Source organism: Chionomys nivalis, chromosome 2, assembly GCF_950005125.1.
Source record: "Chionomys nivalis chromosome 2, mChiNiv1.1, whole genome shotgun sequence".
Classification (NCBI taxonomy): domain Eukaryota; kingdom Metazoa; phylum Chordata; class Mammalia; order Rodentia; family Cricetidae; genus Chionomys; species Chionomys nivalis.
This window is the reverse complement of record NC_080087.1, coordinates 68,199,859-68,271,103: the sequence shown is the minus strand read 5'-3', so window position 1 is coordinate 68,271,103 and position 71,245 is coordinate 68,199,859. Positions and strand designations below refer to the sequence as shown.

General features: G+C 46.6%; 2 protein-coding genes across 2 annotated transcripts; both read left to right on the top strand.

The window, feature by feature from the left end:
- The first annotated feature begins 9,473 nt into the window (after positions 1-9,473).
- LOC130862235 (olfactory receptor 49-like) lies at positions 9,474-10,448 on the top strand. Its single transcript, XM_057751742.1, has one exon. It carries the CDS (start codon positions 9,474-9,476, stop codon positions 10,446-10,448), a length of 975 nt encoding a protein of 324 aa, XP_057607725.1.
- A 9,550-nt stretch (positions 10,449-19,998) lies between these two features.
- On the top strand, positions 19,999-48,415 carry Nlrp12 (NLR family pyrin domain containing 12). Its single transcript, XM_057760236.1, has 10 exons — positions 19,999-20,287; positions 24,068-24,148; positions 27,151-28,816; positions 29,388-29,399; positions 32,948-33,118; positions 40,604-40,774; positions 41,530-41,697; positions 43,952-44,122; positions 46,411-46,581; positions 48,241-48,415. The coding sequence occupies exons 1-10, from the start codon at positions 19,999-20,001 to the stop codon at positions 48,413-48,415; spliced, it is 3,075 nt and encodes a 1,024-aa protein (XP_057616219.1).
- Positions 48,416-71,245: the final 22,830 nt, after the last annotated feature.

Sequence of the window (71,245 nt, the reverse complement as noted above, 5' to 3'; positions counted from 1 at the left end):
TTATTGATTGATTGATGGTTGATTTGTTTTTCAAGGCAAGGTTTCTCTATGTAGCCCTAACTGTCTTGGAACTCTCACTGTAGAATAGGCTGGCCTCAAACTCAGAGATCTGCCTGCCTTTGCCACCAGAATACTAGGGCTAAAGAAGAGCGCCACCACACCTAGTCTAGGCTGATCTTTATCACATACACCTAGTCTCTAAACTCTGGCAATGCACACCTTCGCTTGTATCTGCCCCTTCATAGCCTCACCCTTGTCTGTCTTTTCTTTTTCTTTCTTTCTCTCTCTCTCTTTCTTTTTTTTTTTTGTTTTTTTTTTTTTTTGTTTTTTGAGACAGGATTTCTCTGTATCTTTGGAGCCTGTCCTGGAACTAGCTTTTTTTTTTTTTTTTAAAGATTTATTTATTTATTATGTACACAGTGTTCAGACTCCATGTATGCCCGCAGGCCAGAAGAGTGTACCAGATCTCCTTACAGATGGTTGTGAGCCACCACGTGGTTGCTGGAAATTGAACTCGACCTTCGGAAGGGTAGTCAGTGGTCTTAACCTCTGAGCCATCTCTCCAGCCCTGGAACTAGCTCTTGTAGACCAGGCTGGCCTTGAACTCACGAAGATCTGCCTGCCTCTGCCTCCTGAGTGCTGGGATTAAAGGTGTGCACCACCATCGCCTGGCCTCTCTCATCTTTCCTTCTTTTCTTTCTTTCTCTTTTTTTCTTTCTTTCTTTCTTTTTATTATTTATTTATTTATTTTGGTTTTTTGACACAGGTTTTCTCTGTGTAGATTTGGAGCCTGTCTGTCCTGGTACTCTCTCTATAGACCAGGCTGGCCTCAAACTCACTGAGATCTGCCTGCCTCTGCCTCCCGAATGCTGGGATTAAAGGCATGTGCCACCACCACCCAGCACTCTGTGTCTTTTCTGAATGAAACCAGTGGTTATATGGTTCTTCCAGATACCAAACAAGTGGAAGGAAAAACCACAACTCTCTCTGAAATGAGAATATCCAAACAAGTCCCCATGAGCAAAGCTGGGAGGAAGTTGAGTTAATCGGTCCCTTAAGGATGACTACAGTTTTACAAGTGTTCTTTGTCCCTAAGGCCTGAGGAACTGGGGAATTGAGAAGGAAAAGTCCCTCCCCCACACACTGGAGTGTGACCTGGCTCCTGAAATTATAATGTCTCTAGAGTCCAGGACAATTTAATGTCTCTAAAGGACCTCAAATTCTTTCTTTTGTCTCTCTCTAGGTTTGCCTTTTTGATCCCTTCCTTTCTCTGTGCCTCTGTTTTTCTGCTTTTGTTGCTTTCTGTGTTTTCCAGGTCTGTATCATCCTCTGCCCTCTAGCTCTCTGACCACTAGTTTCTCCCCAGCTGCCTCTCTTCTCCATCTCTAGTCCTTGTCATGCTGTCCCCTTACAGAGTCCGCCTGCCCGTCCATGTGTGTCTGTCTCTGTTTCTCCATCGAGACTCTCCCGTAAGCCCATTTCCTGCCATGTGCCTCCGTGGAAACACTCCAGAATCAGAACCTTGACCCTTCATGATAACGGGGGCTAATAAATTCCAGGTTAAAAAAAACAAATCTTTTCTTCAGAGTGAAGTCTCGCTGTATAGTGCAGGCTAGTCTCCAGCTCATGATGTTCCTGCTTCAACTACTCACAAGCTGAAGTTATAGGCTGGCATCACCATGCCAGCCCTCCCCTGGTTTTTAATTTCCAGTCAGCCCATTTGCTAGAAAGCTGGGGGCCAGAAAGCAGCAGAACATAGCCAAAGATGCAGAAGAGATACCTGTGCAGGAGAGGGGGCTCTTGGAGGGGGTGTCTGAGATGATTTCTCTTTGTATCCCTGGTTGTTCTGGAACTCACAGAACTCCACCTGCCTCTGCCTCCTGAGTACTAGAATTGAAGGTGTGCACCCACTAGGGCTCACTGCACCTGCTAGGGCTCACTGCACCAGCTAGGGCTCACTTTGGCTTCACAGTGCAGCTGGAATAGAGTAATTAAAGGTGAGGAAGCCTGCATACCTTTAGGCACAGTCTCTTGGCAAGCTACCAGCTTCAGATTTGAGTGGTGAATCTTTACTGGGAGGGAGCCCGTGGAAGCCAAGCAAAGGGTGCGAACTTGGAACTAACTTCCCTTTTTGCTGCACACATTATAACATAGGTTACTTCACATTCATGGCTTTGTTAGGATGTCATAACATGTTGATGGAGAAGACCAAGGAGGTGTTAGTGTCACCTCAGAGGGGGCAAAGATTGAGGCTCAGACAGGGAAAGCCACCTCCTCCCAGCCATGCTGTGGGTTTGGGTGATGTCTCTGTAATGAATTGAGAAGAACCCTGAAGCTCATAATGCCCCATAGTGCTCTTGTTCTTGTGATGGCATGGGAGCAAGTCACACGCAGGATCCTGAGCTGTCCAAGGTGTCTGAGCCTGGCAAAGGCATCCCTCAGCTTTGCATTTCTCCTGCAGCCCTCCTTCCTTTTCTCACCCATTAATTGACACACCTAATGACCCATCTTCTCATAGTTATCCTTCCTTCACATTTTCATTCCTTCTCCTCAGAGCACTTACTGCTCATCTGTTCACTTTGTCACCGTTGGCTGAGGCTCCATGCTGAGATGTACATTATAAACTTGACTTAAGAGCTGAGGATGAAGCTAGGTTGGGAGAACACTTGCCTAGTGTGCAGGATGACTCAGGTTCCATTCCCAGCACCATATAGAGCAAGACACAGTGGCACTCACCTGCTATCCCAGCACTTGGGAGGGAGAGGCAGTAGGACCAGAAGTTCAAGGCTATCCTCTGCTGCATAGGGAGCTCCAGGCCAACCTGGGCTACATGAGACCCTGGCCCCAGAAGAAATAAAAGTACACACAGATGTGACTTTTACCCAATCACTATCTTATATCTTCATTAGCACATCTGGTCTGGGTGAATGAGATGAAAACAATGACGGGCTTTGCTAGTCATGTTCTGTAGACCAATCCAATGTGATGTAGTGGCTCACAGAAGCTTGGGATAGCCACTTTTCTCCAGCTGTCAATCAACTCATCTCTGTTCAGATCTCCAGTTCTTTCTATTGTGGTTCTCTTACAGAAGATGGTACTGTCTTCCCAGAGCAGCAGTTTGTGTGTGGTGTTTCCTTCCTTCCACCCATCCATCCTTCATCCCTGGTTTCTTTCTTCTCACGCTTTTTAAAAATAATTATTTTTTTATTCTTAAAAATAATTGTGTGCGTGAGTACAGTTGGAGGGATACATGCAAGTGCCAGTGCCACAGAGTCCAGAATAATGTGTCTGGTCTCCTGGAGCTAGTCTTCATGGTGGTTGTGAGTCACTCAACATTGGTGCTGGGACTCAAACTGGCCCTTCTGCAACAGCCACAGCAGCTCTCGGCTGCGAGCTGGCTCTCCGCATTTTAGAAACTACATTTATCTACTTACTTATTTACTGAAGGGGCCATTTGAGGTCAGAAGACAGTTCACTGCAGTTCGTTCTCTTGCCCCACCATGTAGGTCCTAGGGCTTGAACCCAGGCTGTTGGGTGCTGCAGCAAGCATCTCTATCCTGTAAGCCACCTCTCACCTCTTCTTTCTTTCCCTCCTTTTCTCTCTTTTTTCTTCTTCCCTGTCTCCTTCTTTATCCCTTCTCCCATGCCTTTCTCTCCTCCAAGACAGAATCTCACTTTGTAAACAAGATCCATTTGAACTCAATCTGTAACTCAGGCTGGTCCTGTACTTGCTTTAACCCTCCTGCTTTAGTCTCCCCAGTACTGAGATGGCAGATGACCCACCTGCCCAGGCTGTGTTCTGTTTCTTGCTCTGTGTCCTGACTACATCTGTGAAGACTCAGCAAGTGGCGTGTAAAGGACATATGCCCAAAACCAGGGACAGAGGTGAGCACCTCTAATCCCAGGCCCTGGGAAGGCAGAGGCCAGTCTGGTCTACACAGTGAGACACGTGCCCTTATAAAAACTGATGTTATCATGCAACATGTAAGCAAACAGCATGGCAGTGTAAAAAAAATTCTTTGTAATAACCAACCAATTCCATACTTAAGAGACTCCCTGCAAAGAACAGGTCTCACCATAGTGGACTGTCAGATTTACCAGACACAATCATCACAGTTTTCTCGAAGTCCCTAGCAAATGAGTTAGGGAAGCAGGAACTAAAATTTCTCCTCCTCATTCCTCTTTCTCCTCTTCTTTCTTTTCTCTTCTTTCCCCTCCTTCTCACTTTCACTCCACTTCATGTTTCTTCCCCATCTTCCTCCCCATCCTCTTGGACATCACCCATTCTTATTTTCTCTTCCAATATTCATCCTCCTCAATTTCATCTTTGTTCCTTTTCCTTCTTCTTTGTGGATTTTCGAAATAGGGTCTCATGTAGCCAAATTTTTTCTGCAACTTCTGTGTAGCTGAAGATGATCTTGAATTCTGACTGGTTTGATCAAGTTGAATCAATTAACTTTTTCCTTTTATTTTTACTTATTTATTTTTTTGGGGGGGGTAGGAGGTGATTTGTCTGCATGTATGTTTGAGTACCACTTGTATGCGGTGTCCAGAGTCCAGAAGAGGGGTCCTCTGAGCCTGGAGTTACAGATGATTGTGCCTGTCATGTGGTTGTTGAGAATGAAACCCAGGTTCTTTGGAAAAGCAGCCAGTGTTCCTCACTGCTGAGGCATCTCTCCAGCCAAATGAGGGCATATTTATTTGACTAGGGAAAGCAAACAACAAAACAAACAAACAAACAAAATTAACTATAAAGCTCATGCTGCCAAGCACAATGGTGCTACCAAATTCATAGTAAAGTCTGTGCCACAAGAATCCAACGTGGGCTACCCATCTATAAGAAGTCATTTAAAACTAGGCAGTGGTTTAATAATAAATCACGCCTTTAATTCCATCACTTTGGAGGCAGAGGCAGGCAAATCTCTGTGAGTTCAAGGCTAGCCTGGTCTACAGAGCAAGTTTCAGGACAGTCTCCAAAGCTACAGAGAAACCCTGCTTCAAAAAACAAAACAAAACAACAATAAAAAATATTAAGGAAAACATTTAAAATAGCTAAATTAATAATAAAAAGCAGATTTATTCAACTCCGTCCCTTTGGGAGAGTACAAAGGGATTCAGCAATCACCGCCCCACTCAAGTCTCTCTTCAGGAACCCAAAGGGGACTAAAGTTGAAATAGAGTGCCAGGGGTATGCTCACCTAAGCTCTGCTAAACCTGTCTCCAGAAGGTCATAGTTCATAGAAGAGAACCCAGTACTGTTATTTTGTTGAATGTATGTGCTAAAAGGGCTGGAGAAGTGGCTGTGGGGTTAAGGACAGGGGCTACTCTTGCAGAGGACCCAGGTTCAATTCTCAGTACCCACATGGTGGCTACCATCTGTAATTCTAGTTCAAGAGGATGTGGTGCCTTTTCTGACCTCCCAGGGCACTGTATGCATGTTCCATGCATGCAAGCAAAGCACTTATACACATAAAATAAAAAAGTCTTTATTTAAAAAAAATGGCTGTATTGTGGCACTGCCATCTAACTATTCATGCTAATACCCATAGATGAGCACGGCCCTTAACCCTCATCAGAAAAGCCTCATTCCTGTGTGGGTAACAAGGTAGAAACACATGATGGTCAACGTACTGAGAACAAGTGACTATTCGGAACTCATCCCCAAATGAGACATTTATATTAACTCCTTCCCCAAAGGCTCAGGGAAGGTCACAGAAGACGTGGAAGGAAAGCAAGATCTGGAGAATGAGGAGAAGTGCTGTGGAATCTATCTTCTGGACCTGGGGCTTTTGTAGCTGTGGTTATCTGAACAAGATTAAGTTAATTACAGCATAAGTCAGCATTGCAACAGGTATCATTGACTGGACTTGGTGGTTTGCTAAAACAAATAAACAAAAACCAAGCATACTGGATTGACATGGTGCATGTCTTTAATCCCAGCTTCCAGGGGGCTGTCTCTGAGGTTTCTTTTCTTTTTAAAAAAATGATTTATTTATTTATTTGCATTGGTACATCTGTGTAAGGGTGTTGGATCCCCTGGAACTGGAATAACAAACAGTTGTGAACCCAGGTCCTCTGGAGGAGCAACCAGTGTTCTTAACTGCTGAGTCATCTGGCCAGGACCACCCCCCCCACCCCCCCGACCCTGGCTTTTCAAAATGATTTTATTTTTGGCCTGTACATATAAGTCTGTGTGAGGGTGTCAGATCTTGGAATTACAAGCAGTTATATAAGCTGTCATGTGGGTGCTGGGAATTTTTTTGTTTTGTTTTGTTTTTTGTTTTTCAAGACAGGGTTTTGCTGTAGTTTTTGGAGCCTGTCCTGGAACTTGCTCTTGTAGACCAGGCTGGCCTCGAACTCACAGAGATCCGCCTGCCTCTGCTCCTGAGTGCTGGGATTAAAGGCCACCACTGCCTGGCTTTTTTTTTTTAACCTCATTATAAATGGTTGTGAATGGGTGCTGGGAATTGCACCCAGGTTTTCTGGAAGAGCAAGAAGAGAACATGAAGTTGGGAATGGAACCTATAAATGGGTATCTATGATTGTGGGGAGTTGACAGGTAGACATACACGCAGTGTAAATACATGCATGAAATTATCAAAGAATAAATAAATTATATTCTTTTAAATATTTTTAGATTTATTTGTTTTTACTGCATGTGAGTGTTTTGACTGAATGCATGTCTTTGCACATGGATGTGCTCAATGCCCACAGGATCCAGAATAGAGTGACAGATCACCAGGTACTGGAGGTAGAGATAGTTATGTGAAGTCATGGGGGAGATGGAAAACAGACCGACGACTACTCTTTTTTTGTTGTTGTTTACTTGTCTTGTTTTTCTAGGAACCTGTCCTAGAACTCACTTTGTAAACCCAGGCTGGCCTCGAGCTCACAAAGATCCGCCTGCCTCTGCCTCCCAAGTGGTAGGATTAAAGGCGTGTGCCACCAGCACCACCCGGCTAAAGGTTGTTGTTCTTGTTGTTATTTGCTTTTTTGAGACAGGATTTCTCTGTGTAACAGTCCTGGCTCACCTGGGACTTGCATTGTAGGCCAGGCTGGCCTCAAACTCACAGAGATCCGCCTACCTAAACCTCCCAAGTGCTGGGACTAAAGGCCTGCGCCACCACCGCCTGGTCAACCTGCGGCTACTCTCAATCAGTGATCCGACTCTCCAGTCTCCAATAAATAATAACCTAACAATAAATTATAATCTAACAATAATCTAAAAGAATAATATAAATAACAATCTAAATATAAATAAATAATCTAAAATAATTCTAATAATAATGTTAAATAATCTAATAACCATAATCTAAAATAACAGTAGGAATCTAAAAATAAATTAATAAAAAAAATAAAAATGAGGCTCCAAATAAGTTCCCGTGGGCAACATCTGAAGCAAGTTGAGTTAATCACTCCCTTAAGGAGGATAAAAATTTTAGATGTTTTCTGGGTCCCTGAGGTCTGAGGCCTTGGGGAAGGAAGCTGAGAGGGCAAGGACCTTCATCTTCACACTGGTTCCAGCAATAATAGTGTCTCTGGAGATCAGAGCAGCTCCACGTCTCCCAAGGTCCTCAAAGACTTTCTTTTGTCTCTCTCTTGCCTTCCTGACCCCTTCCGTTCTCTGTCTCTGTCCTTATTTTTCTCTTCCTCTGTCTTCCTGTGTTCTGTGTCCTCTCTTTCCGTCTGGCTCTCTGGCCACTCCTGTGTGTTTTTCCCCAGCTGCCTCTCTTCCCCACCTCCATCTCTGTGGACCCCATCCCACCCCCTCCCTGCATTCTTGCCTTACGGTAGTAGTGATTCTCAATCTTCCAGATGCCATGATACAGCTCATGTTGTGGTTTCCCCAACCATAAAACTATTTTCGCTGCTATTTTGTAGCTGTAATTTGGCTACTATTAGGAATCCTATGTAAATACCTGATAGTCAGGATATCTGATATTCGACCCCTGTGAAAGGGTCATTCGACCCCCGGAAGGGTCACCGCCCACAGGTTGAGAGCCACTGTCTCACGGGGTCTGACTGTGTCTGTTTCTACTCCACTCTGAGGACCCCTCCTCTCATCATTTGGGCTGGTTTGACTAATGAACCTCCCCTGTCAGTACTCTCCTGCCATGTACTTCTATGGGAACTCGAGAAATAGAGTTGGCTCTTCATGATAAAGGGATCTGAAATTTTCCAGGTATTTTGTTTGTCTGTTTGTTTGTTTTATAAATGTCATAGCAGAGTCTCTGGTGTGGCTCAGGCTAAGCCTCAAACTCATGACGTGCCTGCCTCAACCTCTCATGCACTGAAATTGCCGGTATACATCCTCACCCCCAACCCTCCCCTGGCTTGTGATCTCCGGTCCATCCATTTGCTCTGAAGGTGGGGGCTGCAGAGAAACAGGAAATCGTCACAGTTGTGAGAGTGTAAGTGTGTGCAGGCTGTAAGGAAGCAAGGGACACAAAAATGTTGTGTGCACTTATCAAAAATACATTTTACCATTCAAACATAAATAAGCAATATGACAGTTGCAGGAAATGAAACGAACGCTGTCTGTGACCTGGTCAATGCCAAACTACATTAATTCAGTCCGTATATAAGAAAGTCCCTGCAAAGAATAAGGTCTCCCCCAGATGGATCATCATATCCATCAAGCTGGATTAACAGTTTTCACTCAGTACCTAACAAGCATCTTGTAAGAGTAGGAAGCAAAAATCATCTAATTAAAGTAATATTTTTGTGAAAATTTTTTTTTTTTCGAGACAGGGTTTCTCTGTGGTTTTGGAACCTGTCCTGGAACTAGTTCTTGTAGACCAGGCTGGTCTCGAACTCACAGAGATCCGCCTGCCTCTGCCTCCAGAGTGCTGGGATTAAAGGCGTGCGCCACCACCGCCCGGCGTGAAATTTATTTTTGAAGTGGAATCCAGGCTGCAGTGATGACAGCGGTTAAGAGCACTGGCTGCTCTTCCAGAGGTCTTGAGTTCAATTCCCAGCAACCACATGGAGGTTCACAACCATCTAGAATGGAGTCTGATGCTATCTTCTGTCTGATGTCCTCTGTCATACAGGCATACATACAAATAGAACACTCATATACAAATACACACACACACACACACACACACATATATATATATATAAATCGATCTTTTTTTTAAAGTGCTTTTAGAAATGGAATCTCATATAGTCCTGGTTAGCCTGAAACTTCCTATGTAACTGAGACTGATCTTGAACTCCTAATTTTGCTGCCTTAGTCTCGCTGGCATTGAAGGAGTGCATTACCAAGAGGTTCTGAATTCTTTTCCATTGTTGTGCGGTTGAACTCTGGGAATATCTCGCATTCATGCGGTGTTCATATGCTCATGATATTCCAAGCGCTGTTTTAAACTTCCTGTATTTGATTCGCAGTACGCTAAGATACAGACACTGACCGCCCCTGTAGTTCCGAAGTTCCTGACACCCACACAGGCTCCCCACAACGCTTGCAGATGGAGACCTCTGCGCCCATCCCCGCGGTCAACAGCTCCTCAGTGCTGGAGTTCCTGCTTCTGGGGGTCACAGACAAGCGCGGGCTCCAACTCCTCCTCTTCGGGGTCCTCCTGGTCACCTACACGCTGACCCTGCTGGGCAATCTGCTCATAGTCGCCCTCACCTTGACAGACCGCCGCCTGCACACCCCCATGTACTTCTTCCTGCGCCACTTCTCGCTGCTGGAGGTGGGTTTCACATCCACTGTGTCCCCGCAGATGCTGGCACACCTACTGTCGGCACGCGGGGCCATCTCCCGCCACCGCTGCTTCGCACAGATGATTCTCTACTTCACCCTGGGAGCCGTGGAGACCCTGCTGCTGGCAGTGATGTCCACTGACCGCTTTCTGGCCATCTGCAGGCCCCTGCGCTACCCCGCGCTCATGACGCCCCGCGTCTGCTCCTCCCTGGTGCTGTCCTGCTGGGCAACCAGCCTCCTGGCCCTGCCTGGGCTGTTTGCCTGGATGTTGTCTCTCCCTTTCTGTGGGCCTCGAGTCCTCAATCACTTCTTCTGCGACAGCTCCCCTTTGCTGGAGCTGGTGTGTGCAGACACCAGGCTTCTGCAGCTAGTGGCCTTCCTGGTGGCTGTGTGCACCCTGCTCATTGCTACCTTGATCACAGCCTTGTCCTATGGCTTCATCATCAGCACCATCCTGCGCCTGCCTGCAGCTGGGGCTCGCAGCAAGGCCTTCTCCACCTGCTCTTCCCACATCCTCGTGGTGACAATGAGCTATGGGAGCTGCATCGTCATGTACCTCAACCCCACACAGACAGGGAGGCTGGACCTCAACAAAGGGATAGCTTTCTTCAACACCACAGTGTCGCCCCTTCTGAATCCCTTCATCTATTGCCTCAGGAACCAACTGGTCCACAGAGTGTGCAGGGATTTGCTGCTCAGGGGAAGGGAGCTTTCTTTCAAGATATTCAGAGCATAAGACTGCAAAAGTTCGTCACTAGTTTATTTTGCTTGCTTTTGTTTTGTTTTATTTTGTTATTTTTAATTTAAATTTATTTTTTAAAAATTATCTCTTCTTATATATGCCAAATCCATTTCCCACACCTTTCCCTTCTGCTCCTTCCACTCCCTCCCACCAACCCAGTCCCATCCACTCCTCAGAGAGGGTGAGGCTTCCCATGGGGAGTTAACAAAGTCTAGCACATTGCTTTGAGACAGGACCAAGGCCCTCCCCACTATATCTAAGCTGAACAAGGTATCCCTCCATAGAGAATGGATTTCAAAAAGCCGGAACAAACAGTCGGGATAAATCCTGGTCTCACTGCTAGTGGCCCTTCAGTCTGCCCCAGCCATACAACTGTCACCCACATTCAGAGAGCCTAGTTTGGCCCTGTGCTGGTTCCCTTGCTGTCTGGCTGGAGTTGGAAGGCTTCCATTAGCACAGGTAAGCTGTTTCCGTGGGTATCCCCGTCATGGTCTTGACCTCTTTGCTCCTATTCTCACTCCTCCCTCTCTTTGACTGGACTGTGGCCTAGTGACTTCTTTGCAGTGCTGGGAACTGCACTTGGAGGCGCGCCTGGACACCCCACTCTTGTTTGTGAGAAGTCGTTTGTGTGAGCTAGGCTGGCTTGAAAACCAGTGAGTAGTGGAGATTAATCTCAGTTTCCTTATCTCTCTGCTTCTCATTCCTGAGGGAATGCACCTAGAAACCTGGAGGTGCTTTTTTATTTGTTTAATTAATTTATTTTTATTTTATGGCATTGGTGTTTTGCCTGCATGTATATCTATGTGAGGATGTCAGATCTTGGAGTTACAGACAGTTGTGAGCTGCCATGTGGGTGCCAGGGATTGAACCCAGGTTCTGTAGAAAAGCAGTCAGTGCTCTTAACCACCGAGCCAGCTCTCCAACACTCCTGACCCTGTTTTTTTTTTTTTTTTGTTTGTTTTTGAGATACGGTGTCTCTGTGTAAATCCCTGGAAGTAGTGTAGACCAGGCTGGCCTGGAACTCACAGAGATTTACTTACCTGTCTCTGCCTCCCTATTGCTGGAATTAAAGGTATGTGCCACCACTACTCAGCATCCTAGACCTGTTTTTAAATTAAATTTATTTATTTAGTTTATGTTTTGCTTTCCAAAACAGGGTCTCCTGTGATCAAGGCTACCCTCCAACTTGTTGTATAACCAAGGATGACCTTGAGTTCTTTATCATTATCATTTTGATAATTTGAGACAGGATCTATGTAGACCTAGCTGTCCTGGTACTCACTATGTAGACCAGGTTGGCATGGAGATCTACCTTTGGAGCGCTAGGATTAAAGACATTTATCACCGTGCCTGGCCCTGAACTCATTATTTTTAATTTTTTTTTTTAATTGAGACTAGAGAGAGAGATGGCTCAGTCTTTAAGAATATTGTAGAGAGCCAGGCAGTGGTGGCACACGCCTTTAATCCCAACACTTGGGAGGCAGAGGCAGGCAGATCTCTGTGAGGTTGAGGCCAGCCTCGTCTACAGAGAGAGTTCCAAAACAGGCTCCAAAGCTACAGAGAACCCCTGTCTCAAAATAAAAAACAAAACAAAACAAATTGTAGAAGACCTTCATTCAGTTTCCAGCACCCCCATGGAGACACAAGTATCTTGAACTCCAGTTTCTGGGTCTCTGGAAACCTGTTTTGGCCACCGCAGGTGCTAGGCATGTATCCAGTGCCCATACATACATGCAGGTTAAATACTCATACACATAAAATAAAAATAAATATTTTTAAGAATGAAGCTTCTGCCGGGCGGTGGTGGCGCACGCCTTTAATCCCAGCATTCGGGAGGCAGAGGCAGGCAGATCTCTGTGAGTTCGAGACCAGCCTGGTCTACAAGAGCTAGTTCCAGGACAGGCTCCAAAGCCACAGAGAAACCCTGTCTCGAAAAACCAAAAAAAAAAAAAAAAAAAAAAAGAATGAAGCTTCTGTGAATTGTGTGTGTTTGAGCTGCTGAGATCACCTGCGTGCAGGTGCACTCAAGGCCAGAAGAGAACATTCGATTCCCTTGAATTGGAATTATAGGCAGTTGTGAGCAGTCCGGTAGGGGTGCTGGGAAATGAATCCAAATCCTCTGCAAGAGCAGTAAGTGCTCTTAACCACTGAGTCATCTCTGCAGGCAATGTAGGTATGTTTTGTTGAGTAGGGAAGGAAAACAAAGTAACAACCTAGACTCATTTAAATGTTGGTGCTTCGTGGTGGAGCAAGTCTGTAATTCTAGTACTGGGAAAGACGATGATGGAGGATCATAGGTTCGAGGTCATCCTTGGCCACATATCAAATTTGATGCCAATCTGGGCTACATGAGTCACTGTCTCCAAATATAAAAATAAAAAAGGCAGGGTATTGTGTAGGGTGATCTGTGATCTGAAGAACTCTTATGATCCAGGAGAGTCTTAAAGTTCATGACTTACAAGTGTCATGTAGGATGCTGATGGAGATCTCGGAACAGGACTTCAGTTAACATTAAGGAAATTGGATCAAAATCCTCAGACCGTAGTGATCCTGCCCATTCTGTCCCTAATTGTATCAAACGTGCAAATGCTTTATGTCACATTGTTACAAGTTAGAATCACCTAAGTATCACGCCTCAGTGTGTCCTGATTGCCATAAATCATGCAGGAAGACTTACTCTGATTGTGAGTGGTACTTTCTGGTGGCAATTCAGATGAAAAGAGCATACCAGTTGTAAGATGACTCCCTTGGCCTTTCCCTGATGCTGCTGCAGCCAATTCTTTCCCTAATAGCACAGCCAGCATTTCCAGGCTTCCATTCCAGACTGAGGCTCAGAAGCACTTCAGGAACCTTCTACGTCTTCCGTGCCAGATTGGGACTATAGAGGCACCCAGCCCCTTGGATTGAGGCCAACAGCCTCCCTGGTGAGAAACAGCTACTATTTCCAACTGCTGAGGCACACAGCCTCACCACATAAACTTTGCTTAGCATTACCTGCCCATGATCTCAGCACTCAGGAGGTAGAAGCAGGAGAATCAGAAGGTCCAGGTCATTTTTAGATGTTAGAGGCTAGCTAGCCATGATAAGTGAGGTGCTGTTTAAAAAACACACAAAGCCGGACAGTGGTGGCACACGCCTTTAATTCCAGTACTGAGGAGGCAGAGGCAGGCAGATCTTTGTGAGTTCAAGAACAGCCTGGTCTACAAGAGCTAGTTCCAGGACAGGTTCCAAAGCTACAGAGAAACCCTATATTGAAAAAACAAAAATAAATAAAAAACAAACAAACAAAAAACAGCATCAGGGCCAGGTAGTGGTGGCGCACACCTTTAATCCCAGCACGTGGAAAGCAGAGGCAGGCGGATCTCTGTGAGTTCAAGGACAGCCTGGTCTACAGAGTGAGTTCCAGGACAGCCAAGGCTACACAGAGAAAGCCTGTCTAGAAAAACAAAAACAAACAAACAAAAACCACCCCAAACCAAACAGAACCGGACTGTTGATGCTTCTTAACCATTTCTTAGTCTGTAGTTCACTGGTAGGTGCCTCTCCTTCCTCAAGTAAAGGCCCTGAATCTGTTCACGTTTTAGAAATATGCCATTACCACTCACCCCACGAAATTTCTCCCATTGCAGATGAAAATTGCTTTAGCTGCCAATTCAACTCCAATTCTAAAAATACCCATCCAGATTCAGCAGCAGGGGCACCAGGGATTTCAAATATCACACTGGCGCCCATCTTGCAGTATTTTTCACATTCTTCTTTGGTTTTGAGGCAAAACCTATTGGGAACGTGAAGAGGACCAAAGGCTGACCATAGAGTCTGACTGAAGCCTCTGGCCAGTGGAGAATCGAAAGCTCCAGCACAACGAACATTTGCTGCGCAGCTTGCCGACCCAGAAACAAACTTCCTTTTATAAAGGAATGTGTTCAGGGCTGGCGAGACACCCAGGGAGTAGAGGAGCCGGCTGAATAAGCCTGATGATCTGAGTTCCATCCCCAGAATCCACCCGAGAACACTGACTCCCAACAGTGATCCTTTTCCCTCCACATGCAAGCTATAGTGTTCACTAAGTGCACGCCAGGTAGGGTGTCACACCCCTTTAACCTCAGCCCTCCAGGAACATCAAGTTCAAGGCCCACCAGCTCTAGATAGCAGGTTGTAGGCCAGCTAGGGCTACATAGTTAAACCCTGTCTCTAGGGGAAAAAAGACTACTAGTGCTCTTTAAGAACTGAAAGTGTAGCTTAGCTGGTAGAGTACTTATCTGTTGTGTGACGTTATCACATTCTGACAATAAAGTTTGCTTTGAATCAGAGGGCAAAGTTAGCTATAATCATAGAGGTTTTGGAGGACTGCGGAGAGATGAACAGGAAGTAGTAGGGTGTGCCTTAGAGAGGGTTTAGGTCCTTATAGATGGAGGAACTACAGAAATAGGAGGTCGCTGGCTGCTTCTTCACTTCTCTGATGATTCAAGTTCTTACCCCAATATCTGACTCCTGAATTGTTGTTTGTTTGTTTGTTTTTCGAGAGCGGGTTTCTCTGTAGCTTTGGAGCCTGTCTTGGAACTAGCTCTTGTATACCAGGCTGGTATACTCACAGAGATCCACCTGTTTCTGCCTCCCAAGTGCTGGGATTAAAGGCTTGGGCCACCACCGCTCGGCCTGACTCCAGAATTTTTATTGATAAAGAATACTTAGATAAATGTATCACTTGTCTTAAATGCGCATGAAAGCCATGGGCTTGATCAACTGTACAATATAAAATCTGGTGTGGTGGTGCGTGCCTGTTATCCCAGCACTTGGGGTGTTGTGGTCCAGCTGCCCTCACTCCCCTTACTGATAGAAGAACTTCCTTGTGGTCTGTAATTGACAAGGATGTTTGTGTTCTTTCTGGCCGGTGGGTCTCCACAGAAGGAGTAGAGGTATAAAAGGTTGCTGGGCAAAATAAAGGTCGCTGTTCTTCCACCTGAAAAGAAGCCTCTGTGTCTCAATCCCGGCACCCCCGCCAGTCTTGGCTATCCAGGCTGCGCTGGCTGCAGCATTGGGGTGGAGGTAGGAGGAACAAAAATTCAAGGTCTTTGTTTGCCCAATTGAGGCCTCTTTGGGTCACATGAGATACTGTCTCACAAAATAAAGCGGGATGGAGGTGGTGCACGCCTTTACTCCCAGCACTCGGGAGGTAGAGGCAGGTAGATCTTGAGTTTGAGGCTATGGGGGCATCAAGTACATTACCTCTGAGTTTTCTTTATTTTTCGTGTGAGGGGGAAAAAGTGAAGTGAAGGGGTACAGAGAAGAAGAAAAATAAGGAGAAGAAAGGAGAGTTAGGGGAAGAAGTAAAAGAAGTAGCAAGGAGAAGAAGGAGAGTAAGGGCTGATGTTCACGAGGATTTTAGTCTATTTTTTTTTTTTAAGATTTATTATGTATACAATGTTCTGTCTGCATGTGTGCATACAGACCAGAAGAGGGCACCAGATCTCATTGTAGATAGTTGTGAGCCACCACGTGGTCCCTGACAATTGAACTCAGGACTTCTGGAAGAATAATAGTAAGTGCTCTTAAGCTCTGAGCCATCTCTTCAGCGTGAGGTTTTTAGTCTTTACATAAGACAGAGTTGGAAAATTCCATAGGCAAGGACAATGATAATATGCATATCAGAGTCATAAAATGGGCAGGTAGAATTTGACTCCCTGAAGGGGTGGCCCAGGTGGCCCGACCCAGGAAAGACCCAGCATTCAAGGAAAAGTACTTGACATTCCAAACCATTAGATACAGGTACTGAACATCCATGAATCCTGTAGTCACCCATTCTCCTCATCTAATCTCTTTTGTGATAACCAGCTTTGAGGACGCCCAGATTTGTTTGCTAACTAACATGGAGCATGCTGCCTTCCTGCTCAGTGCCTGTCTTTACAGACATTTCTACGCGGTCTGTTAGCAGGTAATTTTGTGGGACTGACTCTATGCAGGTTTAACTGCTAGAACAAAGAGTGACTGCCACCCCACCAAGGCTTCCTGGTGTTGGGGAATGGAGCAAAGTCACTCCCTTGTCCACACGGAAGTCACACTGCTGAGGTGTTTTGTAAATGAATCCCGTTTTGAAGGGAAGAATCATGGCTTCAGAAGGTTTCCACAGATATGACAGTGACTTTTCCAAAAGACAAGTGTTCCCGCAGCTCTACAAAACGGGTGCCCATAAGTTGTACACTAGTGGGTCTGCCTTTATGAATCTGTCAGCTGTGCATCCAACGCGTGGCCAGCCTAATCTACTGCGTGAATTCCAGGACTACACAGAGAAATCCTGCTTAGAAACCCCTCTCTACTCCTCAGTAAATAAAATAACTAAAACAAAATGAAAGCAGCTAAAGGGATGGCTTATTGCCTGCTCGTACCTTCTGCTCTTCATAGTACCTACATCAGGCAACTCCCAACCACCTGTAACTCCAGCTTCAGGGAGCCAGCCCTCTGTGGGCACCCCACACATGCACACAGACACACACATGAGTTTTTTCTGTCTTTCTTTTCTTTTTTTTTGAGACAAGATCTCACTTTATAACTCTGGCTGTCCTGGAATTCACCAAGTAGACCAGGCTGGCCTTGAACGCGAGATCCACCTGCCTCTGCCTTCTGAGTCTGGGATTAAAAATTTGCCCACTAAATCCCACTTTTTTTTAATTAAAAAATTTTTAGTATGTAAATATAATTAACACAACAACAACAAAATCCCTCTATTTACAGTGAAGACTCCTATCTGCATCCCTGTGATCTAGGCTCTTACTTTACCAATTCTAATCTTATTAGGTGCCCCTCTGATGTGGGAAAGTCATCTGTTTATCTGTTGATTTTATTGGTTAATTAATAAAGAAACTGCTTGGCCTGATAGGTCAGAACATAGGTGGGTGGAGTAGACAGAACAGAATGTTGGGAAGAAGGGAAGTGAGGGCAGACGCTATGGAGCCAGCCACCAGGTCAGACATGCTGAATCTTTCCCGGTAAGCCACCACCTCATGGTGCTACACAGATCATTAGAAATGGGTTAATCAAGATATGAGAGTTAGCCAAGAAGAGGCTAGATATAACGGATGAAGCAGTGTTTAAAAGAATACAGTTTGTGTGTTGTTATTTCGGGGCATAAGCTAGCAGGCGGCTGGGAGCCGGGTGGCAGGAACGCCGCCCGCTGCTCCATCTACACCCCTCAAGAGGCACCCCGTGTCTACATTCAAAGAAATTTCTTTCTCTAAATTTTTTTTATTTAGTTTGTGTGTCTGTATATTGGTCTCTGAATGCACTGGCACACTTGTGGAGGTCAGAGAACAACTCGCAGGAGTCAGTTCTTTCCTCCTACTATGTGGGTCTCAGGGATGGAACTTCAGTAGCCAAATTTGGTGGCAGGTACCTTTATCTTACTGTCTTGCTGGTAGTGTGTGTGTGTTTGTATACGTAGTGGGCTTATATATGTATGTTTGCATGGGTGTAGGCATCTGTGTGTATATGTGTGTGATGATGATGGGTTTATATATGTATGTTTGCATGGGTATGTGCATATGTAGGCATCTGTGTGTATGCGTTTGATGAGGCTGATGGGTTTATATATGTATGCTTGCATGAGTATGTGCATATGTAGGCGTCTGTGTGTATGTGTTTGATGAGGCTGATGGGCTTATATATGTATGTTTGCATGAGTGTGCATCTATAGGCATCTGTGTGTATAGGTGTGTGTGATAATGAGCTTGTGTGTGTATGTTTGCATGGGTGTGTGCATCTGTAGGTATCTCTGTGTGTGTGTGTGTGTGTGATGGGCTTATATATGTATGTTTGCATGGGTATGTGCATCTGTAGGCATCTGTGTATGTGTTTGTGTGGGTATGTGCAGGGATATGTGTGCACGTATGTGTGTCTGTGTGTGTGTGTATCGTAGTAAGCTTGTATATGTGTGTTTTCATGAGCATGTGCGTTTGTGTATGGATGCATGTGGAGGTCAAGTTGCTTTGGCCAGTGTTTTATCACAGCAGCAATAAAGCAAGTGCAGACATCCTGCCTCCATCTCCCAAGTGCTGGGATTACAAGCCTGTGCCACCAAACCTGATTTCTATCTATATCCTATGCCTATCACATATATTGTTTTCTTGCTTCCATTTATCATGTCTGTCTCTCCTATTGATTATGTGTTTCTGGAGAACCATGCCACAGTTGGAGTGGGGTGACCTCGGATGTTAGGAGCATGGCATATTTTCTCTAACTGCTGCACACTGTGTCCTGGTGTCACCTTTTGGCACCAGTGGCTGAGTCCTCCCAATTTAACAGGACAAGATGGTGGAGACTTAGAGTGGGAGTATATTCTGTTTGTTCCCAAAACCAATGGGGCAGTGGGGGAGGGGATGACCAAGAAGCGGGCTTCCTGACAGCCCCTGTGGTCTGAATGTGAGCACACAGCTCACAGGAAGTGTCTCAACCTCTGTCCTCAGCCTCCCGAAGAGGTGCTAACTGATCGTGGGAAGGAAGAAGCCCTGGGCAGCAAACAACAGTTTTTAGCTGGGCGGTGGTGGCGCAAGCCTTTAATCACAGCACTCGGGAGGCAGAGGCAGGAGGATCTCTGTGAGTTCGAGGCCAGCCTGGTCTACAAGAGCTAGTTCCAGGACAGGCTCCAAAGCTACAGAGAAACCCTGTCTCGAAAAACAAAAAAATTAAATATATATATATGCACACGTATCCCAAATTAACCTTGAACTCAGCATTTATTTATTTATCTATTGCTTTGGTTACACAGAATTTCTCTGTGTAACAGAGCCCTGACTGTCCTGGAGTTTTGTAGACAAGTCTGGCCACAAAGGTGTGCCCCGAGAACTCACTGTTTAGCTAGGCATGGTCTTGAACTTCTGGCCGTCCTTCCTCTAACTCAGGGGTTTTGCGCTTATAGAATAATACATCACCACAGCCTTTCCAGGAAGTGGCTTCACTGATACTAGGCAAGCATACTACCAAATGAGCCATATCCCCAGCCCCTGTGTAAAGGGTTTTTTTTTGTTTTTTTTTTTGTTTTTTTTTCTGGTTTTTTGAGATAGGGTTTCTCTGGGTAACAGCCTGGCTGTCCCGGAACTTGATTTGTAGACCAGATCTGCCTGCCTCTGCCTCCCAAGTGCTGGGATAAAACGCATGCACCACCATACCTGACTCTAGAAGGTTCTTGATACATATCCCTGGAAGAGGCCACAGCAGTCTTCACATGCCTTTCCTGAGTGAGGAAGACAAGAGGAAAGACAGAACAGTGGTTGTTTTGACAAAGAAGCTGGGAAACCAGAGTAGAAATTTGCTCAACGCATATCATGCTTACAGTCAAGAGCTCCTGGGGTTACCTCATACCAACTTCCCCTTCTTCAAAGTAACCACTGTTGTTGAGAGGGGCAGGTATTGGAGGGGCAAGCGTGATTTCTTGAAAGATTTTTCCTGTACCACCTTGCTCCCTTGCCTGTCAATGTGGTGGTGGCAGCATGCTTCAGTGCCCACTGCCTCTTCAGAGAAGCATTCAAGTGTCTGATCCTACCACTGCATCCCCATGTTGCCAGCTACAGCTAGGGATGTTCTCTGTCGACTATCCGCTTACCTGGAAGAACTCGAGGCTGGGGAACTGAAGAAATTCAAATTATACCTGGGCACTGCAGAGGAACTGGGCCAGGACAAGATCCCCTGGGGACGAATGGAGATGGCTGGTCCTTTGGAAATGGCCCAGCTGATGGTGGCCCATATGGGGACAAAGGAGGCTTGGCTGCTGGCTCTCAGCACCTTTGAGAGGATTCACAGGAAGGACCTGTGGGAGCGAGGACAGAGAGAAGACCTGGTGCGGGGTAAGGAGAGGGACCCATTCTCTTAGCTTTACAATGTCTGTTGAGCTGGATTCAGATATCAGCCCAGTGGTCTATGTGCTGTGTGTGCGTTTGCGCATGTGTGTGCGTCGGTGACAACTTGCAACGATCCATTGTCTCCTTCTACCATGAGGGTCCCAGGGATCAGCCCAGGTCCTCAGACTTGCCGTGTCTCTGACTGTAATGATATTTTCATTTGTGTGTATATTTATGTTAATCACACTCAGCCACCCCTACAACCCTTTCTTGTCTGTCTCCCTGTCACTCCTCTTCATCCCTTCCTCTCCCAAATAATCCGCTTTTTACTTTGTTGTCTTTTAAAAAATATTTATGGCCAGGCAGTAGCGGAGAATGCCTTTAATCCCAGCACTAGGGAGGCAGAGGCAGGTAGACCCTTGAATTAGGGCCAGCCTGGTCTACAAAGCGAGTGAGTTGTTCCAGGACAGTCAAAACTTCACAGAGAAACACTGTGTTTGTTTTCTAGCCTTTTCAAGACAAGGTTTCTCTGTGTAACAGCTCTAGATGTCCTGGATCTAGCTCTATAGGCCAGACTGGCTTTGAACTCACAAAGATCGGCTTGCCTCTGTCTTCCTGAGATTAAAGGCGTGCACCCCCACTGCTTGGCAGAAGCCCTGTCTTTAAAAAAATTATTGTGAGCCAGGTGGTGGTGGCATACATCTTTAATCCAGCGCTCAGGCAGAGAGAGGAGGATCTCTGTGAGTTTGAGGCCAGCCTGATCTATAAAACAAGTTCCATGACAGGTAGAGATAAACAGAAAAACCCTTACTCAAAAGTAAAATTATTATTATTATTATTGTTGCTTATAGTGTATGTATGGCACATGTGAATGAGTGCAGGCACTTGAGTGTCAGCCTGTGTGCGGAGTCAGAGGACAGCTCTGGTTTCAGGGAATCCAACACCTTCTGGACCCCAAGGATACCTGCATTTATGGAATGCACATAAACACCTTCTGGACTCCAAGGATACCTGCATTTATGGAATGCACATAAACTCATGCTGCTTTGCACACATACACATAAATAAGAAGAATTTTTTAAAGAAAAATCCATTACTATAGAGATCTATCATCTATCAATCAATCTACCTATCTATTCATCCATCCATCTATCTATCTATCTGGACTTCTGAGATACAGTCTTTTTTTTTGTGTTGTTTTTGTTTTGTTTTTTTGAGACAGGGTTTCTCTGTGACTTTGGAGCCTGTCGTGGAACTAGCTCTGTAGACCAGGCTGGTCTCAAACTCACAGAGATCCGCCTGCCTCTGCCTCCCAAGTGCTGGGATTAAAGGCGTGCGCCACCATCGCCCGGCCTGAGATACAGTCTTAATGCAGCCTAGGATGGCTCAAACCTGTATTGATCCCTTTGCCTCAGCTACCTGAGTGCTGGCATTACAGGTATGAGTCACCACAATAGGCTATTTTTGTTCGTTCATTCTCTTTCCTTCCTTCCTTCCTTCCTTCCTTCCTTCCTTCCTTCCTTCCTTCCTTTCTTTCTTTCTTTCTTTCTGCTTTGTTTTCTTTCTTTTTTTTTCTTCAAGACCCGGTTTCTCTGTGTAGCTTTGGATTCTGTCCTGGAACTTGCTCTGTAGACAAGGCTGATCTTGAACTCACAGAGATCCACCTGCCTTTGCCTCCCGAGTGCTGGGATTAAATGCACGCCACCACTGCCCGGATGTTCGCTCCTTTGTGAACAGTCTGTTCATTAGAGCAGTGGTTCTCAACCTTCCTAGTGCTGTGATCCTTTAATATAGTTAGTTCCTCATGCTGTGGTGACCCCAACCATAAAATTATTTTCATTCCTGCTGCATAACTGCAATTTTGCTACCTTTACCATTATGAATTGTAACTTAAATATCTGTGTTTTCTGATGGCCTTGGGTGAGCTCTGTGAAAGTGTAAAGACCCACATGTTGAGAACTGCTGGATTAGATTTTTTTTTTTTTTTAAACCAGGGTCTCAATCCAGACAAACTTAGTTCATTCTCTGGAATCTGTTTTAAGATGGACATCTTTAAGAGCACTGACTGCTCTTCCAGATGTCCTGGGTTCAATTCCCAGTAACCACATGGTGGTTCACAACCATGATGCCGGGCGGTGGTGGCGCACACCTTTAATCCCAGCACTCGGGAGGCAGAGGCAGGCGGATCTCTGGGAGTTCGAAGCCAGCCTGGTCTACAAGAGCTAGTTCTGGGACAGGCACCAAAGTTACAGAGAAACCCTGTCTCTAAAAAAAACAAAACAAAACAAAAAAAGAAAAACTAATATGTGTGTGTGTGTGTGTGTGTATGTATCAAGCTGGGTGTGCTTTGTGTTTGTGTCTACCTTTAATCCCAGCACACAAGTGAGGCAGATGGATCTCTATGAGTTCGAGGCTAGCCTAGTCTATATAGCAAGTTCCAGCTCAGCCAAGGTTACATAATAGAACCCTGTCTCGGGCTGGAGAGATGGCTCAGTGATTAAGAGCATTGCCTGCTCTTCCAAAGGTCCTGAGTTCAATTCCCAGCAACCACATGGTGGCTCATAACCATCTGTAATGAGGTCTGGTACCCTCTTCTGGCCTGCAAATATACACACAGACAGAATATTGTATACATAATAAATAAATTAATTAAAAAAGAACCCTGTCTCAAAAAAGAAAGAAAAAAAATTAAATTATGTTTATATGTAAAGAGAAATGTCTTATTTATATAAAAGATTTGCTTATTTACGTTTTTGTTATATTTATTTATTTATGTGGGGGGCTTTGAGATAGGGTCTTGTGCTCCAGGCTAGCCTTGAAATCCCTAAGTAACCAAGGATGACTTGAAATCCTGGACCTTCTGTCTCTACCTCCTAAGTGCTGGAATTCTCTCTCTCTCTCTCTCTCTCTCTCTCTCTCTCTCTCTCTCTCTCTCTATGTATGTATGTATGTATGTATGTACGCATATATGTATATTAAAGGATATTATTTCCTAGCTATCTCCCAGAATATCTTACCCCAGACACAATTTCATTTCTTCATCTTGCTTGACTTTGGACCACTCATCACTCAGTGTGGGAAACAATACTGTTTATTTTCCATATATTACTCTCCCCACACCATTAGACTGCCCATTCCCAGCACAGCACAGTGTGGTGAGGCTTGGCTGGGCAGGAGCCACAAAGGCATTTGACACCAACAATAATATCAATAACAACAACTACTATCAGGACTGGAGGTGTAGCTCAGGGGTAAAGTGCTTGCCCAGCATGCTCAGGCCTTGGGTTTGATGCTACCTGCCCAGTTCTCTGACAGAAAGAACAGGGGCAGAGCTGGGCCTACTGGACTCTCCCTGGGGCTGAGCGGGATGGTGAGTGTCAAACGACCCAGCTCTCCACACTGACCACTGGGGAGAAACTCACCCACTGAGTCGGGAGTCTGTCAAAGCAGGATCTTGTTTAATGGTATCAGGCAGGAATTTATATAGGGTTGTGATGGGGTTAGAGAAGCTTGGGATGGGTTGAGGCAGAGTAAGGAACAAGGGCTAATAATACTATACCATGCTAGCGGTAGCTGGGCAGAGGTGGGTCTAGGTTGGGATATGCTGAGTCACTCACATGCAGAAGTCATGGCCAAAGACAGTTCTCCAAATTTGAGCTAGGCTCAGGAAGTTACACTGGTTTCTCATGCCCGGGCCTCATGAGGCCCAACAGCTGCGCAGTAATAAAAAAGAAAGAATAAAATATAATACTGAGTGCTAACTGACTCCCACAATGTCTCTTCCAGTCACTCCAAATAATGGCCCATGCTCCTTTAAGAGCCAATCAACTTGTCTTCCGGATGCCTCTCCCAGTGCTCCATGGAAAGGTGAGCTATGAGCCCCGTATCAATTAGGATGTTCTAGCTGCACATAAGCAACTACCCAGTTGAAGACAGGTGAGACAGAAACAATATATAATATAATATAATATATATATATATATACATATAAGTATATATGTGTATAAGAAAATACGTGTGTGTGTGTGTGTGTATGGGGTCTCTACATATCCCTGGCTATTCTGGAACTCACTCTGTAGGTCAGGCTCACAGAGTTCCAATTGCCTCTGCCTCCTGAGTGCTGGGACTAAAGGTGTATGCATTCACATCCGGCCAGAAACCGAATTTAATGTTGGCACATGACAAGGAGTCTTGGGTGGATAGTTGCTGGGTTTGTGTGGTAGATAAACACCATCAAAGACTTCACTTTTTTTTAAATCGTTTATACTTTTAAAATATCTATTTGTTTTTATTTTATATGAGTGTTTGCCTGTATTTTCATGCCCGATGAACCAGAAGGCCTTGAAGATCTGGAACTGGAGTTATAGGTGGCTGTGAGCTACCACATAGGTGCTGGGAACCAAACCTGGGTCCTCTGCAAGAGCATCAAATGTTCTTAACCACTGAGTCATTTTTCCAATCCCTTTAAAAAACTTACTTTGTGGGGGGAGGGGGAGGGAAAAGGGAGGCGGGAAGGAGGCGGAAATTTTTAATTAAAATTTTTTTTTTTTTTTTTTTTTTTTTTTTGGTTTTTCGAGATAGGGTTTCTCTGTGGCTTTGGAGCCTGTCCTGGAACTAGCTCTTGTAGACCAGGCTGGTCTCGAACTCACAGAGATCCGCCTACCTCTGCCTCCCAAGTGCTGGGATTAAAGGCATGCGCCACCACTGCCCGGCTAAAAAAAAATTAATAGGAAAAAAAAACTTACTTTGTGTGTATGGGGGTGGGGAGTATGCCATGGTGCTTGTGTGAAGGTCAGAGGACAATTTGAAGGAACTGTTTTCTCGCTCCACAGGAGTCCTGGGGATTCGTCTCAGGTTGGTAAGCTTGGTGGCAAGCACCTTCACTGGCTGAGACATCTCGTCCCAACTTTGTTGATTGAATCAACCTCTATATGTGAGCCATTTGTCCTATAATTTTTTGGTTTGCTGTGATTGAATCAACCTCTATATGTGAGCCATTTGTCATATAATCTTTTGGTTTTGTTCACTGGTCTAGAATTTACAATGTAGCTGAGGGTGGACTTGAACTCCTGACCCTCCTACCTCTAACTTCCAAGTGCTGGGTGACAGGTTCTTAGCTCAAGTCCTAAGACTTGCCATTCTGTGGGTGTGAGAAAGCTACCAAACTGCCTCTCACAAATGATTCACAGTCTAAGAGAAGAGGGGCAGAGAGCTGGATGTGTTGGTTTAAGAAAGCTTATAATCGCCTGGCGGTGGTGGCGCACGCCTTTAATCCCAGCACTTGGGAGGCAGAGGCAGGCGGATCTCTGTGAGTTCGAGACCAGCCTGGTCTACAAGAGCTAGTTCCAGGACAGGCTCCAAAACCACAGAGAAACCCTGCCTCGAAAAAACAAACAAACAAAAAAACCCGAAAGCCTATAATCTCATTTTTTCCCCTTCAAGATAGGGTTTCTCTGTGTAGTCCTGGCTACCCTAGAAGTATCTCTGTAGACCAGACTGGTTCAAACCCAAAGATCTGCACCCTCCTGAGTGAGGGCATTAAAGGTGTGCACCACCACTGGTGACATCTGGGAGTGGTGGTTTACAACAGTAATCCCAGTGCTCGGAGGCTGGGGGGGCCAGGGTTGAGGCGGGGATATCAACAAAAGTTAGATCCAGCCTGAGTTACAGGGCAAGGTTGTGGCTGAAAGAAAGAGAGACAGAGATGGAGGGAGGGAGGAAGAAAGAAAGAAAAGCAGAGTGGGCCATGTGGTGGTGGCTCATGCCTTTAATCCCAGTGCTTGGGAGACAGAGACAGGTGGATCTCAGTGAGTTTGAGGCCAGCCTTGTTTCTGAGCTCCAGGACTGTTACACAGAGAAATCCTGTCTCGAAAAAAAAAAAAGAAAGAAAGGAAGGAAGGAAGGAAGAAAGAAAGAAAGAAAGAAAGAAAGAAAGAAAGAAAGAAAGGGAAGGGAAGAAAAAAAAGGAAAGAAAAGAAAAAGCAGCAAGACATTGGGGGGCCAGAGAGCAGACAGTGGTGGTGCATGCCTTTAATCCCAGCACTCAGGGAGGCAAAGGCAGGCAAATCTCAGTGAGTTCAAGGCCATATGGTCTACAGAGTAAGTTCCAGGACAGCCAGAAATACACAGAAAAACCCTGTCTCAAAAAAACAAAACAAACAAAGAAAAAAAGGTGGAAGGATCTGGGCATGTAGCTTATTGTTTGAAAGCTTTCCTTACCATCCTTGAAGTCCTGGGTTCCATCCCCAGCACTGTATAAATTGAACATGGTGGTGTATACTTGTAATCCCAGCACATGTGAGGTAGAGACAGGAGGACCAAAAACCATCTTTGAATATATGAGACTCTGCCGCAAGAAAAAAAAGAAAAAGCTTGGAGGTCAGAGCAGTGGCTCAGTAGTTAAGAACATTTATTGCTCTATCAAGGTTTGGATCCCAGCACACACATCAAGCAGCTCCCAACAGCCTTTAACTCAGTGCCAGGGGATTCAACACCCTTTTCTGGCCCTTGTGGGCACTGGAATTGATATTTATATACCCACACATATATACACATAATTCAAAACTCAAAATAGGGGGTGGAGAGATGGATTCAACAGTTAAGAGCACTTGTTGTATTCCAGAGGACCTGAGTTCGATTCTCAGCAGCCACATGGCAAGTCTATAACACCAGTCCCAGGAGATCCAATGCCTTCTTCTGCTTTGTCTGGCCTCTGCAGTCACAGGCATATGTGAGGTGCACAGACATACATGCAAAAAAATAAAATAAAATAAAATTCACCCATACACATTTTAAAAATTAAACTAAATTAAAATTTAAAAAAAATTTGCTAATGGATATGTTACAGACCTTCCCTTTCTCTCTACTAGATCCCCAAGCAACCTACAAAGACTATGTCCGCAGGAAATTCCGACTAATGGAAGACCGCAATGCACGACTAGGCGAATGTGTCAACCTGAGCCACCGCTACACTCGGCCTCTCTTAGTAAAGGAACATTCAAATCCTGTCTGGGCACAGCAGAAACTTCTGGATACGGGGTGTGGATACAACAGAGCCGAGGGCCACCAGGCTAGCCCTATCCAAATAGAGACCATCTTTGAGCCAGATGAAGAGCGCCCTGAGCCACCAGGCACAGTGGTGTTACAAGGGGCAGCAGGGATGGGGAAGTCTATGCTGGCCCACAAAGTGATGCTGGACTGGGCTGATGGGAGGCTCTTCCAAGGTCGATTCGATTATGTCTTCTATATCAGCTGCAGAGAGCTGAACAGAAGCTATGTCCAGTGCAGTGCACGCGATCTCCTCTCCAGGTGCTGGCCGGAGCCTGGTGCACCCCTCCAGGACCTCGTCAGGGCACCTGATCGCCTCCTGTTCATCATCGACGGCTTTGATAAGCTTCATCCTTCTTTTCATGACGCTCAGGGTCCCTGGTGCCTCTGCTGGGAGGAGAAACGACCCACTGAACTCCTCTTCGGCAGCCTGATTCGGAAGTCGCTTCTGCCCCAACTCTCTTTGCTCATCACCACGCGACCCTGTGCCCTGGAGAAGTTGCATGGCTTGCTGGAACACCCAAGGCATGTGGAGATCCTGGGCTTCTCTGAGGCAGAGAGGAAGGAATACTTCTACAGGTATTTCCATAACACTAGGCAAGCGAACCAAGTGTTCAGCTTCATGACGGGCAATGAGCCCCTCTTCACCATGTGTTTCGTTCCCATGGTGTCCTGGGTGGTCTGCACCTGCCTCAAGCAGCAGCTAGAGAGTGGGGAGCTTTTACGACAAACATCTAGGACCACCACGGCAGTTTACATGTTCTACCTTCTGAGTCTGATGCAGCCCAAGCCAGGGACCCCAACGTTCAAAGTCCCAGCCAGCCAGAGAGGCCTGGTCTCTCTGGCTGCAGAGGGCCTCTGGAATCAGAAGATTCTGTTTGAGGAGCAGGACCTTGGTAAACACGGCCTAGATGGAGCAGATGTCTCCACCTTCCTCAACGTGAACATCTTCCAGAAGGATATCAAGTGTGAAAAATTCTACAGCTTCATCCACCTGAGTTTTCAGGAGTTCTTCACAGCCATGTACTGTGCCCTGCATGGCAGAGAGACAGTGAGGAGAGCGCTGGCGGAGTATGGCTGCTCAGAAAGGAGCTTCTTGGCCCTCACCGTCCGCTTCCTGTTCGGCCTCCTCAATGAGGAGATGAGACTGTACCTGGAGAAGAATCTAGGCTGGACCATCTCGCCTCAGGTCAAGGAGGAAGTGTTGGCCTGGATCCGAGACAAAGCTCATAGCGAAGGCGCCACCCTGCAGCGTGGCTCCCTGGAGCTCCTCAGCTGCTTGTATGAGATCCAGGAGGAAGACTTCATCCAGCAGGCCCTGAGCCACTTTCAAGTAGTTGTGGTCAGCAATATCGCAACCACGATGGAGCACATGGTATGCTCCTTTTGCGTGAGGTACTGCAGGAACGCAGTGGTTCTTCATTTGTATGGGAGTGCCTACAGTGCCGCCGCAGGTGGCCCGCAGGAACCAGAACCGTCAGGACCCTTGTAAGTGCCCCTGGGGAACAGTGTTCTGATTTCATGCCTTCTTAACCAGAGATCTGGGAAAAGGCAGGAGCTTGGGGATTTTTTTTTTGTTTGTTTGTTTGTTTTTTAAGATTTTGTTAGGCGTGGTGCCTTTAATCCCAGCACTTGGGATGCAGACCTCTGTGAGTTCGAGGCCAACCTGGTCTTCAAAGTGAGTTCCAGGATAGCCAGGGCTGTTATACAGAGAAACCCTGTCTCAAACAAACAAACAAACCCAAGACAACAACAATAACATAGAGGCTGGAGAAATGGCTCAGCGGTTAAGAGCACTGTGACTGCTCTTCCCGCGGACCCGGGTTCAGTTCCCAGCACCCACATGGCAGCTCACAACTGTCTGAAAATCCAGTTCCAGGGGATCTGACACCTTCATACCAATGCACATAAAATAAAAAGATAAATAAATCATAAAATTAAAAAAAAACAACAATAACATAAAACAATCCTTTATGGGGGCTGGAGAGATGACTGAGTTAGTTAAGAGCAGGAACTGCTCTTCCAGAGGACTCAGGTTCTATTCCCACCACTTACACAGCAGCTCACATCCGTGTGTAACTCCAGAACTCTTACAGAGACATACGTGCAGATGAAACACCAATACACAAAAAATAAAAATAAATAAAAGGATTTTATTTTTTAATTTTTTTTTGAGACACATTTTTTTTTTTTTTTTTGTGTAGTCTTGTTGGTTGTCCTGGAACTCACTCTGTAGACCAGGTATCCACCTGGTTCTGCCTCCTGGGTACTGGGATTAAAGGCATGTGTCACCACTGCCCAGCCCATTTCTATTTGTGGTGTGTGTGTGTGTGTGTGTGTGTGTGTGAGAGAGAGAGAGAGAGAGAGAGAGAGAGAGAGAGAGAGAGAGAGAGAGAGAGAGAGAGGTATGTAGGTACCCAAAGAAGCCAGAAGAGGGCACCAGCTCCCCTAGAGTTGGAGTCATTCTAAGCCATTAGGAGCCCCTGCACGTGGGTGCGCTCTGGTCTGTGGAGGAGCAGAAAGCCCTCTTAACCACTGAACCACCTCTCCAGGACTTATTTTATTTTTAATTATGTGTGTGTGAGAGTGTGGGTATGTGCACATGAGACCAGAAGAGGGCGCTGGCTCTCCTAGAACTGGAGCTTGAGAGAGTTAGGAGCACTGAAACCTGAACTAAGGTCCTCTCTTAAGCACTGAGTCATCCATCTCTCAGTGGCTTGGGATTTTTAGTTTTTTATTTAAGAACTTTTATTACATTTATTTATTTTGTATGTGTGTATGTAGGTGCAGTGTCATGGCATGTGGGGCTCACTTCCCTCCCTCTACCACTTGGGTCTCAGGGATGGAACTCAGGTCATGAAGCTTAGTGGCAAGTGCCTTTACCTACTGAGCCTTCCTGCTAACCCTTACACTTTATTTTATTCAGTTTTGGTATCTGCGTGTATCTCTTTCTTTATATGTGTCTCTGTGTCTCTTTCTATGAGTGTATCTCTATTGGTGTGTGTGTGTGTGTGTGTGTGTGTGTGTGTGTGTGTGTGTGTGCCAGAGTCCAGCTCCAGCGGGCTTCAGCTCCCAAAGAGGAGGTGTGGAGCCGGCCAGGGGAAGAGACTGGCACGATCTGAGGGAGAATCAGGATGGCTGCCCCTTTATTGAAAACAGGCTACACCTTATATACTCCTTATAATGCATTTTAGCTTAACCACAAGCAATATTGAAAGCAGGCAATAATTCTGGCGTGAAAGCAAACATCAATGTCATTACAATATTTTTCTTGACACAGAAAGCAATAAGTTTAGCACGAATATAAATGCCTGTTGTCCTCTAAGATTCAGTAGCCACACCTAGCACCCTTCTACACTTCTGCCTACATGGTCAGGAGGTGTCAGACATTGAACCCCGAGAACCAAACCCATGAGAGCAATTTCCATTCTTCAAGGGGCATGATGTAGTTTTTGTACCATGAGCACCACAAGCGTTGAGCTGTTTCCTAATTGCGTTCCTTTGTGCCTCCGTCTTATAATCTGGCTTGTTACCCTCTTAAGCTTCCAAAAGGGAAGGTCCTGACGGCTTCCTCTTTTTCCATTCAATGGATGTGTCTCTGTGTGTCAGAGGGGATCAAACCAGTCTAACTTCTTAATGGATTCTGTTCCCCTTGGGGCTGATCAGAGCTTGCTATTCGTCCAGTAAGCCACTATGCTTATTAACTGAACCTGTGCCCTGAATGGTTTCAGGTTCTTGATATGGGCCCATTGTTTCTCTCCATTGTCTACCCTGGGACCAGGTAAGCCCAGTTAGTAAGTCTTTAACGTCTCTCTTCCTGGTGTAATAGGGGTGGGGAGGGCACAGTAGGGAGTCCTGTGTGGGTAGTAGGCATATCATGTTATGCAGTTCTGCTGTAGCAAGGACTTTTTTCCAAAGAATGATTTCATTTAAAGAGACTGCCATTGTGTATGTTCTCATCCTACACCAAAGCTCACACAAAATTCCCAAAGGAAAAGGCATAAGGAACTCCCTAGCACAAAGTGAGAATCAAGGCTGTGGAGAGTTGTGATTCACAATGTCAAAATGCTGGAACTTTGCCCAGCAGCAATGGTTGCCACATGGTCCATGCCGTGTGTGTGTATCTCTCTTTATGCCTCTCTGTGTTCCTCTGCCTCTTTCTCTGTTTTTTGTTTGCTTGTTTGTTTTTGTTTTTCCCCAAGACAGGGTTTCTCTGTGTAACCCCGGCAGTCCTGGAATTCACTGTAGACCAGGCTGGCCTCTAACTCAAGAGATCTACCCACCTCTACCAAGTGCCACCACCACCCAGGTCTCTTCTACTCTATGTGTGTGTGTATGTGTGTGTGTCTTGTGTCTTGTGTGCAGGTGTTCCAGGGCAGGAGTTATGTATGAAAGTGAGAAAACAGCTTTCTGATGTGGGTCCTATGCCTCTAGGTGGGTTCTGGGGATTCAGAAGTTCAAATGTCAGGCTTATATAGCAAACTTTTTACATGCTGAGCTATCTCACTGGCCCTACTTTAGTTTTTGAGTCTCATGTAGCCCAAGTTTGTCTCCAACTAGGTATGTATTGGAAGATGATTCTGAACTCCTGATTCTCCAGCCTTCCCCTCCCAGGCGCTGGAATTACATGTATTCACCACGATGCCCGCTTGCTTTGACAGGGTCTCACCCTGGCAGTCCTCCTGCCTAGCCTCCCGCTGTTAGGATTACAAGTGTGAGTCACCATGACCACCAGCCAAGGATTTTGTTGCCTCTTACCCAGGCCCTCAGCCCACATCCAGGAATTCTGTGACAATGTTTTGATTGTCTCACTAGGAAGCCGATGACACTACTGACATCTAGTGGCAAGACGTGGGAGATGCTTCGAATTGGCACTTTAGGCAGGGTGGTTCCCAAACATAAGACGGTCCCTAATAATACTCAGTGGGTCCATACAAGGTGGTCCCCCAAACATGTATGGTGGCCCCTATAACAAAGAAAAAGACCAATAATGAAGAGCCTAAACCTGTGTTTAACAATACCCACTGATACTAACTGGAGCTCATGATAGGGAGAGTGTGTTATTACAAACCTTTCAGCAGGGCGTGGTGGCACGTGCCTTTCATTCCAGCAATCCAGAGGCAGGCAGACCTAACTCTCTGAGTTTAAGGCCAACCTGTCCTACCTAGTGAGTTCCTGGACAGCCAGAGCTACATAGTGAGACCCTATCACAAAACAAAACAAAAACATAGAAAGTTAGGAAAGAAGGAAGACATAATAGAAAAATAACAGAACTGTCTCTCTGAAGTCAAGCATGATACCTCACACGACTGTAATCCCAGAAATTGGGAGGTAAAGGACAGAGGATCGTGAGTTCAAGGTCATCCTCAGGTATACAATAAGTTAAGGACCAGCCTGGGCTACATGAGACCCCATCTCACCCCCATACACACACACACACACACACACACACACACACACAAAGAATAATCTAAGGCTTGGAGTTTGAGATAAAGTTGAAAATAGCAGAGAAAAGGAGATGATCTGTAAAAGGCCACGATGCTTCCTGAGCTGGCTAATGAGTTCCTGTGTCAACCATAATGATTATGCAGACTACTGAACTACCCGTCTTTTACCCAGACAGGAGAGAAACACACTTCCTGATGTCTACAGTGCACATCTCTCAGCAGCGGTCTGCACCAACCCAAACCTGGTCGAGTTAGCCTTGTACCGCCATGCCTTGGGCAGCTGGGGCGTGCGGCTGCTCTGCCAAGGCCTCAGACATGCCAACTGCAAGCTTCAGAACCTGAGGTGAGTCCCAGCTGCAACATGAGCTTCTCGGGGTCCCCACCACCCTCTCTCATGAGGCTCATCCAAGGACACACAAGGTGGCGTATCTGATTGCCATGGCTCGTGTGACAGTATATTACAATGGGGTAGCTCTTCTTCCACTTTTAAGAAGGTTCTAGGTTCTAGGAATCAAACTCGTCTTGTCAGGCTTGCATACCGAGCCATCTCCAGTGCACCACTTTTATTTTTCTTCTTCACGACAGGGTTTCTCTGGGTAGTCCTGACTGTCCTAGACCAGGCTGGCTTCAAAGTCAGAGATCTGTCTCCCGAGCGCTGGGATTAAAGGCATGCGCCACCACTGGCTTATAGCCTTAAAAATACATATATTTATTATTATTGTTTTATGTGTATGTCTGCATATGAGGACAGAGGTGTATTAGAACGAGAGTTCTATTGGAGGATTGGAACTGTTGGACTCTAGCATCCAAACACCGAGGAGGAGTCGCCCCCAGAGACACATCTCACACACCACAGCCGATGCAAAAGCATGAGGATTTTATTAATTCTGTCATGACAGGGTCCCTCAGCATTCGGGAAGCCGAGAGACCTCGAATAGCTGGCACAGGCTACTTTTAAAAGAGAAGGCCACAGAAGCAAGAGGGGTTGGTCTTTGACTATTATGACTGGCTTATTTGAAAGGGCTATTACCAATAATTGGCTGGAGAGCTGTTGCCAGATCAGGTGAGGTAAGAGGTCATTTTGACCCCGTTTCCCAGGGGACTGAATCAAAACATACGTATATGGGTAATTGTTCAGGAATTGAGTATGTGCGAGTGTAGCTGTTAGGTCCTTGGTTCCCAGGGGAGGAGGAGAACCACTATGGCACGGAGGCTGAGAGGATTCAGAGTTGTCAGAAATGGCTTCAGGATTGTCTTAAAGTCTTACATTCCCTCCTCTTATTTGGTCAAATATCTCAATCTTGAGATATTAGTAAATTTGGGGGACTAATTGGATCTGCACACAGAAATTAGCAAACCAGTGTTGTAGGCCCATCATAGATCAACAGAAGGCACCAGGTCCTGTCGTTGTGGGACTTGGGAGAGTTAGGTTTGTCCCCAATTACAGGACGTATAAGAGCTGATATGGTTGAAACTGCCAGATGAGGCTATTTCCTCATACTAGGGAGGTCCTGCTGACAAGCATAGCCAGCAAGATTGTGTCAAGCTGGGGTCAGTACTATTTAGCAAAGAAAAGGTTCCCACTATCAGATTAAACAGTTGCTGGCCTGTATTAGAGCTTGCCAGCAGTGAAGTAGGGGTTGCAGAAGGGTTCTTAGGACTAGGAGTGGGGCCCGGGGCCCTGGCAAGGGGAGCTACCTCAGCAGGGGCTCGCTGGCCCTGTCAGGTAATACCGGGTTGGGCACTAGTACTATGGCCATTGGAGGTGTTACAGCAACTCACAGGGTGAACAGAATCCCTATGTCTTTTCTTCCTGGATCATACAACCATAAACCCCAAATATTGCCTGTTAACCGGTTAGCTTTTTTTTTTTTCTTTTTTTTCCTCAGTGGAAGTGATTGTGATTTCAGATTTTTTTCTGGTGTGGTACGGGTGAAAGAGACTAAGTTCTTTTTATTAACCCTCAACCAGGAGACATTGACATTGGTTTTACATCCCAGGCAGCACAATAAAATACTTTAGGCCCCCCATACTGCAGAGTTTGTTTTTCCCCCCAGACAAATATATCATTTAGAATATTTGCATACAGGATAAAAGTTTCCAGGGGTTTGCTCAGAATCCTCCCAAGAGGCTTTTGCTAAAACACACAGGTCAAAAGTTAGCTGGGGGAACCACGTATTTAGGGGATGAACTCCTTAAGGCTCGCCCAGTATCAAAGTTAGTCAGGATCCAGGTTAAGTCCTGAGGTATAAACATCAGGGCAAAGATCAGCCAGCCTGGCAGAATCAGGCCTCCTTGAGAGGATTTTGGGTACGCTGAAACTTTCATTTGAAAAGTCCTGGGTCACCGGGCGATGGTGGCGCACGCCTTTAATCCCAGCACTCGGGAGGCAGAGGCAGGCGGATCTCTGTGAGTTTGAGACCAGCCTGGTCTACAGAGCAAGTTCCAGGACAGGCTCCAAAGCCACAGAGAAACCCTGTCTCGAAAAACCAAAAAAAAAAAAAAAGAAAAGAAAAGTCCTGGGTCATCCTGTGGAGGTGCACGCTTGACGTGAGATACATGGATCCATGAGGGCAGTAGGTGTAGGGTCCCTTTCAGCGAGGTTCAAGGTTCTGGGACCGGTGTCTCCAAACGTACACAGAATCGCCAACCTGGAACAGGTGTGAGATTTCCGGGTGCCCGGGCTGGTGTTGGGAGGTGCCAGCAAAGAAGCAGGGAGAGTAGCTTAGTCCAGCGGGCAGTAGCAGGGATAGCTAGGGCTCCTTTAGGGAGGATCTAGTCCGGCCGGCAGCAGCAGGCTCTGGTCAGCTAAATACCATTTCATGCCCCAAGTCCTTCCCGACACCCATGGAGACAGTCCCGCTGCTCGCCCCTGGGAGACAAATGGGGGAGTTGTCACAGGTCCCTGTGCTCCACATGGAGCATTGTTTTGGGGAAGTATAAAAATCTAGCTCTTTTAAGTGGCATCTATGTTCTGGACCCCCATGCCCAAATATCTCCTCCAGGGGAAAATCTTCTGCCAGCCTCCAGGGACAGCTGTGGGGGATATGTATCTCGGATATCCCAGGAGGCTAGCCCTGCCACCAGTTGACAGAAATCAGGGGTGAGGGCAGGGGTATCAAAGCAAGGGCTTGAGGAGGCGTGGATTGCAGGTCTGAGCGGGCAGCTGCTGTTCTGGCTGTGGGGTGCTGCAGCTTTCCTCATGTCCCTCCGGATATACCCCAGGCGTCAATTCTGGAATGACTGCGAGATTTCCAGGTGTCAGGGTGGCCAGGGGTCTCTATGCCTGGGCTCGGAGATCTGGAGAGCCTTCAACCGCGCCTGCAGATCGGGTTTGTGAGCAAATGGGTCATGAGGGGCCTTAGGAAACCAAGGGGGGGAGGTCCAAGCTGAGACGGGGTGTTTTGCACACAGAACAGGGCTAGGGGAAGGAGTTGTACCCAATCTCTAGTGCCAGATTCCAAAGGCTAATCTGGTTTTATTTATCCTTTTTACCTGTCCTGAACTCTGGGGTCTGTATGTACAATGTAATTTTCCCCAGTCTTACCTATGCCCTGACTTTTCTGAGCAACAAGGCAGTTTTACCATCAACCTCGATTACCTTGAGCAGGCCAAACCTCGAGAAGATTTCTTCTTTGATCTTCTTAGTCCTGGTAAGAAGAAGCTTTTCTGCCATCCGGCCGATGTCCCTTTAAGTAGGCTGCCCAGCTCATTCACCATTGCTGCCCTGCCTTCTTACCAGCATGTGCCACCAAAACCGGCTCTGCTTGGGCATTGCTGTACCCCAAGCTTCCCACAGCTGAGGTCTGGGAGCTGGGGGCAGTTCTCTGTGAAACTTGCAAGCAGCTCAGGAAAGCTGTTTGGAATTGGGCTCCGGCATCTCCAGGGCCCTCCTCGCTTCAGTCAGTCACTACCTGCCAGGGCAGGTGACTGTAAGCAGAGTTCCCAGGCTTGGGCTGTGACCAAGGCAGCAGGAAGGAGGATTCAGCTGGCAGTGGCTGCAAAGCCTTCCTCAGCAAGGTGGACATGGTAAAGGCAGAGAGCAGCCTGGTATTCTTTACAGCCCTGAAGAACAGTAGGGGAAGTCAAAGTCTCCAACAGGTCTTTTTCTAATAAAAGTGTGGGACACTCAGGAATAATCAGTCCTTGTGTTCATGGTCAAATGTTTTAAACATACCGAGGGGAAACTCTTCCCGTTTTCCCCCTGTACACCCCAGAATCGGACACCTGGGTGCACAGCGTAAGCAAGGGGGGATTTCAGTACTGTCACTGTGACTCCCTCTCAGGTGGGCAGAGCGCTGCTTCAGTAGCCGGATGTGCTTGGCGCCGTTCTCCGACCCGCTTCTGCTCAGCAGCTGCTTTGGGAAGTGTCTCGAGCCCAAAGTCCTGTAGGGCCGTTCCTCCTCACTGAAGTTCACATTCCGCCACTCAGGGGCTGCTCTGTCTGAGGTGTGCAGTCTCTGCAGCTGTCGTCTTCTGTTGCCTCCCTATCTGTCTAATTTTTTTCCTTTACTAAGTCCTGGAGGGAGCATCTCTGCAGTCCCTCCATTCTCTGCAACTTGCTGTCTGATGCTGACTGGCCTATAAAAGACATCACTACATTGGCTTGGCATTCTGCTGCTGTGGGATCAAAATGGGTGTACATCTTGTACCCCTCCAATAGTCTTTCTAAAAATCCTGTAGGATTACTATCAGACCTTTGTACTATTGCTCTTGCCTTAGCCAAATTAGCAAATTAGTGGGGTGGTTTGAACCCCCCCCCCCTTTTTTTAGACCCACCAATTGGACTCTGGCAATAAAGACGGAGCTGCTCCCTACCAGCTGGAGTATTGAAGGCCAATCCTCTATCTTGTCAGGTGATTGGGTTGGCCTGCTGTCAGCTCCTGGGACATTCTTTTGAGCTTCAAAGAGAACTCACTGCTTTTCCTCTGTGGTTAGGAGCACCTGTAAGAGCTGCTGGCAATCACCCAAGTGGGCTGATGGGTAACCAGACAGATTCTATAAGCTCGGTCAGGGCCTGAGGGTCCCGAGAAAAGGAAGGGTTACAAGTAAAGATTAGAGGCAGAAAAAGGCAGTATTGTAATTGGTCTGCTACTGAGCGAAGGGGAAATGCTTGGGAAGTCACTCTCATCCTTCCCCTGTCCCAGCGTAGACGCTGAGTACTGAGTTTTCAGGGCTAGGGCCCTACCAGCGGGGCTCCTCAGGAACGAAGTGCTTCCTCCCGGGGAGGAGGAGGGAGAAGTCTGCCATGCTCGGCTGGATATCAGGAAGAACCAGAGGTGCCTGGATTCTGGGTTTCTTTCACTCCTGTACAGGAAAGAGAGAAGACAAAAGGCTCGCGGATGGGCAGCAACCTCCTCCTCCTCCAGCGGTGGGGCTGCTTTCGGAATCAGGGGAACTGATGATGGCCAGGGGCCGGTGCCAGGTTCTGAATTCCTGCAGGTGGATTTTAACAAAGACAAACCAACATACAAAAACAAAAATACAAAGAAACAGACATAAACTCAAAACCAGAAGCTGGTGCTCTCACCACCACTCTGATGTAGAACTGAAAATACACAAGAACAAAAAGACAGACATAGCAGAAGCCGCGCGGTAGCAGATCCAAAAATACAGATGGAGGATCACGTCTCCCCTGGAGATTAGGGCGACCTGGTCGCCCCTCCCTCCCATAAACGCCCATGAAACGTCTTTCAGGGCTAGGGCAAGGGATCTCAGGACACGTCTGCCTCCTCCCTTGGCCCCGTTTCAATACAGACCCTGCGCAAGTACAATTCTCAGATTACTGATTTACAATTACACAGAAACAGAAACACAATACACAAACAGACAGACATAAAAATGAGCTCGTTTCTTTATACCTCCAATTGGGTCTAGAGTGTGTCTGGGAGCGACTCGATTCCCGATCAGGGAACCAAATGTTGGACTCTAGCGTCCAAACACCGAGGAGGAGTCGCCCCCAGAGACCACCTCACACACCACAGCCCATGCAAAAGCATGAGGATTTTATTAATTCTGTCATGACAGGGTCCCTCAGCATTCAGGAAGCTGAGGGACCTCGAATAGCTGGTACAGTCTACTTTTATGGGGCCACAGAAGCAAGGGGGGTTGTTCTTTGACTATTATGATTGGCTTATTTGAAAGGGCTATTACCAATAATTGACTGGAGAGCTGTTGCCAGATCCGGTGAGGTAAGAGGTCATTTTGACCCCGTTTCCCAGGGGACTGAATCAAAACATACGTATTTGGGTAATTGTTCAGGAACTGAGTACATGCGAGTGTAGCTGTTAGGTCCTTGGTTCCCAGGGGAGGAGGGGAAGCACTATGGCACAGAGGCTGAGAGGATTCAGAATAGTCAGAAATGGCTTCAGGATTGTCTTAAAGTCTTACAGAACTAGAGTTCTATAGTATAGGAACTAGAGTTCTATTGGAGAACTGGAACTAGAGTTACAGGCAGTTGTGAGCTGCTTGACATAGGTACTGGAAATTGAATTTGTGTCCTCTGCAAAAGCAATATATGCCTGTAACCACTGATCCTTCTCTACAGTCTGACAACCTTATATTTTGAAGCAAGCTCTTAAATTGAACCTGGAGCTTACTCCTGGAATCCATTTGCCTCTGCCTCCTCTGTGCTAGGCAGGGGTCTACACTGAGCTGCACCCTCAACCCTTCACTGGGAGAATTCTCAGAAAGGGGTCTACCACTGAGCCACAACCAGATTTTTCCTTGGGTGCTGGGGATAGAACACAGGCCTTCACTTTACTCATGGTACCATCTATCTAGCCCCCATAACATTTTTATGATTTTTTGTTTGTTCATTTTTTTTGCTTTTGTATTTGTTTTTTATTTGTTTGTTTGTTTTTGATTTTTTGAGACAGGGTTTCTCTGTATCCTGGAACTAGCTTTTTTTTTTTTTAAATATTTATTTATTATGTATACAATATTCTGTCTGTATGCCTGCAGGCCAGAAGAGGGCACCAGACCCCATTACAGATGGTTGTGAGCCACCATGTGGTTGCTGGGAATTGAACTCAGGACCTTTGGAAGAGCAGACAATGCTCTTAACCTCTGAGCCATCTCTCCAGCCCCGGGAACTAGCTCTTAAAGACCAGGCTGGCCTCGAATTCACAGAGACCTCCCTGCTTCTGCGTCTCACCACTGCCCAGCTCATTTTTTGTTTTCCAAGACAGAGTCTCACTGTAGCCTCGGCTGTCCTGGAATAAAAATCCCCATACCAAGCCTTAACAGCTATCATCTCCCTACTTCCTTACATAATTAGGAATGCATGCATACATGCATTGCAGAAGAGGACATTATAGATGTTTGTGAGCCATCATGTGGTTGCTGGGAATTGAACTCAGGACGTTCGGAAGAGCAGCCAGAGTTCGTAACCTCTGAACCATCTCTCCAGTCCCCTCTCTCTCTCTCTCTCTCTCTCTCTCTCTCTCTCCCTCTCCCTCCCTCCCTCCTTTTCTCTCTCTCTCTCTCTCTCTCTCTCTCTCTCTGTTTGCCCTTAGACCAGAAACCTGCAACTCAAGGACTCTGTCAATAAACTAGGAACTCACCCTTTATTTTATATCAGATAAAAAGGGGAGAAATAACCCAAGTATGGTGGCACATGGCTTTAATCCCAGTACTTGAGAGGCAGAGGCAGGCAAAGATCTCTGTGAATTCAAGGTCAGCCCGCTCTACAAAGTCAGTTTTCCAGGACAGTCAAGGCTACATAAAGAACTCTGTCGCAAATAAATAAATAAATAAATAAATAAAGCCAGAATTCCAGAAGAGCTACCAAATAAATGACTTGGTTCCATCTTCCTTCTCACCTTAGGCTGAAACGGTGTCGGGTCTCTGGATCAGCCTGCCAGGATCTTGCAGCAGCTCTCATTGCCAACAGGAATTTAATCAGGCTGGACCTCAGTGGCAACAGCATCGGGGTCCCAGGCCTGCAACTGCTCTGCAAGGGCCTGCGGCACCCCAGGTGTAGGCTGCAGATGATTCAGTGAGTGTTCTTCCCCTCCTCCCCTTCTTCTCTCCCTCCTCCTCTTTATATGCATAAGCATATTAACTGTACATATTACTGGAGTTCAGTGTCTTTATCTTCCCCCACCCCCTGCTCTCTCTCTCTCAGTTTATTAAGACAGGGTCTCATGTCTGCCAGGCTGACCCCAGTCTTGCTCTGTAGAATAGGCTGCCCTTGAACTCATCCTTTTATTTGTTTATATGCTGATAATGTATCACCACACCTATCCTCCTGTACAATATTTCTGCTGTGTATCACTTGCACAGATCAAACCCGCCCCCCCTTTCCTACTATCCCAAAAAGTTTGATTTAAAAAAAAAAAGTGGATAGATTTTATTTGTTTTTGTTTATCTTGGGTTTTGATCTTTTGAGGCAAGGTCTCACTGTGTAGCTAACCTAGAACTTGCTATGGAGATCATACTAGCCCCGAACTCACAGAGATCTGTGTGCCTCTCCCAACCCCAGTACTGAGATTAAAGGGGTGCATGATCACACCCTTGGAAGTCAGGTGTGGTAAGGCACACCTTTAATTCCAGCGATTGGGTGGCAGAGCCAGGTGGACCTCTGTGAGTTCCACACTAGCCTGGACTCCTAAGACCCTGTCTCAATAAACAAAACAAACACACAAAACCCAACCACATAGGAAAGAGAGAAAATTGCATAGGTTCATGTTAGGTGACTAAACAGGACATATATGTAGGTCAGGATATGTCATCCTCTTCACTGTCTCCCAGGCTGAGAAAGTGTCTACTGGAGGCTGCAGCCGGTGGAGAGATCGCCAGTGTTCTCAGCAGCAACTCACATCTGGTGGAGCTAGACCTGACAGGAAACCCCTTGCAGGATTTGGGACTGAAGTTGTGTCACGGGCTGAGGCACCCAGCCTGCAGGCTGCGCACCTTGTGGTGAGTTCTTCAGAGGCTGACTGGCAGAGTAAGGTTTTCGAGACAGGGTTTCTCTGTGTGGCTTTGGATGTCCTGGAACTTGCTCTGTAGAGCAGGCTGACCTCGAACTTGGAGATCCACCTGTCTCTGCCTCCCAAGTGCTGGGATTAAATGCATGCGACACCACCTCATGCTCTTGGAATCTTACTCAAACCTGAAATAAAAGGGAGCTAGAGAGACGGCTTGGTGGTTAAGAGCACTTGTTGCTTTTATGATAGGAACTTGGTTCAGTTTAACCAGCACCCACATGGTGGTCACAACTGTCTGTAAAGTCCTAGGGGATCCAATACTCTCTTTTGGTTACCACAGACACCAGACACACACACACTAATATATACATAAAATAAGATAATCTAATCTTCAAATTATAATTATAAATGATGTTATGTATTTTTTTTTAAGATTTATTTATTGTGTATACAGTCTTCTGTCTACACGCATGCCTACAAGCCAGAGGCACCAGACCCCACTACAGATGGTTGTGAGCCACCATGTGGTTGCTGGGAATTGAACTCAGGACCTTTAGACGAGCAGGCGGTGCTCTTAACCACCGAGCCATCTCTCCAGCCCAGATGTTATGTATTTTTATTTCATGAGCTTTGGTTGTTTTGCCTGCATGTATGTCTGTGAGAGGGTGCTAGGTTCCTTGGAACTGGAGTTGCAGACACTTGTGAGCTGCCATGTAGGTGCTGGGAATTGAACCCAGGTCCTCTGCAAGAACTGCCAGTGCTCTTAACTATTGAGCCATCTCGCCAACCCCATAAGATAATAATCTAAAAAAGTAAAAGAGAGAGAGAGAGCGAGAGAGAGAGAGAGAGAGATTCGATAGCAGGGGCCAGAAAGACGGCTCCACAGGTAAAGGCACTGACCATCAAGGCTTATGACCAAAGTTCCACTTCCTGAGGAAGTTCAACCATTACCGAATAAGGAAGAAAATGATCTCCACACCTCCCCCCCAAAGTACTAGGATCAAAGGCATGAGACACATGCCAGTCTTGCTTGTTTTAACCAATAAAAAGAAGTCTTACTAGCCGGGCGGTGGTGGCGCACGCCTTTAATCCCAGCACTTGGGAGGCAGAGGCAGGTGGATCTCTGTGAGTTCGAGACCAGCCTAGTCTACAAGAGCTAGTTCCAGGACAGGCTCCAAAGCCACAGAGAAACCCTGTCTCGAAACCCCCCCCCCCCCAAAAAAAAAAAAAAGAAGTCTTACTAAAAAATATCGGTAGGGGCTCGTGAAATGGTTCAGCAGTGAAGATACCTGTCACCAAGCCCATCAATCTAAGTTTCGTGCCTGGGGCCCACACCGTGAAAGCAGAGGCTGACTCTTGCACACTGTCTTGGAACGCTGCCCACAGTGGGCTCCTGCATCAGTTCACTATGGAGAAGATGCCCACAGGGGCTGGAGGGACGGCTCATTGGGGCAGAGCACTTGTTGCTGTGCATGTACACAGGCATGCCCACAAAATATTTTTTGAGACAGAGTCTCATTGTGCATCTCTGACTAACGTGGAATTTGATGTGTAGACCAGGCTAGTCTCGAACTCACAGAGATCTGCCTGCCTCTGCCTCCTGAGTGCTGAGATTAAAGGTGTGTGCCACCATGCCTGGTTCACACAATTTTTTTTTTTTTTTTTTTTTGGTTTTTCGAGACAGGGTTTCTCTGTAGCTTTGGTGCCTGTCCTGGAACTACACAAAATAATTTTTAAGTGCAATTTGAAAATCATGTATATATTTATGTAATCCAGTGCATGTATTTGCACCTGTAGACTAGGCTGGCCTTGAACTCACAGAGATCCACCTGCCTATAACTCCTGAGTGCTAGGATTAAAGATTGGGATTAAAGGTATGTGTCACCATTGATAGGCCTTAAACAGTTTGTTTTTTTGTTTGTTTTTTTTGTTTGTTTGCTTGTTTGTTTGTTTGTTTGATGATGCTGGGAATCAAACCCTGGACCTTGCACGTACTAGGAAAGTGCCCTACTACTGAGCTCCACCCATAGCCCCTTGCTTTTTGAGCCTCAGCCTTCCCATATACCCAGTATAGTCTCTGATGGAGCAGGAGCATCCTCTTGCCTGTCTACCAAGGGCTGGTGGGTGTCACAGATGTGTGCCACATAACTGATGAGAACATGGAACTCTGAAGATGGGGGCAGTGCGTGATAGACCAGAGTCCCCAGGAAATGCCCATCATACTCACTGACTGGCTTTTTTCACAGGCTGAAGATCTGCCACCTGGGCCAGGCTGCCTGTGAAGATCTGGCCTCCAGCCTCAGCACGAACCAGAGCCTGACGGAGCTAGACCTGGGTCTGAATGACCTTGGGGATCCTGGGGTGCTTTTGCTGTGTGAGGGCCTTGGGCACCCACACTGTAGACTCCAGACCCTCCGGTGAGTGGGATTGCCAGTTTAGCATCCTTGCCCTGTCTTCTCTGCCACGGAGGTCATGGTGCCTCCCAATTCCTCACCAGCTCAAGCTACAGAATTTTGCTTTCAGGATTTCCTGACAGGGGGCCTTTACACAAGTCTCTGACATCCCCTGAAATCGCCCCTCTGATCTGCTGTCCATTTCATTTCCAGGGCAGACTGGCTCATCCGTCCAGTCTCAGAACGGATACTTACTGACGGAAGTGAGCCTCTGTTCTGGTTGGCTTTCTGTAACTGGGATAAAGAGCATGACCAGAGGCAACTTGGGAAGACAAGGGTTATAGTTTGTCACTGAGAAAAGCCTAGGCAGAACCTTGAAGCAGGAAAAACCACGGGAGAAAGCTGCTTACTGGCTTGTTCTCTTTGACTGACTCTGCTGGCTGTTAGTCTGCAGCCCAGGCCTATACTATACCCACAGTGGGCACCTACATCAATTAACCATCAAGAAAATGCCTACGATGGGGGGCTGAAGAGATGGCCCAGAGGTTAAGAACACTAACTGTTCTTTCAGAGGTTCTGAGTTCAATTCCCAGCAACCACATGGTGGCTCACAACCATCTATAATGAGATCTGGTGCCCTCTTCTGGGGTGTAGGTTTGCATGCAGGCAGAACACTGTACATAATAAATAAAACTTTAAAAAAAAAAAAAAAGGAGGGGCTGGAGAGTTGGCTCAGTGGCTAAGAGCATTGCCTGCTCTTCCAAAGGTCCTGAGTTCAATTCCCGGCAACCACATGGTGGCTCACAACCATCTGTAGTAGGGTCTGGTGCCCTCTTCTGGCCTGCAGACATACACACAGACAGAATATTGTATACATAATAAATAAATATTAAAAAAAAAAAAAAGAGCCGGGCGGTGGTGGCGCACGCCTTTAATCCCAGCGCTCGGGAGGCAGAGGCAGGTGGAGGTCTTTGAGTTCCAGGCCAACTTGATCTATATAATGAGTTTCAGGATAGACAGTGAGACCCTGTCTCTAATAAATAAATAAATCACCCTGGAGCCGGGTGGTGGTGGCACACGCCTTTAAACTCGGGAGGCAGAGGCAGAGGCAGGTGGATCTCTGAGAGTTCGAGGCCAGCCTGGTCTACAAGAGCTAGTTCTAGGACAGGAACCAAAAAGCTACGGAGAAACCCTGTCTCGAAAATCCAAAAATAAATAAATAAATAATAAAAATAAATAAATAAATAAGTAAATCACCCTGGTCTACACAGAGTGTTCCAGAGCATCCAGGGCTATACGACTCAGTGGGAAAAGGTGTTTTGCTGGCAAGCCTGATGATCTAAGTTCAAATCCTGAGACCTACATGGTAGAAGAAGAGAACCAGCTCTCACAGCTTGTCTTCTGACATTGTGGCAAAGCAGCGTATGTGCAGACGCATGCTTGTGCACACACACTACTAACTTTAAAAAAATGTAAAGCTCAACGCTAGAGAGATGGCTCGGTGGTTAAGAGCACTGCCTCCTCTTCCAGAGGACCTGGGTTCAATTTCCAGCACCCACATGGCAGCTCATAACTGCCTGTAACTCCCGTTTCAGGATAAAACACAAAACCCACGTAAAATAAAAATAAATTGTTTAAAAAAAGGTAAAACCTGGCTGGGCATGGTGGCTGAGACCTTTAATCTCAGCACTGAGGAAACAAGGCTACACAGAGAATACTGTCTCAAAAAAAACCAACACACACAAAGGAAAATAATCTTTAAAACATTTTTACAAATATTAATTTAAAATTTTATTTTTGCATATGTACTTTTGTGAGTGTATGCAGCCCAGGCTAACCAACCGACTGTCCTATGTAGCTTAGGACAACCTTGAACTCCTGATCTCCCTGTCCCTGCTTCTACCTCCCAAATATGGTGACCATAGACAACACCACACCCCATTCACACAACACTAGGGATGGAGCCCAGGGCTTTGTGTATCTTAGGCATGTACTCTCTATCAACCACTTGCCTTTCTTCTTTTTAGATTAAAAAATTCTACATATTTGACTTTTTGCCTGCATGTGTGCTTGTGACCAAGTGCATGCAGAGACCAGAAGACAGCTTTAAATTGCTTGAGCCTAGAGTTATAGCCATTTGTGAGCTGCCTTTGTTTTCTATCCTGTCTTCCTCTCTGCTTTCTCCCCTTTTGCCTCTCAGGTGGGCAAAGCCACACCCCTACACCTAGCATATACATTTGACACTTAAGCCCAGTCCTGGTGACATTATAAAATTTATAGGGCAAACTCAGTTTGGGCATCTCTTCCTCTAGGTTGGGCATTTGCCGACTGGGCTCAGATGCATGTGCAGGGATTGCCCGTGTGCTCCAGGTCAACACTTGCCTCCGAGAGCTGGACCTGAGCTTCAATGACTTGGGAGACAGGGGCCTGCAGCTGTTGGGAGAAGGACTGCGGCATCCGGCCTGCAGACTCCAGAAGCTATGGTGAGTGTTTTCCTTGGGAGGAAGGGGACAGGAATAGGGTGGGGATGTTAATGGAGGGGTGCTGGGATTAAAGGCATGCGCCACCACCACCTGGTTAAGCAGAAATGTTAAGGCTAATTTCAGCTTCATAACTAGTATCAGGCCAGCTTGAGCTGTAAGAGATGCTACTTCAAAAAACAAAACAGAAAAAAAAATGATGGCTGTTTTTATGTTTTTATTGTAAAAACAGGAAACATATTAAGAAACATGACGGGGGTGGGGGGGGCAGGGTGGCTCATGCCTTTAATCCCAGCACTTGGGAGGCAGCCTGGTCTACAGACTGAGTTCCAGGACAGGCTCCAAAGTTACAGAGAAACCCTGTCTCGAAAAAGAGAGAGACAGAGACAGAGAGAGAGAAACCAGAGACAGAATAGATCTCCCATCCTCCAAAAAGCAACCTCCCACCACACACACAAAAACAGGTGACAAACTTCTGGTGTGGGGGAGCATTTATTAATTGTGTAGCTAAAAAGACCAGACTTCAGGCATAGACTGATCTGGGCATTTTCTTTTCATCTATGTCTGCATCTGGGTCTGCGGGTGTCCACAGAGGCCAGAAGATGGCATGAGATCCCCATACTCCCCTTCATTATCAGTTACAGGTTGTTGTGAACCAACAAACTTGGTACTGGAAACCACACTTGGGTCCTCTAGGAGAGAGTCTTAACCCACTGAGCCATCTTTTCCAGCTCCTGCTGTTGGGATGTGTGGCTTCTGTGACTTTTTACTATACGGGCCCCACTCTCAGGCTGACCCTGCTTCACAGCGGGATCCCTGCGGGGCTCTTCTGCCCACTCAGTCCCAGACTACATTTCCTTTCCCCCCCTGAGTCGGTTTCTCTGCTTACCCCTGGCTGTTCTGGAACCCACACTGTAGACCAGGCTGCGCTGAAACTCAGAGATCTGCCTCCCTCTGCTGGGATTACAGGTGTGAGCCACCATGACTAGTCTTCCAAATCACGACTTTCTCCACTCCCCCCACTCCACCCCTGGACCCAGACAGGGTTTCTCTGTTTAGCTTTGGAGCCTGTCCTGGAACTAGCTCTTGTAGACCAGGCTGGCCTTGAACTCATAGAGATCTGCCTGCCTCTGCCTTCTGAGTGCCACCGCCGCCGCCATGTGTTCTCTGGGGACAGAAATCTGTTGAGGGCTGGAGCTATCCCTACCTTTACTCGTATATCCAAATTTGGCTCTAGGCTAAAACTGAGGAACAATTAAATTAAATTAAATTAAAGGAAATCATTGACCAAGGATCCAGTCTATAATAACTCACATTGGTATAACTTGTATTAATTTTTTGTCTCCAAGTCCTCCCCACCACCACCCCTTGGTTATTCTGTGTAGCCATGACTGTCTTGAAACTTAGCTTTGTAGAAGAGGGTAGCCTTGAAGTCAAAGATCCAACTGCCTCTGCCCACCAAAGTGAAGCTAATTTAATGAGGGTTACCTGTGTGAGCATGGTAGGGAGACTACTTGCTAAGGGCTACACCGCTCACCAAGAGTGTGTCCAGCAACCACTGGATGGGCTCATGCCTGTTTCCTTTAAACCTGATCACCTCAAAATCAGCACCCCAATTCCCTGAAAAGCTCACCTTACCCACCTTCGACTTGTCTTCTGCAGGCTGGACAGCTGTGGCCTCACATCAAAAGCCTGTGAGGACCTCTCTTCCATCCTGGGGACCAGCCAGACCCTGATGGAGCTTTATTTGACCAACAATGCTCTGGGGGACACAGGTGTTCGGTTGCTGTGCAAGAGGCTAAGGCATCCAGGGTGCAAACTTCGAGTCTTGTGGTGAGAGATGATCCTGATTGCTTGGGGAGAATGGGGGATTTGAGAATGCTGGGCTCAGATTTGGGAGTAGGAATACTGAATAATTGAGATGTGTTAACAAGTGGATAAATAGGGGGCTGGAAAGATGGCTCAGTGGTTAAGAGTACCAGCTGCTCTTCCAGATAACCTGGGTTCAATTCCCAGCACCCACATGGCATCTTACAACTAGTTGTAACTCCAATTCCAGGGATCTGACACCTTCACACCAATGCACATAAAATAAAGTTAAATAGCCGGGCGGTGGTGGCACACGCCTTTAATCCCAGCACTCGGGAGGCAGAGACAGGTGGATCTCTGTGAGTTCGAGGCCAGCCTGGTCTACAAGAGCTAGTTCCAGGACAGGTTCCAAAACCACAGAGAAACCCTGTCTCGAAAAAACCAAACAAACAAAAAAATCCAAGGCTCCCACCTACTGGCCAAAGTCTAAAACTACAACAGATTAAAATATACCCGGGGAGGAGTGTTTAGAGCGGGGAGGAGTGTTTAGAGGTTTCTGTGTAGCCTTGTCTGTCCTGGAACTTGCTCTGTAGACCAGACTTGGCTTGAATTTGAGTTCTGCTTCCCAAGAAGCAGTTATTTGTGCAGTATTATGAGCCCTTCCAGATATAGTGGCTCATACTTGCCTGCCAACTTTCCTACTTACTGACTCAACATTGTTCTCACATGTGGGAAAACTACACTAGAAACAAGTGGTGCCGTAGAAGGCAAGTAGGCTGGGGCAGGGCTGTAGGTCAAAGGTTCCAGAAGTGGTAGATCAAATAAGCTCCAGGATTGCTTTGCTATTACACACTGTGAGGCCTCAAAACATGTAGTGGAAAAACAAACAAACAAAAAAAAAAATGTAGGACTAGACTTGTGGACCAGCTAAGACTGAAAACCTTAGGAAGTAGACTGCATGCCTGGTATTAGTTTGAGGTGTGCCTGTATCTGGGCTGTACATGTACAGGGGGGCATCTTTGAACTCCAGAGTACAGTTCACAACCATGCCAACTCCAGGGCAATATAGGTGGCTTAGCTCCTGGCATTAAGGCTATATAACCTAAGAAAGTGTGCCACTGAGCAAGAGGACGAGATCCATCACACACTAAGCACATGCCCAAGTCAGCCTGACTTACTGGGGATTTTACCTGGTAGGAAATACCTTACTTCCTGAAACAAATGCATGCTCTCATTTGGTTTCCAAGTCTCAAAAACTGCTTCACTATTTGGACACGGAATTAACTGGTAATTTCAAAGCCTTGTTCATTACCTCCCATTTCCCCTGATGTGATGTACAGGATCACAATTCTAAGACACTACCACTGCACTTGAAACCAAACATCCATTGAACACCCATTCCGTCCCAGTCCTTACAGGCGTAGAAGCTAAACCGGCCCTCCCACCTGGCGCAAGTCCCTGGGACCGAATAAGGGAGCTACTGAAAGATGCAGCAAGGGGACAGGGCCTAGACTTAAGCTAAGGTCAGCCCCAGGAAGTGACCCAAACCACATGGAACTGCATAAAATGGAAGCCCAACCCGGCCACGTGTAGGCTAACAGAAAACTGAGACAGTTAAGTACAAAAGAACAAAACTTTTATTCAAAAATTGTGAACAATTAGGGTTAAAATTCTCGCGGCACCCACAACCAGGAAACTGTGAGACTCCCAGTGCGGACATGGGGGGGGGGGGGGGGAGAACCAGGACGGACTGAAGGGCGCTCACAGGGGAAACTCAAATGTCGTAGCACTTTCTACTCAGTCCAGAATAGTGCTCCACATTTGAGTTTCACCAAATGAGCAATTCCATCGACTGAAGTCCCTCGGCTGAAGCTCCACGCTGAAGTTCCACGCTGGTTTCTCCACACAGCAACACACAAAATGGAAGCACTTTCCACTTTAAAAAGGCTTGGAGAGGGCCTCCATTTTGAGTATGGCTACCTGGGACATTGAGGGGGACTGGAAGACAGCATGAAGACGTGAAAACAGGATACTAAAAACCATTAAATGCCTGTACAGTACCCCCCCCCCGAATTGGCAGCAAGATAGCCTCCTGCTCAATCATCCTAGGTGCATCTAGCTCCCCCACCCATCCACCTCAATCTCCCATTTCCCGGGAAGGCTCACTGAGCCCCCACCCACTGCACAGGCGATGAGTGGTGCCCACAGACAACACCCAAATGTTGTAACACTTTCCACTTGGAGGAAGAGAAGAGAGCTAACATTTGAGTGCCATCAGGTGGGCAGCCAACAATCTTCCCAAGCTGCTTTCTCAATCGGCAATTCTCAAAACTTGGTGGCACTTCTTCCCTGGAATAAAAAGTGTCTCCATAGTTTGAGTATTGCAGGTTAAGATCTGTGGATCCGCGGTAAATAAACTGGAAAAAAACTGTTTAAATTATCCCCCAGTCAGGCCTTCTATACCCTACCGCAAGCAAACTCCCCTTCACTCCTGCCCACACTAAGACCGAAGTCTCCCTGCCCCCCCTCCCCCACCTAGTGCTCACCAAGTTCCGGCATCAACTTCTCCAGCACAAGGGAAGTAGGGGAAAGGAATTCACCTTTAGCCTTCAGACTCCAGGCTGTAACTGGATGGGCTGGCTGGGTTTCCAGATGCCTTGTACATACAGAGACCAACAAAATGGATGCACTTTCTGGACAGACCTCAGAGAGGGCTTCCACTTTGATCGTCACTGTGCGCACCAGATCGCAGTGGATCCTAATTCCCCTCAGGTGTGTCCTTACTTGGAAACACATGGAGACCACCCGTGAAACCCAACAGAACTTCCACAGAGCTCATGAGGAAAATACCATGAGCCACGAGAACCTCGCCGAAGTTTTCTCAATCGGTAACACTCAAAACCTGGCGGCACTTTTCTTCAAAGAAAAAAAAAAGAGCCCCCAGTTTGAGTATCACAGGTTGAGCACCCCAAGGTCGGTACAGTACATTAGAAGGCTCATAATATCCCTTTCATCTCAACCCTAAAGTGAGACCTAAACTGGCGTCGAGGGTTAAAAAGCTTCAAAATGTAACCGTTGAAGCTTGCTCAGCTCACTACCTTTAAAGTCTAAGGAAGATACATTAGGCACCTATATACACAAATGCTTCTCTGTCGATCACTTTAGTGGCCTGCCAACGTAGATACAGGGTTCCCCACACAGCGGCACACAAAGTAGAAGCACTTTCTAGTTCTGTCTCAGAGAGGGCCTCCACTTTATTGTCCACTATGTGAGTAGTCCGTTCCCTCGAGCCTGGGCCATGACTCCCAAGGTTCCCGACACCGCCGCTTCAGTTACTGGCTACTGGGCAGGAAGTCCGCGTCCTTCCCGAACCTTCCTAATCTGCAACATCCCTTTACTCCATCCATGCCCGGAAACCCAGCTCACAGAATACCTAAGTTAGCCTAGACACGTGACAAAAGGGACAGCGTAGGGCCAAGTCCAGAGTGCCCCACACTACTGGGCTGCCAGGTAAGCCACTAAAATGGCTAGGCTTTTACTGGCCCAAGGAAATCGCCGTTCTCTCAACTGGTAACGCTCAAAACCTGGCGGCACTTTTATTCAAAAACAAAAAATGCCCCCACAGTTTGAGTACCACAGGCTGAGATGGTTCAGAGTCACGCAAACCGGAAAAAAATTTACCCGCCAGAAAGCTGAAATTGAATCCATGCCTTCACTTCGCGCCCAAAACCTGTATGATATGAAGAGATGAGGTTAGTACCCAGTTCCAAAAGTAAGCCAAGTATGGACTAAAAAAGTCATTGGAAAAGTAATTGCCTGGGACCCTCGACCTCCTTGACTCCCCACCCATGGTCTGTAACTTACACCAATCCTTACCGCACACATTTCTACTCTATGTAGTTCTGCCTACCTCTACCTCACCTGGAATTGAACAGAGATGATTGTGGGGCCAGGAGACGAAACTCAGGGCTGTGTTGCCTTAAAAAAATCCTAGTTTAAAAAAAGGCCTGAGAGGCAGGCAGAACTGAGTTTTACTCAGTCTAGCCCATGTAATGTCTCCGGCCCGCTCAAACTATGTAACGTCCAAAAAAAAAAAAAAAAAAAAAAGAGATCATTAATATCAAGATATCAAAACTACTATTGCCACCCAAAGCCAAGGATCCTGAAACTGGTCGAAAAAAAAAAAAAGCCAAAAAAAAAAAAAAAAAAAAAACCAGATTACCTTTCCAGTGGAGAAAGCCGACCGCGGAACGTGGCGCAGAAGTCACCGGGAGCGCAAACTGGACCCTAGGGATGTAGAGAAAAAGTCTCTGGGAGGGGGGGGCGGGAGGGAAAGGCTCTAGGTTCTTATATAGTCTGAGGGCTCATTGGCCCCCTGGACTGGGAGGCTCTGGTACCCCTCCCCCACCTGGGGCCATCCTTACCCAACCCACCCAGCTTCCTCTGCGCTGAGCTTCCCTGGGGCAGAATGACCTTCATCGGTTTTTTTTTTCTCCCCCTCCCAGAAGAGGAAATGGATTTGTTTGTTTGTTGTTTTTTAATCAGCCAGGTAGGGTGGTACCTTTTATTTTTGTACTTGGTGAGGCAGAGGCTTGTGACAAATATATAATGAAATTCAGTCTTCAAAATATTAATAAAATGAATAAAGGGAGTCATCACATCTTGGGAAGCCTTTTCAGCACGCAGCTAGGTCTTAGATTTGGGGAAGCAGATAAAGATATGGATTTGGCTCTATATAGTGACACACACCTTTAACCCCAGCATTTGGGAGGCAGGTAGATAGATCTCTTGAGTTTAGTTTAGGGACAAGACTACAACGAGAAACTCTGTCTCAATGAATAACAATAGCAACAAGGATATTGGTTTTATGGTCTAGAATACTGGATTCCTTTTTACTTTTTCTTCCTTTATTTATTTTGAGACTGGGTCTTCCTAGGCTAGGGTAGGCTAGGCTAGCCTTGGGTTCTCTACGTAGCTAAGCATAACCTTGAATCATCCTCCTGTCTCTGCTTTTGCAGTCTGGCGTTGGCCACTGTGTCTTGTCTATTCTATACTGGACCTAACCAAGCAAAACACTCCACCAACTTAACTTCATCCTCAGGATTTATTTTGTTTTTGTTTGTTTGCTTTTTTTTGGTTTGGTTTTTCGAGGCAACAGAGTTTCTCTGTGTAACAGCTCTGGCTGTCCTGGAACTAGCTCTATAGACCAGGCTGGCCTCGAACTCACAGACAGACTTGTCTGCCTCTGCCTCTTGAGTGCTGGGATTAAAAGCGTGCGCCACCATCGCCTGGCTTTATTTTATTTTGTGTGTGTATGTGTGACAGGATCTTACTACGTAGCTCTGGCCAGCCGGGAACTCACTAGGTAGGCAATGCAGACCACTAAGTCACAGAGATCCTACTACTTCTGCTTCTCAGAATAAAGGCTTGAACTACCAAGCCAGACTGCAATGAGCTTTTTAAAATTGCATTTAGAGCCAGGCAGTGGTGGTGCACGCCTTTAATTCGAGCATTCTAGAGGCAAAGACAGATGGACCTCTGAAGTTTCAGGCTAGCCAGGGCTACGCAGAGGAAATCTATCTTGAAAAACAAACAAAATTACATTTAATTTAATTTTGGTGTGTGTGTGGTGGGTGGTGTATCAAGAGGTGTTTTAGGAGCACATAGATGTGAGAAGGTAAATTGTGTGGCAGTGGATTCTTTCTCACAGTGTGGCGCCCAGGGACTGAACTCTCTGGTTTTCAGGTTTGGTCAGCGAGCACCTTTACTCGTAAGACAGCTGACAGGCTCCGAAAAGGACGGTTTTGAGAGCCACTAGGGTAAAAGTGTAGAAGGAGTTCTGCAGGCTTCCACTGAGTTCACCTTTGTCCCTGAGGCCAAGCAGGGAACTGGGAGTGGAGGAGGGGTGGAGGTGGACTGCTGCTCCCCCCTCACAGCTCTGTACTGCCAGCTGCCTTCCAGAGTTCTAACTAAAGCCTCTCCGAGGACTGTGAAACAGACATCTGTCACAAAGCGTCTTTTGAGGAGTTGAGTTAGTAGCAAGCCTAGCATTTGGCTAACAAGGTTGCATCCAACTAACATCACTTTGAGGCTAAGAATGTGGCTAAAAAAATGAAAAGTATTTTTCTAGCATGCACTAAACCCTCCCCAACACCCTATACTCGGGGTGTGGTGGCTTTTGCCAGTTCAGCACTTAGGAGGTGGACCGGAAAATCAGGGTCAAGGGTGGCTCTTCACTGAACTTTAGGACAACCTGGGATACATGAAAATCAGCAAAAATGTTCGTTTTGTCTGTGTGCCCCTATCATTGTGCTCCTGTGGCTTTCACCTGGTCCTCAGCAACAGCCATAATGCGTGGGGCTCATGCTACAGCTGGGAAGGGAGGCGCCAGGCCAGGCACTGGCTACTGTTCCCCAGTATCCCCCCTCTTCCAATCCTACCAATGTGCAGACGAGTAAGAGTTCTTTCCTCATCTAGAGTCTGAGTGGCCCTGAGGTTGGCAGAACGATCATAGCCACAGAGCTGAGCCGATGGCTTCAGACTCATTCAGTGACTGCTCCGTAGTCACAGAGCTGAGCCAATTGCTTCAGACTTGACTAGTCGAGAAAACCACCTCTCCTAATGCTCCCTTCCCTGGCTCAAGGCTACCAGCTGCCCCTGCAAGTTCCTAACACACTTTATTCTTTATCATATGTTACACTATATGAAGTAATTTATTTTACTTTTTTTTTGTTCCTTGTGGTTTGGGGGGTGGTATGAATTATTTATTTATCTTGAGACATACCACAGTCTCTCTATGTAGGCCAGGCTGGACTCAAACTCAGAGATCTGTATGTCTCTGCCTCCTAAGTGCTGAGATAAAAGGTGTATGTCACCATGCCTGCCTGACTTATTTATATTTTAGACAGGGTCCCTATGTAGACCCCTTGCTGGCCTGAGACTCATTATGAAAAGCAGTGCAGCCTCCAACTCCCAGATGTCTACCTCCCGAGAGCTGGGCTTTTCATTTTATTTTATTTATTTGAGTTGGGTGCTTCTTTGGAGGTCCAAAGACAGCCTGCCTAAAGAAATGTCTCCTGGCTCAGCAGTGGTGGCACAGGCCTAGTATCCCAGCACTCGGGAAGTAGAGACAGGTAGAGCTCTGTGAGTTCCAGGCCAGACTCTAAAGCTACGCAGAGAAACCCTAGGTTGAAAAACAAAACAAAACAACAACAACAAAAAATTTCTCCTGGGACTGAAGAGATGGCTTAGAGGTTAAGAGCACTGGCTGCTGTTCCAGGGGACCTGGGTTCAAATCCCAGTACATGGTAGCTCACAACTGTCTGTAAAACCATTCTAAGGGATCTGGCTCTCCATCTCTGTGGTCCTATGGAACCTAGAGCACTAGGCGTATGGGCGGTGCCTTTACCCAATGGGCGTCTCACATGCTCTCCCACTACCACCGGTTTCTTTTTTCCTTATAGAGAGTATGAAGGAAGTTACTGGAAATTTCACAAAACTGAGGGATGAGATTTGACAGCTTGAAATTAGGACCCAAGAAAGGACATTTCACCTCTCCAGAAACTCTCCAGGCTGGAGGATGGTCATTTGCATGCCATCAGACTCAGCTGTAATGGTAATGGCCCAGGCCTCCCTCCCTTCCCCTCCCAGGCCTTGGCTTTGTCTGCTGGACTGGTCATAACAATAAGAATACTTGCTTCCGTAAAGTTCCCTACAGTGTTTGAAATCCTTTAATACACAAAATTAATTGCTGTAATCCCTTTGGCCATCAAATGCTTATCCACACCCTGTGCGGACCGAATGATAATCTTCTTTAAGCCATCTAAGAATAAACTACCATATTTTCTTCGGTGAAAGGTGCTATAAGAAAAAAATGGAGAAAAAGGTTCCTTTTGGGGATGACCCAGTGTGCTTAGGTCAGAATAAGAAAATGAGATTGTTCCCAGACTAAAATGTACGCATTTGAACCAGGTGTCCCAATCCTACAGAGGCCTAGACCTGGGAGGCCCATTATGCAGCCATGGTTGATCTAAAATTCACTAAGTCGACCAAGCTGGCCTTGAACTTGTAACAGTGATTCCCGTATCCTGGTTTCTCTGTAGCTTTAGAGCCTGTCCTGGAACTAGCTCTTGTAAACCAGGCTGGCCTCGAACTCACTGAGATCCACATGCCTCTGCCTCCTGAGTGCTGGTATTAAAGGCTTTTTTTTTTTTTTTAAAGAATAAGTTATTTGATCCAGGAGATTCCAATTTTTGCAGAATTGCTGCACGGGCTGGTAACACCCTCCACTTGCCACCCCCATTCCTCTTTCCATTCTCTCAGGCTGCTTTTCTAGTCGGATCCAGGAACTGAGTCTTGTGATGAATACCTTGTGACTAGGAAACTTTTCACTAGCCAGTTCTTTTTTTCTTTTGGTTTTTCGAGACAGGGTTTCTCTGTGGTTTTTTTGGAGCCTGTCCTGGAACTAGCTCTTGTAGACCAAGCTGGTCTCGAACTCACAGAGATCCGCCTGCCTCTGCCTCCCAAGTGCTGGGATTAAAGGCGTGCGCCACCACCGCCCGGCACTAGCCAGTTCTTCACTGAAAACTTGTTCTGTGGAAACCAGCATGGGGAAGGGGGGCCGGACAAGAATCTCTCCCTGCCTTCCTCCCCCCCTTTCCCCCCTTCTCTGTGAGTGTGTGTATGTGTGTGTGAGTGTTTGGGACTGAACCCAAGAAGCTCTCACATGTCAGACAAGTATGTCTCAGCCCACACTGCCGTCTTCCTATAGGGCTTATGTTTTCAAGCCTTGTGCTAAATATAATATTCTGTTATGACAGTGTGGCTCGTTATTGAGAAGTGATCCCGACACTCCTTAAAGCCTCACAAGGAAAGGCTGGAGGTGTAGAACAGTTGACGGAGCATGTGGCCGGGCCAGCATTCCTTCTAGGCTGGAGGAAAGAAGGGATAAGGCAGGAAGACTACTGGAAGAATTTGGAAGGTGGAGGCTGCAGAATCTGAAATCCAAAGACATCCTTTGCTATATCTTTGTTGTGAGCCAGACTATGTTATGATGAGACCCTGTCTCAAAAACAAACGAAGAAGATATAATTGAGTTGGTACATGCTTATAATCACAGTATTTGTTGAGGTAGAGGCTGGAGGATTACCACACTGGACAGCCTGGGATACAAAGTGAAATTCTGCTTTAAGAAAACTAACAAACCAGCCAGGTGGTGGTAGTGCATGCCTTTAGCCCCAGCACTCAGGAGACAGAGGCAGGTGGATCTCTGCTAGTTAGAGGCCCACCTGGTTACAGAGTGAGTTCCAGGATTACAACAGAGAAACCCTGAGGGGTGGGGAGGGGGAGAGAAAAGATTATCTAGGTAGGGGAAATGAATTGAGTTTATCTGAACAAAGCTGCAAAATAGGGACGTTAGCCAGAACCAAGCACAGACTGGGGGTGCTGTGGGCGGAGTGTGTGGAAAATTACTAGGAAGAGCCACCAAGATGGCCTGATTCTTGCTTAAACTGACCCAGCAGGATTCTGGAGAAGGGCAGGCAGGCTTTTCTCTTAACACTTCAAAGGCAGGAGACAGAGTGACTCCTGGAGCTATCTGCGATCAGATACCTAGAATGGGAGGTAACTCAGCAGATTCTTTGCTGAGACTAAATTGGGCTGCTCAAAGATTAGAAGGCTGCCAAGGCCTAGTGGCTGAGCCTCCGGGTTCAAAATACATTCTCTAGAAAGTTCCTCAAAAAAAGCTGGGTGTGGTGATACCCAGCTACAATCTCAGCTCACGTGGGAGTGGAGGGCGGAAGATCGGAGTTCAAGGTCACCTTCCAAAAGAGTTGGTGGCTAGCCTGGGATACTTTAGAGCCCGTCACAAACAACTGAAAAAACCCAAGCCAGTACCCAGTACAGTGTTGGTGTCTGCCTTTAATTCCAGCATTTGGGAGACAGAGGCCAGCAGCCTCCTCTAGTCAGTTCAGGGCCGGCTAAGGCTACACTGTAACTTGTTTCATGAAATAAAAACAAAACACCAAGAGACAATCCCACCACTCAGGAGGCTGAGATGTGCTGATCTCTGTAAATTCCATGCCAGCCTGGTCTACAGAATGAGGTCCAGGACGGCCAGAGCTGTTACATAGAGAAACTGTGTCTCTGTGTAGAAAAAAAAAAGTGACAGCACCGGAAATGCCCAGAGAATAGAAAAGACAGACAGACCCTCAGTTGGGGTTAGAAGAGATGAATAGAAGCACAGCAGTAATGGTCTTGTTTTTTTAGTTTTTGAGACAGGGTTTCTTTGTGTCTGCCTGGCTGTCCTGAAAAGGACTTTGTAGTCCTTTAGTCCAGGCTGGCCTTGAACTCAGAGATCCACCTAAGTCTGCCTCCCGAGTACTGGGATTAAAGATGTGTGCCACCATGCCCAGCAAGTAGTAATGTTCTTCTTTTTTCCCAAGACAGGGTTTCTCTGTGTATCTTTGGCTGTCCTGGAACTCACCCTGTAGACCAGGCTGGCCTCTGAACTCACAGCGATCCGCCTGCCTCTGCCTCCCAAATGCTGGGATTAAGGGCGTGCGCCATGATACCCAGCTAGCAGTAATGTTCCTTAACATTTACTTCCTGAACTATAAAATGAACCTAGGGTGAGAAGATAAAAGACTGAATTATCAGTGGTTAGGCCTGGGCCCTGATAGCAAAACAAGCTGACCTTGACTATCAACAGGGAAATTAAACAGGCCTGTGGTAGAGAAAGCAGAGAAAAGAGGTTCTTTCAATGTGGCCACCCACCGTGGGAGGAGAGACAAATGACAAGCTCCAGTGATCCCCAAGTCTAACTTCTCAGGACTGACATAGGTTTAAAAGGAGGTAAATAGGTAAGCACTCATGGTCCTTCAGTCAAGGTGTGATGCTTGATTAATTACTGACAAGCTGACTGGGCTCCAGTGCCTCCAGTAAGGCCTTCTTACAATGGACAGAACTGTGTGAAATCCTTTCCCTTTTCTGGCTGGCACCAGGCTTCAGCTTTTCCCTTTTCCCAGCATGAGATTCCTGAGGGCAGTTCTAATGATTCTTTGGGGCTCAGAGGAGGGCCATAAGTCTCTTTTTAGTAATATCTTCTCTCAAAGCTGGAGAAATGGCTCAGTGGTTAAGAGCACTGACTACTCATCCCGAGTTCCCTGGTTCAATCCAGAGTCACATGATCACTCACAACTGTCTTTTACTCTAGTTCCAGGGCACCCAAACACCCACGGCAAAATACAAACAATGTACATAAGCTAAAAATAAAATAAATATACAGTAATAAATCTATCTTTCTTTTTGTTTTTCGAGAAAGGGTTTCTCTGTAGCTTTTGAGCCTGTGCTGGAACTAGTTCTTGTAGACCAGGCTAGCCTTGAACTCACAGAGCCTGCCTCTGCCTCCCAAGTGCTGAGATTAAAAGTGTGCGCCATCACCGCCCAGCTGTATTTTCTCACCTGGTGTTCAAGTGACTCATGTCTGTCCTAGCACGTGGGAGACTGGACACAAGTTCAAGGAGTCCATATAAATTTCTAGTCCAGCTAGGACTATACATAATAAGAATGACTATAAAACAGAGCCAGGTACAGAGGGACATATCAGGAGGCAGAGACAGGCAGATCTCTGTGAGTTTAAGGCCAGCCTGGTCTGTGGAGTGAACTCACAGGGGTCAACCGGCCTCTAGGATGCCAGAGTTTTGGGATCAAGGTCATGCTCTGCCCCTCCCAGCTTGTAAGTTGAGAGGACTTCCTGAAACCCAAACTGATTACAGTAGCTGAGGGTGACCTTAGCCTAGAACCTCCTGCCTTCGTCCCCAGAAGGTTGATATTGCAGGTATTTTCTCCAAGGAGGGTCTATGCAATGCTAGGGTCTTGACCTGAGGTTAAGTGTCTGGTAAGGACGTCTTCTACCAGCTGTGTTACACCTCCAGGGACCCTGTTGTTTTTCATAGACCTTCTCCTGAGGATTTCCGTGGCTTGTCTTATTAAAGGTGGGACGTGGCCTGGTCTCCAGTACTGGTCACATAGGTTTCAGTTCAACCTAGTGGTTGTTGGATGGCCCAAGCTGGAAACCAGAACGCAAGTTAACGATTAACACTGTCCTTAGCCAGGCAAGGTGGCTCACACTTGTAATTTCACCTAGGAGAGGAGGCAGGAGGATTGTCAGGATTTCAAAGCCTGCTTGGGCCATTCCCAACACCTGGAGGTTTACCTGTGACTTGCACATCTCCATATCTCATGGGCACATATGGGTAACCAATGTGCATGCGCGCGCGCGCGCGCGCACACACACACACACACACACACGCACGCACGCACGCACGCGCGTGCGCACACACACCACATTTCATTAAGAAAAGAAAAATAGCTTAAAAAACAAAAGCAAAAAAACAAAAAAACCACCCTTAGGTACAACAGGATATGGGGTTCTGTTCCTTCCCACCCCCCAGAGATTTTTAGCAGTTTGAAAGAATGAGCTATTCTTAACTTCTCTTTGTCATTAAAAATCTTCCAGGGGACAGATGGCTGAGAGAATTCTTCTCCACCCCTAAATAGTTGCCAGGCCTGAAAACTTCACTTACAAAGGATAGATCTGGGAGAGGAAAAGATAAGATTAATTATTTATGGATGCCAGAAGCAACTCCCAGTTTACAGACTCAAGGAATAGCCTGAAGCCAAACAGCCAAAGTGTGCTGAGTCAATTTACAGAAACCTTAAAAAAGCCGTGACTTGCGGCATGCTAGGAAGGGGCTCTCTTACTAGCCACATCTCCAGCCCTTCTTTGGTGGCTAGACTTTGTTGTTGTTGTTTTTTAAAGACATGATCTTTGGATGTCGTCCTCTCTGGCCTGGAAGTTGTTTCGTGGTCCACATTGGCCTTGAACTGCAGAGCAGTCTGCCTAGGATTTCAGAGGGCTGATATTGCAGGCGGGAGCTTTGGAGAAGTGAATTTCTCCTCGAGACTGCAAGCTCATTAGATAATTCCCCTGCTCTCAGCAGCGGGGTTGTGGCTGCCTTCCCCATCGCACTAGGAGGTTGCCCCATCAAGGCAAAGTGTATTGTAACCGTCCTGATCCCAAGGAAGATTTTCTAAAGAGACACCTGTACCCCTCCCTTTTGCTATCAGATCATTGAGACAATGGTTCCCAAGGAAATGGAATTTTCCCCAGGAATCTCATGCTGGGCGAAGAGCTGCAGCCAGTGGAGGGAACCTGCCTCCCAGGTAGAGATTCCACAGTTCTGATAACTGGTCAGGCCACCTTGCTGGAGCCAAGTCAATGATGGGTTAGGGACGGTGGGGATCACACCTCCTGTAATGTGGCAACTCTGTTTAGTTGCTCCATTTGAGACAAGTAGCCAGTCTTGCTTGTTTGCCGCTGCAGTGCCTAGGGTCTGGCCTTACCGGCTCCAATAACAACCTGAGTCATGCACAGGGGTGCTGTTTGCGTGGATCGGGGGGGGGGGGGGGGGGAGAGTTAAGCAGTTCAGAAGCAAGCAGCCATGGGACTGCCAGGAAGAATTTGACTTCCCATGATCCAATATGGAGCAACCATTTTGTGTCTTAGTGAACACCATTTCTTTCTTCTTCTTTAAAAGAATGTTATTACTATTATTTTTATTTTTTACGAGACAAGGTCTCACTAATGTAGCCCTGGTTGTCCTGGAACTCACTATGTAGACTAGGCTGGTCTCAAACAGACACAGCACGCTCGCCTCTGCCTATCAAGTGCTGAAACTAAAGGCATACCTGCTGGTTTTTTATCCATTAACTTTCTTTCTAAAGGGTTTCTCTGTAGCTTTAGAGCCTGTCCTGGAACTAGCTTTTTTTTTTTTTTTTTTTTGGTTTTTTCGAGACAGGGTTTCTCTGTGGTTTTGGAGCCTGTCCTGGAACTAGCTCTTGTAGACCAGGCTGGTCTCGAACTCACAGAGATCCGCCTGCCTCTGCCTCCCAAGTGCTGGGATTAAAGGCGTGCGCCACCACCGCCCGGCTGGAACTAGCTTTTGTAGACCAGGCTGGCCTTGAATTTCTGGAGAGACACCTGCCTCTGCCTCCTGAGTGATAGGATTAAAGGCGTAAACCACCACTGCCCGGCTTCGATTAGTTTTTTTAAAAATTATTTATTATGTATACAATGGTCTGCCTGCATGTGTCCCTGCAGACAGAAGTTGGCACCAAATCTCATCACCAGTGGTTGTGAGCCACCATATGGCTGCTGGGAACCTAACTCAGGACCTCTGGAAGAGCAGTCAATGCTCTTAACCACTGAGTCATCTCTCCAGCCCTCGATTAATTTTCTAAGATTTATTTATGTGTGTGAGTGGCTGCATGAACAATTGTCTGGTGCCCCAGAATCCAGAAGCGGACATGACATTACTTGAAACTGGAGTTACAGATGTTTCGGGGCTGCCATATGGGTTCTGAGAACTGAACCCTGAACCCTGGTCCTTTGCAAAAACAGCAAGTGTTTTTGAATTGCTGAACAATCTCTCCATCTCCTTCTTTGGTTTTTGTTTGTTTTGTTTCTTTGTCTCTTCTGAGACGGGAATTCTCCGTATAGCCCTGGCTAAAACTGACTTTGTAGATTTGCCTGAGTGCTGGGATGAAAGGCATATTTATATGGGGGTCTGTGTATGTTTAAGTGTTGGTGGGTATCTCTCAGAGGCCACAGTGCAGGCTCTCCTGGGTTGTAAGCAGCTATGTGGGTACTGAGAACCCAGATCCTTTACAAGCCCAGCAACCACTGTTAACTGCTGAGCCATTTACTGTTACTTTTTGAAAACCGTGTAAGTAGATAGACGCAGACAGACAGCCCTGTCCGGGCAAGCCGGGTTTGAACTCATGAATCTTGCTCCAGCTGTGTTCCCACCTAAAAAGCAGCCCCCCAACCCTGCCACCACCCCACCCCCACCCCGGCTCCACCAAGCCTAGTCCCCTGACTGTCTTGGAAAAGTTGAGAAGGCCGCTTCTCGTCTTTTCCAGAGATGGCCTCGTTCTTTCCGCCCCCTAGTGTTTGCATAAAAAACTGCATCTCCTTGCTGTGTTCCTGGTGGCTTGTAAGGTTTAGAAGGAAGTTGGGGGTTTAGATCTGGGTCACATTTTAGGTGTGGACAGGCTTTTTCGAAAAAAAATTTTTTTCTATTCACAAAGAAAAAGCTCCAGTCCATCTTTTAATTTTTTTTTGAAATTTTTTTTTCTATTCACAAAGAAAAAGCTCCAATCCATCTTTTAATTTTTGGACAGGCCTTTTCAATGGAAAATAAATACCTGAAGAAGCTCTTAGATCTAAAATTGTTCGGGAGGTGACCATGAAGCCGCAGATTAATGGACCACCCTCCCACCGCCATACACACCTCCTTGAGAACTGACTCCAAACTCTCAGGGAAACGGAAACAAAACTATTAATAGTAGAAGCTATCCAATTCTGGTTAAATACCGAAAAATGTTAACACACCCATCTTGAACAGAAATTCTCTGCAGCCTGTAAGCTACCATTGTAGACAGACAAATACATCTGTAAATCATTTTGAGGTCCCAGTCCCCAAGGAACACTGAACAATGGAACATGTTTTACACACAGAAACTGCAAGCTTGGACATTCTGGACAAATGGGAAATTTACATAGCAAAAATATTGTAACAGTTTGTATTTTGGGTTTTTTTTTTTTTTTTTTTTTTTTGCCACAAAGTATTTCTTTCTGTAGACCTGGCTGTCCCAGAGCTAGTTCCTGTAGACCAGGTTGGCCTTGAACTCACAGAGGTTTGCCTGCCTCCCAAGTGCTGGGATTAAAGGTGTGTGCCACCACCGCCCGGCAGGTTTAAGATTTTTTTGTTTGTTTGTTGAAACAGGATTTCTCTGTGCAGCTCTGGCTGTCCTAGAACTCACTCTAGACCAGGCTGGCCTCAAATTCAGAGATCCAAGTGCCTCTGCCTCCTGAGTACTGGGATTTAAGGCGTGTACCATCACTGCCAGGGCAAACACATATTTTTTAAAAAACAGGTCTGTGGGGCTGGAGAGATGGTTCAGAGGTTAAGAGCACTGACTGCTCTTCTAGAGGTCCTGAGTTCAATTCCCCAGCAACCACATGGTGGCTCACAACCATCTATAATGAGATCTACTGTCTTTTGGACAGCAGGCAAAAATGCAGACAGAACACTGTATACATAATAAATAAATAAATATTAAAAAAAATCCCCATGCTTTAAAAAAAATAAAAAATAAAATAAAATAAAAACGGGGGGGGCTGGAGAAATGGCTCAGCGGTTGGACAGAACATTGTATACATAGTAAATAAATAAATTAAAAAAAAATAAAAATAGGGCTGGAGAGATGGCTCAGTGGTTAAGAGCATTGCCTGCTCTTCCAAAGGTCCTGAGTTCAATTCCCGGCAACCACATGGTGGCTCACAACCATCTGTAAAGAGGTCTGGTGCCCTCTTCTGGCCTGCAGACATGCACACAGACAGAATATTGTATTCATAATAAATAAATATTTAAAAAAATAAAATAAAATAAAAAAATAAAAACAGGTCTGTGTTCCTGGTGCTCTTTGTTTAGGTGACTGTTAGCCAGGGTTATCCTGCATGCCTCACAAATTTTGCCCTTAGGATAAGAGGACCAGGGCCTTCCTGCCTGCCTGGCCGAATTACATTTCTTTTGAGATGGGAACAGAACATAGGTCACAGTCTCGGTAACTAAATCTTGCAAAAATTACATCTTAGAAGGGTATTGTGACACCTTCATTTAGTTCCAGCACTAGGGAGGCTGAGGCAAGGGGATCTCTGAGTTTGAGACCAGCCTGGTCTACGGAGTGAATTCCAGGACAGTCAAGGGCCACACAGAAAAACCCTGTCTTGAGAGGGGGAAGGGAGAGAAATACACCTGGGGTAACCATAGACTAATCTAGAATGTCAGTTCTGCTTTTTTCTTTCTGTAGTTTCTAGGAAGTCCGGGTAGTTCACAGTGCTACATATCTTGCAGTCATATGAGGCTCCTCAGATAAGTTCTACTTCTGTGTAACTTAGTATTTCCTAAGAAAGTTTATTGTCAGATCCTTTACAACACTGATTTATTACTTCCAGCTCCTTCGTCAATGGGACCGAGTAGGGTTGGTGTGTGACTCAGTTGGTAGAGGCTTGCCTAGCTTGTGTGAATCAAGCAAGTGCCTATGCCTGCCATCCCAGCGTTCTGGAGGTGTGTGTGGGGTGCCCTGTCAGCGTGGCCTGGATGCCCAGATTGGTGGAAGGGCGGGTGGAGGGTATGCCAGGATTGAGACACGGAGGCTTCTTTTCAGGTGGACGATCAGCAACCTTTATTTTGCCTGGACTAAAGCCTTTTATACTTCTACTGATTCTGTGGAAAAACACTGTCCAGAAAGAACACAGACATCCTTGTCAATTACAGACCACAAGGAAGTTCTGCTGCTGGTCACGGGGAGTGAGGGCAGCTAGATCACAACGGGGGGGGGGGGAGTGGGGGACAGAACGGACCATGATGACGGTCGGGGATGGGGACCGACAGGACCGACAGGGACGGGGATCGGGACGACAACGACCACGACAGAAGTTCAAGTCATGGCTTCTATAGTCATTTTCAGATTTGCTCATGCTATGTGAGATCCCCATCTCCTGTCCCCATATGAAACAGAGGTTTGTGATTGAAGAGGAAACTCATAGGAAAGTGCAGTAATTAATTAAACATGTTTATTCACAAAGTATGCCTGATACTGACTGCCAGTTTTTGTGACCCAAATGCTCCAGATAAACTTTTTTTGAAAAATTTTTATGCCGGGCAATGGTGTTGCACGCCTTTAATCCCAGCACTCGGGAAGCAGAGGCAGGTGGATCTCTGTGAGTTCGAGGCCAGCCTGGTCTACAAAGGGAGTTCCAGGACAGGCTCCAAAGCTATAGAGAAACCCTGTCTCGAAAAACCAAAAAAAAAAAAAAATTATTTTATTTTTTATTGATTTTTGTTGAGCTCTACATTTTTCTCTGCTCCCCTCCCTGCCTCTCCCCTCTCTCCCCTTCCCTTCAACCCTCTCCCAAGCAGAGAGGTTTTTTTTTGTTTTTTTTTAAAACTTGTTTTTCTTCAGTTTTTGTTTTTAGGCAGGGTTTCACTCTGTAGCCCTGGTTGGCCCAGAACTTGCTAAGTAGACCAGGCTGATTTAGAATTCAGAGATCTACTACCTGCCTCTGGTTCCTGGGCTTCAAGACAAGGGCCACCACCCCTGGAGGTTTTCTGCATAAGTTTTACTTTGCTTTTGTGAGACAAGACCTCATAGAACTCTGCTTGGCCTCAAATTTGTTGTCTAGCCAAGTATGATCCCACATTCCTGATTTTCTTGCCACTTCTGCCTGAATGCTGGGGTTCCAGGTATATGCCACCATGCTTGCTGTTTATAGTTTATTTCAGAGAAGGCCTTGCTCTGTAGCACAGGCTGGCCTGGGACTCATAGCAATCCTTCTGCCTCAACCTGTGGAGTGCTAGCATAGCAAACCTGAGTCACCCAGCAGTTACTGTAGTTTGGTTTCCTTTTGAGACAGTTCTCCTGTGTAGTCCTGGCTGTCCTGAAATTGTTGTGCAGAACAGCAGGCCTTGAATTCACAGAGATCCTTATGCCTCTGCCTCCCAAATACTAGTATAAAGGTGTGTGCCACCACACATGGCCCCAGTTGTTTTTAGATATGGGGATCTGTTTCATTGTGTGGTCCAAACTGCCTCAAATTTATTTTCTCTTAATTTTTTCCTTCTGGGTCCTCTGGACTCTGCCTCCCAAAGGCTGGTTGGGGTTACAACAAGAATTGCCTTGCAGAACAGACTGAATTGCGGCAGGAGCGCTTTCCTTCACTCTCTCAGACTGGCAGGGCAGCCTACCCACCAAGCCCTACCCCATCATCAGCCTTGCAGCCAGGAGTCTTGCTAACTTTACACCTTGGGGGAAGAATCTAGGGGTTTGGTCTCTCCACAAAGGGCTCAGAGGGCCAGAACATCTATTGAGGCTCCTGCTTCCTGCCAGATCTCAACACTGCAGATTGCAGAGCTGATAACTGAAGGAGAGCTGGGTCACAGGAGGCTCTTTCTGCCATCAGATTGCCCGGGTTTGAGGAAAGACAGAGGGGAAGTGTAAGGCACTTGGCTCCAACGTTCCAGTTCAGTCCAGTCTAAACTGACTCAGAGTGGCCTCCTGCTTCTCCCCAGCGTCCCCACCCGGTCAGAATTTCACACCTGTCACTGCCCCAGGAGGTCCCCTCACAGTTTCCCGTCAGGAATGCTTTGTGTGTGTTTGTGACGGGGTCTCAGGATCTCACTCTGTGGGTCTGGTTGGCCTGGACCTCACAGAGACACCCCCCACCCCCTACCACCTATGACTCCCTAGTGCTAGGAAGAAAGTTAAAACACTACCACATTTTTCAAACGCACATTGAGCTTGGTGTCAATGCTGAAATCACTCTCTTGTTCGGGTGGGGTCATTTCTCAATTGCTTTAATTTAGTCTTAAAAACTAGAATTGAGGGCAGGCTGCCAAAGCCACTTGGTATTTAAGTGCATTTAGGGGTTCCCAAATGTGACTTTTGCTAAAGTAAGCGCTTTCATGACAAAGCCATCATCTCCCCAAGACACAGTATTACCATGTTGCTCTGGTTAGCCACTGTCCCAGGTATATGCCTGCCACCTATGTGCTGAGATTAAACATACGTGCCACTAGGAACAGGTAGCCCCAAATCCTTTTTTTTTTTTTTGGATGATGGAGGGGTTTCAAGACAGGGTTTCTTTGTATGGCCCTGGCTATCATGGAACTCTGTAGAGCAGGCTGGCCTGGAACTCACAGAGATCCTCATGCCTCCATCTCCTGAGCGCTGGAATTAAAAGTGTGTGCCACTGGCCGGCTACATCCATTTTTTAAAAAGTATTTATTTAGTTGGGCAGTGGTGACACACACCTTTAATCCTGCACTTGAGAGGCAGAGGCAAGCAAATCTCTGTGAGTTTGAGGGCAGCTGGTTTACAGAGTGAATTCCAGGACAGGTTCCAAAGCTACAGAGAAACCCTGTCTTAAAAAAATTATTTATGTATATGAGTGCCCTGTCTTCCTGTGTGTGTGCATAAAAGAGGGCATCAGATCCTAATATAGACTGTTCTGAGCCACCATGTGGTTGCTGGGGATTGAACTCAAGTCCTCTGGAAGAGCACCCAGTGCTCTTAATCTCTAAGCCATCTCTCCAGTCCACAACTCCATTTTTTTTTTTTTTTAAAATTCGGGGCTTTATTATGCTTAAGCTGGCTCCAATCTAGCGTTATAGGCCAGGTATGCTGTGAAATTGCTGCTCTTCCCCCACAACCAAGGGACAATTGTGTAGAGTGCAGTCCCATGTCTGGATTTCCAGACCTCAGCCAGCTCACATCTTCCCATTTCCAGGGAAACGGCATCAGCTTTTCTCTGGCTGCTGCTTTGTTGCAGGGACCGCTGTCTACTAAGTGTTCACAAAGTTGGTATCCAAAGTGTAGCAGAAAAGAGAATGTCCAGCAAGGCCTGGAGGCTCACTCCTTAATCCCAGGCCTGGGAGGCAGGGCAGAAGGATCTCAGTGAGTTCAAGGCAATCTGGTCTACAAAGCAAGTTCCAGGACAGTCAGAGCTACACAGAGAAACCCTGTCTCAACAAACAAACAAAAAAGTAAAACAAAATAAAAGAAAGAAAGAAAGGATAAAAGGATAAGAGAAAGACCAACAACTTCGTTGCAAGTTCTGTTTCTATCAGGTCTCGATATGTAGTGTGGAAGGCCTGGAACTTGATGTATAGATCAAATTGGAAGAACTTGATGTCATACCCATGTCTCGGCATCCCAAAGTAAAAGGCCCTCGCATGCACGAATACACACACACACACACACACACACACACACACACACACACACACACACGTTTAACATTGCCTAGGACAGAACACACAGCCATACTGTGTAACTCCATGTCCACAGGATCCAGGGTCAGGCACGCACATGGCACACATCCAGACAAGAAAAACTCCCCCCCCCCCCCCACACATGAAAATAACATGGTTTAGGGGCTGGAGAGATGGCTCAGAGGTTAAGAGCATTGCCTGCTCTTCCAAAGGTCCTGAGTTCAATTCCCAGCAACCACATGGTGGCTTACAACCATCTGTAATGGGGTCTGGTGCCCTCTTCTGGCCTGCAGTCAGACACACAGCCCCAATGTGCTTATTTCCTTTGGCTCCCATCCTGTGCACACCACTGTTCTCCACTCTCCACCACGACAGGGTTTCTCCGTGTAGCCTTGGCTGTCCTGGAACTCACTCTGTAGACCAGGCTAGCCTCAAAGTTAGAGATCTTCCTGCCTCTGCCTCCCAAGTGCTGGGATTAAAGTTGTGCATGACCACTGCCCTGCCTGTTCTCCACTTATATCCAGCAACATAGGACCCTCTTGTGGGTACAGAGTGTTGAAAATGTTGGTGAAAAAGTCTTTACTCCACTTTCTTCAGACACTGTGACATTAATTCATCAAGAATTAACACAAAAGAAGGCCTCTTTCTTAGGGTGTTCTTTCCCCTGACCAGTGTCCATGCTAATCCACACTCTGAAATAATAAGATGGTTAGAGTTACAGAGAGGAAAATCCAGAATTCGAGGCCTTGCTTGGCCTCCTACCAACCCTCAGGCTAGGCTGAGGCCTTGATTCAAGTCTCCCACCATAGAACACAGCCTCTTCAAAGACTAACTGCTGGGAGCAGTGACTCCTGCCTGGCATCGACACTTCCATGAGCTGAGGCAGGAAGATCACCAGCAAGCACTCCAAGGCCAATGTGGTTAATGGAGTACAAAGAACACAACAACATAACTTTCGGGAACAGCAGGGGTGCGTCTTATGCACATATGTATTTGCAAGCATGGAATCTCCTACAAATTAACAATGAATAAAATTGCTTGGCAGTGGCGGCACAACAGAAGCAGACAGATCTCTCTGAGTTCGAGGCCAGCCTGGTCTACAAAGTGAGTGCCAGGGCAGGCTCCAAAAGCTACAGAGAAACCCTGTCTCGAAAAACTGAAAGAAAAAAAAAAAAGAATAAAACTGCAGTGAGGCAACCCCCACCCAGGACGCAGCACAACGCAAATTCACAGGACCCCGCAGTCCAGTTCCATACTGGGCAGAATTGGATCAAAGTAGAAAGCATCTCGTGTGGGGGAACACTCCGGGAGACACTAAACCACAGGAACGCAGTGCAGAGCCAGGCTCTCGTGGTGGCGCAAGTCAAAGGGTTTACACTGCATGCATGTCAAGAGCCGAAACGCTGTCTTGCTGGTCAAAACATTACTGCTGTAGAGCCCCTGCAGAGAACACTGCAGCCCGGCCTAGAAATCCTGGTTTCATCCCCAGGTGTTTTTTAGGAGTGACTGCTGGCTCTGTGCTTGTCCCACCACTGAGCTCTGTACCCGGCTCCCCATGGCTTCAGGGAACTAGACCCCAAAGCTGTCTTTGACCTCCGAGGCTGCATTATCAGCGATGCCCTGAAGTGACAGCAGAGGGCGCACATCTCCGTGTTCCTGCAGAGCCTGCCTCAGTCAGGGGCGTTCAGCAGGGACAGCGCTTCTGGATCCTGACCACAGAAATCTCCAAGGCTGAGTGTCCCAGGTGAGCTCTTGTCCCTCATGACTCCAGCATCTGGAAATGCCAAACACGTTTCGTTAAGACCGTATCTCAACAGCACAGATCTTTACTTCTGGGACAGAATCTGGAACCCACAACGCCCTGAATGCTAGGGAAGAGTCTAGCAGTAACTTTAGTGTTCAATTTTAGTTAGGCGTGCGGTCTGTGTAAGATAGGCCAAGTGACTTTCATCTCTTGACCC

Bases quoted from the DNA above. Each gene is read 5' to 3' on its own strand.
- LOC130862235 (XM_057751742.1), top strand. From the start codon at position 9,474: ATGGAGACCTCTGCGCCCATCCCCGCGGTCAACAGCTCCTCAGTGCTG.
- Nlrp12 (XM_057760236.1), top strand. From the start codon at position 19,999: ATGTTGCCAGCTACAGCTAGGGATGTTCTCTGTCGACTATCCGCTTAC. The intron at 44,123-46,410 runs GTGAGTGGGATT...CTCTTCCTCTAG, and splicing joins TGTAGACTCCAGACCCTCCG to GTTGGGCATTTGCCGACTGG. The intron at 46,582-48,240 runs GTGAGTGTTTTC...TGTCTTCTGCAG, and splicing joins TGCAGACTCCAGAAGCTATG to GCTGGACAGCTGTGGCCTCA.